General features: G+C 42.5%; 1 protein-coding gene across 5 annotated transcripts; it reads right to left on the bottom strand.

Annotated features, from left to right (window-relative positions):
• Window positions 1-18,667: 18,667 nt before the first annotated feature.
• On the bottom strand, window positions 18,668-56,325 carry LOC139558516 (CMP-N-acetylneuraminate-beta-galactosamide-alpha-2,3-sialyltransferase 1-like). Of its 5 annotated transcripts, XM_071373678.1 has the most exons (9): window positions 55,981-56,325; window positions 53,531-53,630; window positions 43,625-43,825; window positions 30,710-31,529; window positions 28,483-28,679; window positions 25,894-26,073; window positions 20,215-20,260; window positions 19,887-20,006; window positions 18,668-19,676 (listed from the first exon to the last, which is right to left on the bottom strand). In XM_071373678.1, the coding sequence occupies exons 4-9, from the start codon at window positions 30,998-31,000 to the stop codon at window positions 19,503-19,505; spliced, it is 1,008 nt and encodes a 335-aa protein (XP_071229779.1). In that variant the 5' UTR covers window positions 31,001-31,529; window positions 43,625-43,825; window positions 53,531-53,630; window positions 55,981-56,325; the 3' UTR covers window positions 18,668-19,502. The 5 variants fall into 5 exon arrangements, with proteins under 5 accessions (XP_071229779.1, XP_071229780.1, XP_071229781.1 ...); XM_071373679.1 differs by lacking the exon at window positions 53,531-53,630; XM_071373680.1 differs by lacking the exons at window positions 43,625-43,825; window positions 53,531-53,630.
• Between the last annotated feature and the right edge of the window lie 15,764 nt (window positions 56,326-72,089).

The raw sequence follows: 72,089 nt of genomic DNA, 5'->3' as shown, positions 1-72,089 counted from the left end.
GACATAACATATTCAAAATAAACTCAATGGGCTCTTTGGCATAGGTAGAATACACAGTGTTGACCACAGGTAGAATACACAGTGTTGACCACATATAGTGGAAAGGTTATCTTGTACTTGTTTGATGCTGTAGTAGATCTTTGATCCATTTTTGGTCAAAAACTGTTTAATAGATGTGGGGAAATGTGAAAATCCGGGGGGAAAGCCGTAGGAATCAAAAAAAGTTGCGATTTTTCTACCTCCTTCATCTTCTAATGTCACAGCTAGCTAATGTTCACCAGGCATGTGTTCAGGATGGGTATTGACAATAAACATGGCCGGTCGATCCTTCCATTTCTCAATAGGTAATTCATCACAAGCCCATACTCCACAAAATTGTTTTCCAATCAAGTGGCTCATGAGACCTTCTAGCTCTTGGGTATTCATGTTTTTGCTCAACGATCCTTAATATCTTAATAATAATCCACTAAGACTTGTCTTCGGGCATTCACTTCCAAGATTGAATCAGAGCATGCATAAACAATCATACTTAACTGTACAGGCTAAAGGTGTACGGAAACGCATATCCAGCCTGAGGTTGGAAATGATTTCCCGAGGTGTCATCATCCGGTGATAAATTGAAAGCATACAATGTGTAACCCTCTGCAAATTCATTTCTGTCAATAGGTAAAGAGAGATCTTTTAGATGCCTCCCTGTAGCCAGGAATAGATTGTAAAATTCTCGCACAGATATGTTGTTATTAAATTGTGGTTGGAAAGCCTTAGCAGGGACCTGACCTCCGTCCTGACAGAGGGCTACATACTCTACATTGAAATGCTGAAAATTCAAGGGGATTTTATGCAAGCTGCCTGTATTAGAGGCGTGATCAACCAAGCCTATAACGGTGTAGCGGGGTAACGGGCCTAGAAACAGGTTGTCTTGGAGAGGGTAATGGGCATTTCGTTTCATCAAAGCCTGTGAATGACTCAGACGAACGGCTGGAGATACAGACACTTTTTTAATAAAAAGCGTAGCCCCCAACCCTTTTAAACTAAAGTTACTGTCTTGGGCAGACATCAGACAAAACTCATCCTTGGCCCTTGTTAATTTTAGCCTTAAATCAACCGAATTTAAGAGTAAATGTTCTTGAAAGAAAATGTCAGAGTGTATAGGCCCTAGCAGATGAAACTCTCGAGATTCTGCACAGTAGCGAGCGCGTGCCTCCAGTCCTTTGTTTGCACCGGTTGTGGGGTCTATGTCTGCCATAGATGCTCCTGCAGTGTCCTTGCTAAACAGCCCAGTGCTGAATTGTGTCTTCGGAGTAGTTTAGTAAACATTCCAGGATGGCCCTATAAGGATATGTGGCACTGCTTTGACAGATTAGGTGTTCACCCAAAGTCACGTCCACTTAGGAGAAGATGGTCGCCAAGGGATAACTAATGAGACTCACTTTGGCATCATTTTTAATATTAGTTTCATCTCTTTTGGTCACTTTGAGACGTAAATGTAATAAGGTGTTTTTGAGGTCCAGGTAGTTGTCACCATGGCCTGGGATGAAAAACTCTATAGGTCCATAGTCTGTAATGGCAGAGAGTGGGGCTATCTCCACATAACAGGACCTATCTATTGAAAATTGGGTTAAGGGGGCCGCGAAAAGATCGAGCTCTGTCTTTATAGCTTCAGAGGACATGCGGTGTAAAAGAGTCATGTTGCTGGTTCTTTTAGAAAATACTTCTGAGTAATCTTTTTGCAGTTTTTGGTCCAGACCTCCTCACTTTACGTCGTCTTTGACTTACTGAGTTTCTTTTAACGGTTAACCTCCGCTTTTTAAGGGCCGGCCTACGCCTTATACCCGGAGGTCTCTTTTTTGGTCTTCGAGACAACAGCGTAAGACCCAAGCCTTCTTGATGCTCGGGATCTGATGACGCCTGTCTAGTCATAGCATTGGCCACCACCTCACTTACTATATTTTTGGCCGCTGATTTTTAATGTGGTTTGCCTATGCTAAGGCCTCTCTTCATAAATGGTAAAACCATCCTAAAGAGGTTACGAAATATACCTCCTATCCCCAAACCATACATGGTAGGGGTTCCATGATAACCGGGTAATCCATTACCCACTTGATCAACATAGTTCGATACATATCGGTTAGGGTCGAGATGGTGGTTGTGTACCATAACCATGTAAAAAAAAATGTATTTTGTTTATATATATTTTTTTATATATATAATACAATTTAATATATTATATATGTAGAGAGGCTTTGGCAGGTCTAATGTGGAGTTTTACAATCGTTTTACCATAAGTAAATTCTATATTTTTGTTCTGATCCATTTTAAGCTCAACCTGAATGTTTTCAATATATTTCTTGCTTACAGGTACATAGTGTGGCTTGTCATAGTTAACAGTGACTACATCACCATCCTTTCCCTCTATATGAACTGTTCTCAGGAGGGGTACATAACTGTCTCCTACCCTTTGATAGGATATGATGTCGGTATACACAAACATGTTGTAAAACCCTGCATGTATAGCCGCGGGGAATGGGAATAATTTATCTTTCACATACGTCCATTTATTGGAATTCATCCCCAACATGTAGGCTAAATTACCACCGGTCTTTATACCCCCCTCATCATCCCCTGAGATTTGTACACGTTTATGAATAGGGTTGTAGTTCAATAGTATTTTCATATTGTTCAGGGTTAGCAGGCCATTCAACTCAAAGATGATCCTCTCTACAGTTCTATAGAATCCTTTTTTAACCTTAATAAGCTTTGGGGGTTCAGATATCCTTTTGCAATAAAAATCACAGTCCTTATCCTTGATATTATACCAACTATGGGGGTATGTAATCTCGCTGAGACCTACTTCCCTGGCCTCTGATAACTCCATAGGCTCCATAGGCTTCGGCTACTTCCAGCGCCGAAAAGAGATGGCCGCCTCGCTTCGCGTTCCTTGGAAAATATGCAGTTTTTTGTTTTTTTATGTGTTATTTCTTACATCGGTACCCCAGGTAATCTTAGGTTTCATTACATACAGTCGGGAGGAACTACTGAATATACGATTAACGTCAACTCATCATCGTTCCTACCAGGAATATGACTTTCCCGAAACGGATCCAGTGTTTTGCCTTCCACCCAATACAATGGATCTGATCCCAGCCGGCGACCCTGTGCGACGCCGAAAAAGGGGCAAACGAGGCGGTCTCGTGGTCAGGCTTCGGAGACGGGCACATCGCGCTCCACTCCCTAGCATACTACTCGCCAATGTCCAGTCTCTTGACAATAAGGTTGATGAAATCCGAGCACGGGTAGCATTCCAGAGAGACATCAGGGATTGCAACGTGCTCTGCTTCACGGAAACATGGCTAACTCAAGGGACGCTAACGGAGTCGGTGCAGCCAGCTGGTTTCTTCATGCATCGCGCCGACAGAAACAAACATCTTTCCGGTAAGAAGAGGGGCGGGGGGGTATGCCTTATGATTAACGAGAAGTGGTGTGATCATCATAACAACACACAGGAACTCAAGTCATTCTGTTCACCTGATCTAGAACTCCTCACAATCAAATGTCGACCGCATTATCTACCAAGGGAATTCTCTTCAATCATAATCACAGCCGTATATATTCCCCCCCAAGCAGACACATCGATGGCCCTGAACGAACTTTATCTGACTCTTTGTAAACTGGAAACCACACACCCTGAGGCTGCATTCATCGTAGCTGGGGATTTTAACAAGGCTAATCTAAAAACAAAACTCCCTAAATTCTATCAGCATATCGATTGTGCTACCAGGGCTGGAAAAACCCTAGATCATTGTTATACTAATTTCCGCGACGCATATAAGGCCCTCCCCCGCCCCCCTTTCGGAAAAGCTGACCACGACTCCATTTTGTTGATTCCAGCCTACAAACAGAAACTCAAACAACAAGCTCCCGCGCTCAGGTCTGTTCAACGCTGGTCCGACCAATCTGAATCCACGCTTCAAGACTGCTTCGATCACGCGGATTGGAATATGTTCCGCATCGCGTCCAACAACAATATTGACGAATATGCTGATTCGGTGAGCGAGTTCATTAGGAAGTGCATTGACGATGTCGTACCCACAGCAACGATAAAAACATTCCCAAACCAGAAACCGTGGATTGACGGCAGCATTCGCGTGAAACTGAAAGCGCGAACCACTGCTTTTAACCAGGGCAAGGTGACCGGAAGCATGACCGAATACAAACAGTGTAGCTATTCTCTCCGCAAGGCAATCAAACAGGCTAAGTCCCAGTACAGAGACAAAATCGAGTCGCAATTCAACAGCTCAGACACAAGAGGTATGTGGCAGGGTCTACAGTCAATCACGGATTACAAAAAGAAAACCAGCCCCGTCGCGGACCAGGATGTCTTGCTCCCAGACAGGCTAAACAACTTTTTTGCCCGCTTTGAGGACAATACAGTGCCACTGACACGGCCCCCTACCAAAACCTGCGGGCTCTCCTTCACTGCAGCCGAGGTGAGTAAAACATTTAAACGTGTTAACCCTCGCAAGGCTGCAGGCCCAGACGGCATTCCCAGCCGCGTCCTCAGAGCATGCGCAGACCAGCTGGCTGGTGTGTTTACGGACATATTCAATCAATCCTTATCCCAGTCTGCTGTTCCCACATGCTTCAAGAGGGCCACCATTGTTCCTGTTCCCAAGAAAGCTAAGGTAACTGAGCTAAATGACTACCGCCCCGTAGCACTCACTTCCGTCATCATGAAGTGCTTTGAGAGACTAGTCAAGGACCATATCACCTCCACCCTACCGGACACCCTAGACCCACTCCAATTTGCTTACCGACCCAATAGGTCCACAGACGACGCAATCGCAACCACACTGCACACTGCCCTAACCCATCTGGACAAGAGGAATACCCATGTGAGAATGCTGTTCATCGATTACAGCTCAGCATTTAACACCATAGTACCCTCCAAACTCGTCATCAAGCTCGAGACCCTGGGTCTCGACCCCGCCCTGTGCAACTGGGTCCTGGACTTCCTGACGGGCCGCCCCCAGGTGGTGAGGGTAGGTAACAACATCTCCACCCCGCTGATCCTCAACACTGGGGCCCCACAAGGGTGCGTTCTGAGCCCTCTCCTGTACTCCCTGTTCACCCACGACTGCGTGGCCATGCACGCCTCCAACTCAATCATCAAGTTTGCGGATGACACTACAGTGGTAGGCTTGATTACCAACAACGACGAGACGGCCTACAGGGAGGAGGTGAGGGCCCTCGGAGTGTGGTGTCAGGAAAATAACCTCACACTCAACGTCAACAAAACAAAGGAGATGATTGTGGACTTCAGGAAACAGCAGAGGGAGCACCCCCCTATCCACATCGACGGGTCAGTAGTGGAGAAGGTGGAAAGTTTTAAGTTCCTCGGTGTACACATCACGGACAAACTGAATTGGTCCACCCACACAGACAGCGTTGTGAAGAAGGCGCAGCAGCGCCTCTTCAACCTCAGGAGGCTGAAGAAATTCGGCTTGTCACCAAAAGCACTCACAAACTTCTACAGATGCACAATCGAGAGCATCCTGTCGGGCTGTATCACCGCCTGGTACGGCAACTGCTCCGCCCACAACCGTAAGGCTCTCCAGAGGGTAGTGAGGTCTGCAGAACGCATCACCAGGGGCAAACTACCTGCCCTCCAGGACACCTACACCACCCGATGTCACAGGAAGGCCATAAAGATCATCAAGGACAACAACCACCCAAGCCACTGCCTGTTCACCCCGCTATCATCCAGAAGGCGAGGTCAGTACAGGTGCATCAAAGCAGGGACCGAGAGACTGAAAAACAGCTTCTATCTCAAGGCCATCAGACTGTTAAACAGCCACCACTAACATTTAGCGGCCGCTGCCAACATACTGACTCAACTCCAGCCACTTTAAAAATGGGAATTGATGGAAATTATGTAAAAATGTACCACTAGCCACTTTAAACAATGCCACTTAATATAATGTTTACATACCCTACATTACCCATCTCATATGTATATACTGTACTCTATATCATCTACTGCATCTTGCCATCTTTATGTAATACATGTACCACTAGCCACTTTAAACTATGCCACTTTATGTTTACATACCCTACAGTACTCATCTCATATGTATATACCGTACTCTATACCATCTACTGCATCTGCCATGCCGTTCTGTACCACCACTCATTCATATATCTTTATGTACATATTCTTTATCCCTTTACACTTGTGTGTGTGTGTAAGGTAGTAGTTGTGGAATTGTTAGGTTAGATTACTTGTTGGTTATTACTGCATTGTCGGAACTAGAAGCACAAGCATTTCGCTACACTCGCATTAACATCTGCTAACCATGTGTATGTGACTAATACAATTTGATTTGATTTGATTTGATTTGATTTGAAAATTGGTTGTATAATTCAAACTTTTGTTATTCCTATATATATATCTGCAGACGCATTACTGGGGAGAGTCAGGTAAAATCCACTGTGCTCGGTGATGCACTCCTGTGTACACTCGAATGATGGTGTTTTTATCATGCATGAGGGTTTAAGTTAACCCCCACTGCCACCACCTCGTCCTCTAATACCCAACTGTTGAACTTTTGTGGCCATTTTTTCCAACCGACCAACACCCATTTTTTACCATTTTCTCTCTTTTGATCCAGAATCTCCTCCACGTGAAAGACTTTGTCTTTACCCATCGTTACCTGCTGGAGTTCCTTCTCATAAAAGGAACCCTCTATAAGCTCCCCATCATAATATTTTAACTTGTAGACAGGGGGTATACGTGGTAGACATTCGGTAACTGTGAACAGCTCATCGCTGTAACCTTGCTCATATTTTTTGTTGAAAACACCCCTCAACTTGGATATACGTACCAAGTCCCCCGCTATGAATTTAAAAACAATTTTTTTCTTACGGCGAAGGGGGAACAAACTATACAGATGTTTAAAGACTTGAAAATAGTTTTCAGAAGAGACCTCGGAGGGTTTCATACGTATACTATTATGGTAGCTGTAGTTATAACACTTTACTAAATCTTGAACTATATCCACATATCTATGGGTGTTGTGAGCTGTAAAGTATTTCCACATCCTCTCCTTCAAAGTTCTGTTAAAGCGTTCAACAACTGAAGCTTTCAAATCAGAACCTGTAGCAAAATGTATGATATTGCGCTTCTTCATGAGTTTCTGAAAAGTATTATAAAAAAATTATTTTCGCCTTCCATCTGCACTTTCTTGGGTGCTTCTCCTTCCTTCAAGATAGACTCAAAGGCCCGGGTCACCTCTGCCCCACTCTTAATTTTTAAGACCCTTACAAATGCTATTTTAGAGAAAATATCTATAACCGTTGGCATGTATCGATTTCCATCATTTTTATCTGCAATCGCCTGCATGTCACATAGATCCACCTGAAACTGGGACGAGTAGATGAGTAGAAAAAACTATATTTTGTGGAAATTGTTTTCGCACAGGTTTATGCAGTGTGTAAGCATCCTGCTCTGCTAGCCATTTATTCACTTGAGCATCACCTAACCTGCTACCTGTTTCTTCGGCTATATCTCTCTGTAAACGCTCCTTACCCCCATAAGACCCTGGGTTAGAGGGGGTATAATATATATTTTTCCTCATCTGCTCCGCCATCCTTCTTGCCTCTCTGATGTACAATAACATTAATGAGACCCTTTCAAATAACGAGAACATTTAATTTTAATTTTGTATTTTATTTGTGCATACATTTTTTAAGTATTACGTATCCATACATTTCACGATACGTAGCCCACTACACAGCAATCACCTTGACAGCTTTGATGTAAACACAGGCTTTAACACAGGCTTTAACAGAAACAGATGCACTATCAGGTTACATAAACACTCACTCGATACCGTGAGAACTTCCGGACAGGATGTACATATATGGGCATAACCACGTGACCCATAAAATACCTCATCAATCACTTTTTGACCCGTGCCAAATACTGTATTATCTCTAATGTCTAATCCCTGAAAGTGATGTGAATACTATGAAAACAACACAGCTTACTTTTATGCCCCTCCCTGCTCTCTTGCTATAGCGTGTGTGTTTGTGTGCTGCTCTTGGAATGGGCATTTACTCTTATTTGTGGCAGATTTAAATGAGCTTCTGGCAGGTAGCCTAGTGGTTAGAGCATTGGGCCAATAACTGAAAGGTTGCTAGATCGAGTCCCCGAGCTGACAAGGTAAAATTCTGTTGTTCTGCTCCTGAACAAGGCAGTTAACCTGCTGTCATTGTAAAAAAGAATTTGTTCTAAACTGACTTACCAATTTAAATAAAAATGAATACCGAAAAATAAGTGTAGGACCTTTCACATCAGCTATGACTATGGAATATGCATTTAGTTTGCTTTTCTGAAACTCTACAACAGAAAAAATAGCGCACCTGGAGAAGTGGCGGCCTGGTTAGCTCTTTGCGTAGTGTCACAAATTCAAAAAAATGAAGCCTATAGTTCCAATGATTGAGGTTTAAGCTATGAAGCCTGTAAGAATATTTGATAAGCTGGTGGTGCTCTTACTGTTGAGCTGATCTGTGAGTGTTAGTAGGCATAAATGAGGCTGCATTTCGGATACACGTGTCCATGTGTAGGGCTACATTTCAGATACATTTTTGAACATTTGATAAGTTGTAGGACTAGGACCAGTTTCACTTGTGTTATTAGGGCTCTAAAACAATACTAGTTGTGTCACCCCTCCCTCCCTGGATCCAGGCCTGTGTAGGCCTACATTGTACAGAATCACCAGCCAAATATTATCTAGGCGAGGTGCACAATTGAATTAAAGGGCAACTTCACATCCTACAAAAAAATATTTGTTTCGATTTTTCACAGACCTCAGAAATGGTCTCCTGATGTGGTTTAAGCATTGTTGTGGACTTAGAGGATGCGATTTCTGTTGTGTTTCTATAAAACAGTGTCATTTTGAGAGTGAAAAACCTGACAAAACTATAGGAAAACTACTTTTTCAAACAGGGCACCTTTCTTTCGCTGGGCGTGTTGTTTGGGACATTTCTAGCAGAATTTGACTATACCCACTTCTCCAGGCACCACTACACCACTGGATAGTGTCTTACGTGTGGCTTTTTAAGCCAATTGTGGCTAACCAGGGGTGGGATAATGTCAATGTGGCTTTGATTGAATAGTAAGTATACTGGGAGCTTGCCGTGTCTGATAATAGTGAGATTTGTTTTTGACAGTTTGTGTTGGAACACGTGGAAAATGCATGTACATTCAGAATTGTTTGGCGAGCTACTCAAAGGTTAGTCTTGGAAATCCGACCCTTGGCAACATTGGAACATTGTGGGAAGTAACTTGGATGTCTAGAGAAACTCCTGATAGGAGATCTGTGTGCTAACCCTACTAGTATTTCACAATCAACTTGGAGACCCCTGCTCTAGCCTAATAGCCACATCACTGCATTTGAGGTTATCCTCCTGATTGCCAAATACCACTTGAAGTCAATTTGATCTTAGCAGTAGGTTATGAGTTCAATTTATAAAACCGTGAACACAGAATCCATGTTTGTAGATGTTCTGATTTTAACAACATACAGTGCCTTCAGAAAGTATTCATGCCCCTTGACTTATCCCACATTTTGTTGTGTGACAGCCTGATTTCAAAATGGATTTACACTTTTTTTTTTTTATCTCTACATACAATACCCCATAATGACAAAGTGAAAACCTGTTTTTAGAAATTGTTGCTAATTTATTGAAAATGAACTACAGAAACATATAATTTACATAGGTATTCACACCCCCTCAATAAATGTTAGAATCATCTTTGGCAGTGATTACAGCTGTGAGTCTTTCTGGGTAAGTCTCTAAGAGCTTTAAGTTCTTCAAGCTCTGTCAAGTTGGTTGTTGATCATTGCTAGAAAGCCATTTCAAGCTTTGCCATAGATTTTCAAGCCGATTGATGTCTAAACTGTAACTAGGCCACTCAGGAACATTCAATGTTGTCTTGGTAAGCAACTCCAGTTCATGTTTGGCCTTGTGTTTTAGGTTATTGTCCTGATGAAAGCTGAATTCATCTCCTAGTTGGAAAAAAGGTTTTCCTCTAGGATTTTTCCTGTACTTAGCACTATTCCATTTCATTTTATGCTAAAAAAGTCCCTAGTCCTTGCCAATGACAAGCATACCCATAACATGATGCAGCCACCACCATGCTTGAAAATATGAAAAGTGGTACTTAGTGATGTTTTGTTGGATTTGCCCCAAACATAACACTTTGTATTTAGGACATAAAGTCAATTTCTTTGCCATATTTTCAAAGTTTTACTTATATTTTGAGACAGGCTTGAATAAGCTAATAAGTAGCCAATAGGCAGAGGATACCATACATTTGTGTCTGATTCTTTGTAAAAAATAATAATGGTATGGGAATAATAATGCATTTTATTTTGTAAAGTGGTTTCTTGCATCAAACACAACAACATTTTCTGGCACTTCCTTGTCTGAAGGACAAGTGGATAAACAGATTAATGTTAATCCCTGCATGGTTTTAAAAAAAGTCTCATGGAATGTAATTCTACATTGAATACCAAACATTGGCTGCTACTGTAGGCTGAATGCTAGAACTGCTATTTCCATGTAAATAATATTGTTTTTAGACATATTGAGGCACATGTTCTGGGTTGTGTTCATTGGGGCACACAGTAGCAAAAAATTATCAAAATGTTGTGCAACGGAAAGCGAAACACATGTTTCTTATTGGACAAATTCTGATAGTACCTCCCAGTTTCACTCCCCTTCTGACCGTTTCCTTCTATTTTATGCCTAGTGAACATGACCCTAGTCAGTACCCGTGTACATCTGCATGCATGTCACCTGAGCGGTCCATTCAAGATAAGAGATACAAACTAGGAACAATAGCTGCAGTGTGCCCTCTCATTTTACATATTTCCTTCTACAATGTCCCCCCTCCTCCTTCCTGCTCTCTCTTTCATCCATCCTGACAGGGTGTGGCATCTATCAGTCAGATAGTCACACATGCAAACAGCACCACAGGGTTACAGATAACTACAGAGTTCTCCATATAAGCGTCAGCATGAGCCATAGAAATGTAGCTGATAGATAGGATGTGCAGCTCTAGTCCATGTTATTCAATTTTTTTGATGAAAAGTTACTTATAAAATAGTAGACATTTGACAGTTCACTCAACTTACGTACGTACATACCCCAACCAGAAGCCATGGATTACAGGCAGCATCCGCACTGAGCTAAAGCCTAGAGCTGCCGCTTTCAAGGAGCTGGACTCTAACCCTGAACCTTACAAGAAATCCCGCTATGCCCTCCGATGAACCGTCAATACAGGACTAAGATCAGGTCATACTACACCGGCTCTGACGTTCGTCAGATGTGGCATGGCTTGCAAACCATTACAGACTACAAAGGGAAGCACAGCCGAGAGCTGCCCAGTGAAACGAGCCTACCAGACGAACTAAACTACTTCTATGCTCGCTTCGAGGCAAATAACTCTGAAACATGCATGAGAGCACCAGCTGTTCCGGAAGACTGTGTGATCACGCTCTCCGCAGCCGATGTGAGTAAGACCTTTAAACAGGTCAACATTCACAAGGCCGCAGGGCCAGACGGATTACCAGGACGGGTACTACGAGCATGCACTGACCAACTGGCAAGAATCTTCCCTGACATTTTCAACCTCTCCTTGTCCGAGTCTGTAATACCAACATGCTTTAAGCAGACCACTATAGTCCCTGTCTAAATGACTACCGACCCGTAGCACTCACGTCTGGAGCCATGAAGGGCTTTGAAAGGCTGGTCATGGCTCACTACAACACCATCATCCCAGAAACCCTAGACCCACTCCAATTTGCATACCGCCCCAACGGATCCACAGATTATGCAATCACTATTGCACTCCACACTGCTCTTTCTCACCTGTACAAAAGGAACACCTATGTGAGAATGCTATTCATTGACTACTGCTCAGCGTTCAACACTATAGTGCCCTCAAAGCTCATCAATAAGCTAAGGACCCTGGGACTAAACACCTCCCTCTGCAACTGGATCCTGGACTTCCTGACGGGCCGCCCCCAGGTGGTAAGGGTAGTTAACAACACATCCGCCACACTGATCCTCATCACAGTGGCCCCTCAGGAATGCGTGCGCAGTCCCCTCCTGTACTCGCTGTTCACTCACGACTGCACGGCCAGGCACAACTCCAACACCATCATTAAATTTGCCGATGACACAACAGTGGTAGGCCTGATCACAGACAATGACGAGACAGCCTATAGGAAGGAGGTCAGAGACCTGGCCGTGTGGTGCCAGGACAACAACCTCTCAATGTGATCAAAACAAAGGAGATGATTGTGGACTACAGGAAAAGGAGGACCGAGCACGCCCCCATTCTCATCGACAGGGCTGTAGTGGAGCAGGTTGAGAGCTTCAAGTTCCTTGGTGTGCACATCACCAAAACCTAACATGGTCCAAGCACACCAAGACAGTCTTGAAGAGGGCACGACAAAACCTATTCCCCCTCTGGAGACTGAAAAGATTTGGCATGGGTCCTCAGATTCTCAAAAGGTTCTATAGCTGCACATTCGAGAACATCCTGGCTGGTTGCATCACTGCCTGGTATGGCAACGGATCGGCATCCGACCGCAAGGCACTTCAGAGGGTAGTGCGTACGGCCTATCCAGAACCTCTATACCAGGCGGTGTCAGAGGAAGGTCCTAAAAATTGTCAAAGACTCCAGCCACCCTAGTCATAGACTGTTCTCTCTGCTACCGCACGGCAAGAGGTACCGGAGTGCCAAGTCTAGGTCCAAGAGGCTTCTAAACAGCTTCTACCCTCGAGCCATAAGACTCCTGAACATCTAATCAAATGGCTACCCAGACTATTTACATTGCCCTCCACCCTCTCTTTTACAACACTGCTACTCTCTGTTACCATCTATGCTTAGTGTGGGTGAAAAATCCAGCTCTTCGGTAATTTTCCAGGACCCATGATGGAGAGTCTCTGGTAATTCTCCAGTGCCCATACTATTTCCGTTGGAAGTAGGAAGAAGAAGCAGTATAAGGTTAAACATAAGACATATGTAAACAGAATGAAGGTGGAAAGACTATGGAAGTGCAGGATTGGTCCAACACAGAGTTAAGCATTAGACATAAAGAAACAGAACTAAGTGGTATCTATGTGAATAAACTAAGTTGAGCCAACAAAGATCAGACTGGAGCCATATAGAATCTAGTCAAGGCAACCACAGGGTACATAGGTTAATCATTTCCAAGTGACATAGACCTAAACTGGTGTGGGACAGTGACTATGCATTTTTACCAACAATACAGGAGCCACAAATTATGTTATTACAGTTGGAGTCAGAAGTTTACATACACTTAGGTTGGAGTCATTAAAACTAATTTTTCAACCACTCCACAAATTTCTTGTTAACAAACTATAGTTTTGCCAAGTCGGTTAGGACATCTACTTTGTGCAGGGCACAAGTCATTTTCCCAACAATTGTTTACAGACAGATTATTTCACTTATAATTCACTGTATCACAATTCCAATAAGTCAGAAGTTTACATACACTAAGTTGACTGTGCATTTAAACAGCTTGGAAAAATCCAGAAAATGATGTCATGGCTTTAGAAGCTTCTGATAGGCTAATTGTCACGTTCCTGACCTGTTTTCCTTTGTTTTGTATTTGTTTTAGTTGGTCAGGGCGTGAGTTGGGTGGGTTGGTCTAGGTTTGATTTTCTATGTTGGGATTTTGTGTTCGGCCTGGTATGATTCTCAATCAGAGACAGCTGTCAATCGTTGTCCCTGATTGAGAATCATACTTAGGCAGCCTGGGTTTCACCTGTGTTTTGTGGGTGTTTGTTCCTGTGTCAGTGTTTGGGCCACACAGGACTGTTTCAGGTTAGTCACGTTTGTTGGTTGTTGTATTTTGTAGTGTTTGTTGTTTTCCCATTAAAATATGAATACTTACCAATCCGCATCTTGGTCCGATCCATGCTCCTCCTCGTCTGAGGAGGAGAACGACTACGACAGCCGTTACAGAAACACCCACCATAACAGGACCAAGCGGATTGGAGAAGGAAGGCAAGAACAACAAACACTACAAATATCGATTATCTTAGATTTATCAGTTTCCTTTCCTCAGTGCAGTGGGCAGCTGGGAGGAGGTGCTCTTATTCTCCATGGATTATACAGTGTCTCAAAACCTTTTGGAATTAGTGCTACAGGAAGCAAATTTCTGTTTGAAAAAGTTGCCTTAGCTTTCCTAACTGACTGAGTATATTGGTTCCTGACTTCCCTATAAAGTTGCATATCGCGGGGGCTATTCGATGCTAATGCAGAATGCCACAGGATGTTTTTGTGCTGGTCAAAGACAGTCAAGTCTGGGGTGAGCCAAGGGCTATATCTGTTCTTAGTTCTACATTTTTTTAATGGTGCATGCTTATTTAAGATGGAGAGGAAAGCACTTTTGAAGAGTAACCAGGCATCCTCTACTGATGGAATGAGGTCAATATCCTTCCAGGATACCCGGGCCAGGTCGATTAGAAAGGCCTGCTCGCTGAAGTGTTTTGTGAGCAAATGACAGTGATGAGGGGTGGTCGTTTGACCGCGGACCCAGTACGCACGTAGGCAATGAGGCAGTGATCACTGTGATCCTGGTTGAAGACAGCAGAGGTGTATTTAGAGGGCAGGTTGGTAAGGATGATATCTAAGAGGGTGCCCATGGTTACGGATTTAGGGTTGTACCTGGTAGGTTCCTTGATGATTTGTGTGAGATTGAGGGCATCTAGCTTAGATTGTAGGACGGCCGGGGTGTTAAGCATGTCCCAGTTTAGGTCACCTAACAGTACGAACTCTGAAGATAGATGGGGGACGATCAATTCACATATGGTGTCCAGGGCAGAACTGGGGGTCGAGGGGGGTCTATAACAAGCGGCAACGGTGAGCGACTTGTTTCTGGAAAGGTGGAGATAGCTGCTATTGCAGCATGTAGAGATAGCTGCTATTGCTTGGCTAAATAAATGTCACAAGTCCAAAAGATGAGTGTGGCAGGTCTGACAACGTGAAACATGCGTGTGGCCTGTGCGATCGTGGCGAGAGTGACTTTCTCCCGAAAACTTAATGGGAAAATGACATACAAATTCTTCAGAAAGTAGATCGTGAAGTTTTTAATTACACTTTGGATGGCGTATCAATACACCCAGTCACTACAAAGATACAGGCATCCTTCCTAACTCAGTTGAAGGAGAGGAAGGAAACCACTCAGGGATTTCACCATGAGACCAATGGTGACTTTAAAACAGTTACAGAGTTTAATGGCTGTGATAGGAGAAAACTGAGGATGGATCAACAACATTGTAGTTACTCCACAATACTAACCTGACAGAGTGAAATGAAGCTTGTACATAATAAAAATATTCCAAAACATGCATCCTGTTTGCAATAAGACAGTTTATCCATTAGGTCAGGGTTTCCCAAACTCGGAACTTGGTTCCCCCCTCCCTGGGTGCACGTTTTGGTTTTTGCCCTAGCACTAGACTGATTCACGCTTTGATGATTTGAATCAGCTGTGTAGTTCTAGGGCAAAAACAAAAATGTGCACCCAGGGGGGCCCCTGGACCGAGTTTGGGAAACCCTGCACTAGATGATAGTGCCCTCTAATGCAGGGTTTCCCAAAGTCAGTCGTGTGTGTGTGTTTTCTTTAAACGTGGAGCGTGTTATTATCACTGATATTGAATTCATTGACCATTAATAATAATACTCATACATGGTGTTACTGGTCTCCTTTTTTAAACAAATATTTATTAAAATGAAACATGTTACAGGGTCTCAAAACTTGTCATGTAAAACATGGGAATAGCTCAATCCCAAACGCCTTGTGTCCTCTCTCCTCGTCTCCTTCTAAAAACGCATTGGAGGAGAAGGTCAGAGGGGCGGGACCTCTGCTTTCTTATCCAATGGATTTTGAGAAGGAGATGAGGATGTGAGGAGTATGCAATAGAGATCTTCCCCATGGCTAAAAAATGTATGGGGGGAGGGATAAGACTTTGGAGCAATGAAAATACCCATTGACTGGCAGAGTTGCCTCAAGGCACATAACTAAAGTCCTAATGTCCCAAAGATAAATCAATCACAGAGGCATCCTTCAGCTTATCTTATGATACTTTAAATACAATAAGGCAGGAATATCAGTTATCTTACCATGTCATTTTTCCTGTGAGATTTTTTTTGTCATCTAAAATGTGAAAATATTGAAATATGCAAGCAAGAGTGTAAAATATATTTAAAATGCATGAATGAGTGCAATAACATAAGATTCAAGCACCCCATGTAAAAGTAAAGGGTGAGTGGTTCTGAATCTTACTGCCTTCAATGATATCACATTTCATCAACTTCAAACAAATATTCCCCTCAATGCTAGGCAGTGGTGGAAAAAGTACCCATATGTCATATTTGAGTAAAAGTTAAGATACCTTAATAGATAATGACAAAAGTGAAAGTCACTCAGTAAAATACTACTTGAGTAAAAGTCTAAAAGTATTTGGTTTTAAATATACTTAAATATCAAAAGTAAAAGTATAAGTATTTTCAAATTCCTTATATTAAGCAAACCAGACAGCACTATTTTCTTGTTTTTTAAATTTACAGATAGCCAGGGTCACACTCCAACACTCAGACATTATTTAGTGAGTCCGCCAGATCAGAGGCAGTAGGGATCTACTCTTGATAAATGCGGGAATTTAACCATTTTCCTGTCCTGCTAAGCATTCAAAATGTAACTATTAATTTTAGGTGTCATGGAAATTGCATGGAGTAAAAAGTACATTATTTTCTTTAGGAATGTAATGAAGTAAAATTAATGTTGTCAAAAATATAAATAGTAATGTACAGATACCCCCCAAAAAACTACTTAAGTAGTACTTTAAAGTATTTTTACTTGAGTATTTACACCACTGGTTCTAGGTCACTACAGTTTCCGATCATCGTTAAAGGTCTGATACATCTCTCTTTATCAGAGTCCAACTAGTAGAGATGTATTTGAGAAGCCCCTAACATCTGAAAAGCCTGTAATAAATAATAATACTGTATTTGGTCATGAGTAATTGCAGAGCTGTCATGAGCAGCAGCTCCAGAATTGTAATACTGTACATGTTGAATCATTTATCAAAGAATATTGCACTGATCCCTCACAAGAATAACAAAGGCACTTTGGACCTGCTTTAACTAGTAATATGAATATCATGGATAAGGCACTTAATTACAAAATAACATTGACATGCTTTCAACTGTCTAAAAGCACAACCAAATTCCAACGGAAAAACAACGTCTAGTTTTTGGTTGACTGGTCACCTACAGTACCTTCAGAAAGTATTCACACCCCTTGACTATTTCCACGTTTTGTTACAAAGTGGGATTAAAAATGATTTGTCATTTCTTTTGGTCAACGATCTACACAATAAATACATTTATGGGAAATAAAACAGGCATATATTTAGATAAGTATTCAATCCCCTGAGTCAATACATGTTAGAATCAACTTTGGCAACGATTACAGCAGAGTCTCCAAGATCTTTGCAAACCTGGATTGTACAATATTTGGCCTTGCATTTTAGGTTGATTTGTCTCCCAGTGTCTGTTGGAATGCAGACTGAACCAGGTTTTCCTCTAGGACTTTGCCTGTGCTTAGCTCTATTCCTTTTCTTTTTGTTCTAAAAAACTCCCTAGTCCTTGCCGATGACAAGCGTACCCATAACATGATGCAGCCACCACCACGCTTGAAAATATGAAGAGTTGTACTCGGTGATGTGTTGTGTTGGATTTGCCCAAACATAATGCTTTGTATTAAGGACATTTCTTTGCCATATTTTTCAAAATTGTACTTTATCGCCTTATTGCAAACAGGATGCATGTTTTGGAATTTTTGTATTCTCTACAGGCTTCCTTCTTTTCACTTTGTCATTTAGTTTAGAATTGTGGAGTAACTACAATGTTGCTGATCCATCCTCAGTTTTCTCCAATCACAGCCATTTAACGCTGCAACTGGTTTAAAAATCACCATTGGCCTCATGGTGAAATCCTTGAGCGGTTTCCTTCCTCTCTGTCAACTGAGTTAGGAAGGACAACTGTATCTTTGTAGCGACTGGGTGTATTGATACACCATCCCAAAGTGTAATTAATAAGTTCACTATGCTCAAAGGAATATTCAATATCTGCTTTTTTAAGCCATCTACCAATAGGTGCCCTTCTTCGCAAGGCATTGGAAAACCTCCCTGGTCTTTGTCGTTGAATCGGTGCTTGAAATTCACTGCTTGACTGAGGGACCTTACAGATAATTGTATGTGTGGGGTACAGAGAGGACTTAGTCATTCAGAAATTGATTAACACCATTATTGCACACAGAGCGAGTTCATGCAACTTACTGGACTTGCTAAGCACATATTTACTCCTGAACTTATTTAGGCATGCGATAAAGGAGTGAATCAGCTTTTCATTTTTATAAATTAGTTTACTTAAAAAAAAAAATAACAATTCCACTTTGACATGTGACATTGTGTGTAGATCAGTGGTACATCTAAATGTTATCCAATGTTATTTAAATTCAGGCTGTAGCAACAAAATGTGGAAAAAGTCAAGGGTGAAAAGTTTCTGAAGGCACTGTACATGTGTATCACCGCAGTTAAGACCATTTAAAAGCACAACAAAGTTCAAATGGGAATACAATGTCAAATATGTTATTTATACAATAACTTAATGTGTTATCACTGTGCTTCATCTAATAGCACAACCAAACGACAGATTGCAGTTGAGAATACATGACATTAAAATGACATGGTGCAGGTGATCAAATCTGTTTATTGTAGAAATTGTGAAGACCTGCGATCTTGAACGTGCACTCTTTCTTACAAATAAATATATACACACAAAAAATTAATATATACATTCTTATATATCCCAGGTTAATGACAGACACTTCAAAACCTTGTTTCTTATGATTTATTTTGTTACTTTTTGCCATTTATCAATGTGCTTTAGTAGTAAAGGCCAAAATCAATAATTTATCAAATGATCAAATGTTGTTATAACTAAAGGAGTTCTAAAATTCTAAATCAAATAGCTAAGGGATTCATAGTATGACCATCTAAAACAATTCCATATGTCAGCTTAGTGCAATATAACATTAAAGATCTGACAGTGTTACAAAAAGATACAAATGTAACATTTTATATAAGTTGTGTCTTAAAAATAGGTTACCATGACATAGTCCTGGTTGAAATTTCACCCTCAAAACAATCGTTTACATTGATTACTTTTTGAAAATCCAATACATTTTACACATGCATTCCACATCATGATACATAGACAAATTCCGTTGAAACAATGTTATTTCAACCAGTTTATCCCCAGTGGGTAATCCCTGAGTCGACAGGATTTAGGCTGATGAGAATTGATGGTCTCAGGCCAATGACATCTCCAGATATCAGAAGCCTTTGAAAATATTGATCTTGTGTTTGTCAGCCAGAAGCATGGTGACGTTGTGCTCATGGTCCGCATCATGCACCCCAGTTTTGCGGAATTCGCCTCCGTGGTAATTCTTTTGCCAGTAGTGGTGCCAGTTCCCATACCGGTCCGCTCCGAACCCGTACATATTCACCTAAATGATACAATACAACATTATGCAGAGATACTCATCCACCCTGGATTTGGACATCAGTGTGCCCCCCCCCCCCCCCCTTTTTACGGCTTTAAACGCTAAGATCTCAGCACAAACTCAACGCGAACCCAGCTCATGCTTTGCAGTCACGCTCATGGTGTATAGAACTTTGGCAGACAGACAAATGGAAGTGAAGGTGGGTGGACTCACCTTATCGCAGATATGCACGGCGAACAATAGGCTGAGGAAGCCAGTGGAGGGATACCGGCCATGACGCTCCAGCCATGTGTCATAGACATATTTAAAGAAGGTTGGGCTGTATATCAGCACCTGCAAAACAAAACAAAAAACTTTGACCATGTGAGAAGTTAAAATCATTACATTTGAATGTTCAACCAACCAATCACTCTTCAAAATCTGCATTATTTTGTCTCCAGGTAAGGTAAATTAAAGCAGATTGACCCATACATAGGGCTTTGGTCAAAAGTAATGCTCCACTATAGGGTGCCATTACAGACAGACCCAAAGGTTCACTCACCCTGTTCTTGTTTGCCTTAATCCTGGACCGGACAGGAAAGTATGTTCTGCGGGAAGCAAAATGCATAATATAAGTACTATCAAAGTATTATCACAGATACACTATATATACAAAAGTAGGTGGACACCCTTTCAAATGAGTGGATTTGGCTATTTCAGTCACACCAATTGCTGACAGGTGTATAAAATTAAAGACACAGCCATGCAATCTCCATACACAAACATCGGCAGTAGAATAGCCCTATTGAAGAGCTCAGTGGCTTTCAATGTGGCACGGTCATAGGATGCCACTAAGTCAGTTCAGCCACACAAGCTCAGAACGGTGCCACTGAGTGCTGAAGTGCGTAAAAATCGTCCGTCCTCGGTTGCAACACTCATTAGAGTTCCGAACTACCTCTGGAAGCAACATCAGCACAAGAACTGCTCGTTGGGAGCTTCATGAAATTAGTTTCTATGGCCGAGCAGCCACACAAGCACTATGCGCAATGCCAAACGTCGGCTGGAGTGGTGTAAAGCTCGCCGCCATTGGACTCTGGAGCAGTGGAAACGTTCTCTGGAGTGATGAATCATGCTTCACCATATGGCAGTTCGAACGGACGAATCCAAGTTTGGCGGTTGCCAGGAGAACACTACCTGCCCCAATGCAAAGTGCCAACTGTAAAGTTGTGGTGGTGGAGGAGGAATAATGGTCTGTAGCTGTTTTCATGGTTTGGGCCCCTTAGTTCCAGTGAAGGGAAATCGTAATATTACAGCATACAATAACATTCTAGACAATTCTGTGCTTCCAACTTTGTGGCAAAAGTTACGGAAGACCTTTCCTCTTTCGGTATGACAATGCCCCCGTGCACAAAGTGAGGTCCATACAGAAATGGTTTGTCGAGATCAGTTTGGAAGAACTTTACTGGCCTGCACAGAGCCCTGACCTCAACCCCATTGAACACCTTTTGGATTAATTGAAACATCGACTGCGAGCCAGGCCTAATCACCCAACATCAGTGCCCGACCTCACTAATGCTCTTGTGGCTGAATGGAAGCAAGTCCCCGTAGCAATGTTCCAACATCTAGTGGAAAGCCTTCCCAGAAGAGTGGAGGCTGTTATATCAGCAAGGGGGGGGGGGGGGTTGACCAACTCCATATTAAAGCCCATGATTTAGCAATGAGATGTTCGACTAGCAGGTATCCACATACTTTTGGTAATGCAGTGTAAAAGGGGAGACCAAAGTATCTTTGGTACTGTCAGTATAAACCACAATCTTTGATCAAGTTCACCTTATTTCTGACAGAAACACCAACTTTGTGGTGGCCCGGCTATCGGCATTGGCTAACAGACTACTGAATATGAGCTCCTCATGACAAACTAGTAGCCTATACCAGTAATATGTTCAGTAAAAAGGTTGTCATGTCTGGAAAAGAAACCCAATTTCAGGTTAGAAAATGTTACAGTTCATAGTGAATTTGTGACACTGATACTGTTTTGGTTACTGTTTTGATACTTGGTTTAACTGTTTGTGTTGGTACAGTAACAGTTTGTCACATTATTTATGTTTTTACAGATGATCACAGTGACAGTCCTAACGATGAAGATGACCAGATCCAGATGCAAACGGCAGAGGCTTGTTTCCCATCAAGGTCAAGGGTCATGCATAAGGTCATACGCTATTATGATTTAAAACCACACTCTTAAGATGTGCTGGGTGTGAGGTCAAATAACCAACGTTGATTTGGGAATGATTTGATTTGCACCGCAGGTAGGCTAGGCTGTATGAAAAGAAAAGCTGCACAGTGTAGACCCAATTAAATAAAATGTAATATACTGATCAAAAATATAAAAACGCAACAACTTCAAAGTCAATTGAATAAATTCATTAGGCCCTAATCTATCATGAAACATGGGACCAACACTTTACATGTTGAGTTTATATTTTTGTTCAGTGTCGATACCAAAGTTGACAGCTATGCTGCCTTCATCAAGATTCATGCTGCACTGTGTTATAACTTGAGCTCTAAGACTTCTTGACCATCAGACCCATAACATATTATACAGTCCCAGTCAAAAGTTTGGACACCTACTCATTCAAGGGTTTTTATTTGTACTATTTTCTACATTGTAAAATAATAGTGAAGACATCAAAGCTATGAAAGAACACAAGGAATCATGTAGTAACCAAGAAAGGGTTAAACAAATCCAAATGTATTTGAGAATCTTCAAATAGCCCCCCTTTGCCTTGACGACAGCGTTCGCTATTCTCTCAACCAGCTTCACCTGGAATGCTTTTCCAACAGTCTTGAAGGAGTTCCCACATATGCTGAGCACTTGTTTGCTGCTTTTCCTTCACTCTGCGGTCCAACTCATTCCAAACCATCTCAATTTGGTTGAGGGATTGTGGAGGTAAGGTCATCTGATGCAGCACTCCATCACTCTCCTTGGTCAAATAGCCCTTACACAGCCTGAAGGTGTTCTGGGTCATTGTCTTGTTGAAAAACAAATGATTGGGTTGGCGTATCGCTGCAGAATGCTCTGGTAGCCATGCAATTGCAATGTGCCTTGAATTCTAAATAAAATCAGACAGTGTCACCAGCAAAGCACCCCCACACAATCTTACCTCCTCCTCCTTGCTTCACAGTGGGAACCAGACATGCAGAGATCAGCCGTTCACCTACTTCAACTGTATGTATGTACAGTTGAAGTCGGAAGTTTACATACACCTTAGCCAAATACATTTAAACTCAGTTTCACAATTCCTGACATTTAATCCTAGTTAAAATTCCCTGTTTTAGGTCAGTTAGGATCACCACTTTATTTTAAGAATGTGAAATGTCAGAATAATAGTAGAGAATGATTTATTTCAGCTTTTATTTATTTCATCACATTCCCAGTGGGTCAGAAGTTTACATACACTCAATTAGTATTTGGTAGCATTGCCTTTAAATCGTTTACCTTGGGTCAAACGTTTTGGCTAGCCTTCCACAAGCTTCCCACAATAAGTTGGGTGAATTTTGGCCCATTCCTCCTGACAGAGCTGGTGTAACTGAGTCAGGTTTGTAGGCCTCCTTGCTCGCACACGCTTTTTCAGTTCTGACCACACATTTTCTATAGGATTGAGATCAAGGCTTTGTGATGGCTACGCTAATACCTTGACTTTGTTGTCCTTAACTTCTTATGGCTGGGGGCAGTATTGAGTAGCTTGGATGAATAAGGTGCCCAGAGTAAACTGCCTGCTACTCACGCCCAGAAGCTAAGGTATCCATATTATTAGTAGATTTGGATAGAAAACTGTTTGAATGATGTCTGTGAGTATAACAGAACTCATATGGCAGCCAAAAACCTGTATGTATGTACAGTATGTATACCCCAATTCCGTGATATCCAAATTGGTAGTTACAGTCTTGTCGCGTCGCTGCAACTCCCGTATGGACTTGAGAGAGGCGAAGGTCGAGAGCCATGCGTCCTCCGAAATACGACCCTGCCAAGCCATACTGTTTCTTGACATACTGCTCACTTAACCCGGTAGCCAGCCGCACCAATGTGTCAGAGGAAACACCATACAACTGGCAACCATGTCAGCGGGCATGCACCTGGCCCGCCATAGGAGCCGCTAGAGCGTGATGGGACAAGGACATCATGGCCGGCCAAACCATCCCCTAACCCGGACAACGCTGGGCCAATTGTGCGTCGCCTCATGGGTTTCCCGGTCTCGGCCGGCTGCGACACAGCCCGGGATTGAACCCGAATCTGTAGTGACACCTCAAGCACTGCCTTAGACCGCTGTGCCACTCGGGAGGCCTTACCCACAACATTATTAAGCTACCCAGATACTCAGGACTGGTCTGGGACCAGAAATTAGCCCTGGCATTTCTAACACACCGGCCCATTCTTTCCCCTTGAGGCCCCCACACTGGCCCAGTTCTTCCCTGAGGCCCCCATTATTAGCAAGATAGTGATAATGTTGCGCAGAAAATCCAAGTTAGACAGGCCAACTTGGCTAAAAATGGACCAACCCATCTGGCATTTGCCCGAAATGCCTGATACTCAAGGTGCCAGTAAAGATACAGGAGAGGAGTGGGGGGAGTTGGGCCGGTTTTATGACTTAAAAGCAGGACCTAAATAGTTTGCAGAAACTCTCCCTCTGGTTCTCTAGTATGGGAAGACACACCTCTTTGTTCCAGTCTCTTCGCCGCCAAAACTTTTACATCAATAAAAGGGGAACATTATTCCTAACATCTAAATGCTAAGAATAGTCGATGGGGATCTAAAGAATAATCATGTCATATTGTTTGTTATTTTGTGATGTCATTAAGGATGGTATAACAAAGTAACTAACTCTGAAAGTGTAGGTATTCTATGTATCAACTTTACATCTAAAGAGCGTCTGCTAAATGACTTAAATGTAAATGTAATTAAATATGAGAATACTTTTGTGAAGATAGCAATGTGATTTTAGCCTTCTAAACATTGGAAAATTGTTTTTCATATAAACTTGTGCCCAGTCAGTAACCATGCACAAGTGAGCACAGACATTGTGTCGGCGCGATGGAATGTCCCCTTTTTACCCGATCATAAAAGCCTTGGTAGCAAAATTTACATTAGACCAAGCAGACGGACGGTGTAAGCTGGACGTCACGAATGGTTAAAACTACAACACCAGAAAGAGTGGAGCGGTGGTTACACGGCTGAAAATGGTGAGACCAGTACATTGTCGGGTTACTACTGGCGTGTAGTGTACGGGAGCTGAACCCTGAATATTCAATCATTGAGACCACTACGAAACCAGAAGACGTGAGACCGTGGTCTACATGTTGAAATGGTTAGAAACTCTGAAGCTCTCAACCTCAACAAGAGTGAAGATGAAAAAGACCAAAACATTCACAGTCTGCGGCTGTGCATGCAAAAGTGGTCCTAGAACTTTGACTAAAAGACACGAGGTGGGAAGGAAGAATCCCTCTCAGACAACCGTTGGTACATCTGAAATATATATTCTAACAAACACTTCACTACCAGAGCAGTTCTACAACTAAGGACATTGTGTCCACGGGTGGACAACCAGAGCCTTACATCGAGCCACTCCATCGAGCCGTTCCAAACGTAACAATGATAAGTTGAATCTCTGTCTCTCCCTTTACCTTTCTTTCCATTGACCCCTCCCTTTTATAACCAAGCAGTGATGCTTTTGTTCGTCCACTAGGGACCTGTTTTCATTGTATTACGTCTAATCAATAATCTATACCGTGTGTATATATGTATTCTGTTTAATTATTTAATTAGTAAATAAATAATTAAGCCAATTTGTGTATTGCTGATTCATCAATAAAGTTAGGGTTGTTGCAGATAGCAAAGAGTATGTGACGTTCAGAATGAGACTGATATTAGGTAATGATTAATAATTGACTGTTATTGATGTAAGAGATATCTATATCTTTAGAGTTTAATTCGTTAAACAACTTTTCACGGTTAATTTAGTCGAGTAACAATTAAAAACAGTTGATAAAATAAATAACAGTCATCAGATTAATGATAGTCACATCACAACAGAAAGTCACAACAGAAAGATGAGAAAGTTGTTTATACTTTAATCTTTGCAGACAATTCCACAGGCGTCAACTACAGTTTCTATTGAAGATTTGCTAAGGTGCACTTACATATTTTATGTGAACGTGTAGCACATGGTTATTGATCACTCACTTGTTGATGGAGCCGGTGGTCAAGGCACTGGTGATCCACTGCAGGTCCAGAGTCTTGAAGGGGATGAGCAGAAGACTGGTGGTGTTGTCCAGATCTATGGCGCTCTCTGGGTACATGACGTGAAGCGTAGTCCGGCTCCCAACATCCTCCTCAAAGCCAGAGGTAGGAGCCATGTTCATTCTGCAGGAGCAGGGTTAGGGTTAAGGTAGTATCTTCTGCAATATAACATATAGGTGATACTACTTCCACATACTAATCAACATAGCTGTTTTGAGGGTGGGATGCCTGGAGGCTAAAAAAACTTGAATTTGTAGCTAAATTAAAAAGTATTTCATTTGGAATGTGAACATGGTGATGAATCATGTGGCAGTCTGTGGCATTCCTGCATCTCCACATGATCATACAGTATGTGTCCCAGTAACAGTGAGTGCATTGAGGGGATAGCTGTGATTCTGCCTGGTCAATTAATCTAGTTAGTTCTGCAGAGAGGATCTCTCCTTCTCTGTGTGTTTGTGTGTTAAGTGAGTGTGGGATGAGCAGTATAATCCATTTCAGCCAAGGACTTTCCTCCTCATTTACACATTGATGGTTGGTCTGGTTCCGCATTGAAAAACAGTGCAGAAATCAAATCTAAAGCTGGACTTACATGTTGACTGTATGAACTTTACAAAAACCATGTGATCAAAGGTCATGCAGTTAATAAATAAGTCGCTTTCAAGTCGCTTCTCACCAACTGCACCATGCAGCCATTACCTGAATTGTGGGATGCACCATTTGTCAACCAATTATTAGGGTGTTTTTGGTTAACCCACACGAACGTGACCAAAAGTGACTGAAACAGGAACCAACTTTGCCGCGATTCTACATGGGATACAAATGAAAGTGATGAGACCAATTAATTGTAGCCTATACATGTTATGTTTTGTTTGAGTGTTTGATATGGGGGTAGAGGAACATTTGACTTTTAGAAAGTACAACTTTTATAAACGATAGCAGCTATGTTGACACTGCCAAGTTGAACTGAGCCTTGCTGTTAACCACCCCAGTGTCTAACTTTCGGCTGTCGCAGATGCACCTCCCCCGACTTTAACCCGTCAACTTTCGTCTAGTCGGCTTCGTTAACCTTACTGCTCGAACAAACCCAATTGTATTCGAGTGTATTGGCCAGTCCCCCCAGGATACCGTGTAATCAAAATGTTTAGCAAAATCAACAATTCCCTGCTAATTTTACCATTCACTGCACTATTTCAGCAAAAAACAGTCATTGCATAAAACTGACCCATCACTGTAATACAAAGAGGGCTCGTAATTGACCAATCATTGCACATTTATCACATAATGTGGTTCCATCAAGCCACACGTAAACAAACCTTTTCCCCTCATCAGCGCATTTCCGCAACAAGTTTGCCAAAATCGTTGCATATTGCTATGCAAAATTGCAGAATTGCCGCTGCAAAACCAATAATTTTTTCCTGCAAATATCACAAAAAATCCCAGCGAAATCTTGGAGGGAATGGTTGGAAGTTGGTAAATAAACTGAAAAGGTTCATACCCCCACATATGTGCTGGAGTGTGTCTAGTCTCACCACGTATAAAACCAAGGGCTATTCACTGCCACCTGCAGGTAGACTTTCCTGTAGTCAATGACCAAAAGCGCACTCTTTGGCCTCATGTGTAGAATGTTAATTAATAAAGATTTCAGAAAATCCGGTGTTTCTATGTCAAACAGTTTTGTTATATTTCAGTCTTCTGTGATGTATATAAAGTGTCATATTTGTACATTTCAAATTTAAACTATATCTGAAATGGTACAGGTGTCTTTTATAAGCTCATAACGATGTGTGTGAGGTATATACTTTTGTTTAAAAATAGATTTGTTAAAGACTACCAAAAGTCACTGTGGTCCTAATTTAGCCCACTGCAATAAAAGGTTTTAAAGGAACGTTTTCTCAGGAGTACATTTCATTAGCTGACCCCTTCTGCTGACCTGGATGGAATTCTGCCATCCAACCCATATCAAGTCCCAGTTGACTACTACAAAATAGCAAAAGCCCTCAATGGTGCTGCACATCATGCTAAAACAGCTTTTGGGCTTTGACTAACAAATTCTATGAGTCAAACTGACATGGGAACAACAGGTAGGGCAGCTGACAGGTGTGACACGATGTGAGGAACTGTCTATGCTAGGGTGATATTGATGACATCAAACCAAATGGGGCGTCGACAACTACATGTACCTCATACCACGATCAGATCACAATATAATTCAACAAGGGAGATGATATTCATAGCCTATACAAACACCTCAATGGAACAAACTTGTACTTTCATGTGGTATTGTCATGATCATTGTAGTCTATAAAACGCTTTGTATAGCGTTTGTATACTGGCTCAGGTGTAATCTTATCAAAGGTGGGGGTGGGAATCAAGAAACTGGACTACAATGGTTGCACTTGCAAATAACATCAAAACCTAGATCTTGGTCAGACATGAATGCTATACAGAACAAAATCTTATCTGGCTTTGCAGCTCCATTCCTAATATAATACTCTGAGGTGTGACAAACAAAAAACAAGCTTGCTCAGTCACCTGATGATGACATCACTGGAGTCGATGAGGGGTCCGTAGTGGGAGCCCTTGAGGTTCCCAGAATTCCCCACCACAGCACAGGTCCTACAGCGCTCAGGCCCAGCGTCCTTGTAGAGGTCGTCATCATCAGGGATGACCTGGAACAACTTCTCCACCACCTCTCTGAAGTTGGCCGGGTCCTTCTGTCCCTGCAACCGCTGGACAGAGACGGAAACTGTCAATCCTTTAGCTGTGTCTTCAACCACTCTGGACAGAGCAGAGCCAGAAGAGGTAGACACACAGCATAGACAGCCCAGCTACCACAATGTTCGGAGAACCATATGTTTCTTAGCGCTTGGTGAGAGCATGGTTGTCCTATGGTTATTTTGCATACAACCTTCCCGTAATGTTTCCTCATGGTTTTATTTAAACCCATGTTCTCAGAATGATCTGAAAACGTTAAGAAACAGCCTTTTTCTGTGGGAATTCCAGTATTTCAGCATAATGTTTTCTGCAGGTTTCCTCGTCATTCTATTTAATGTCATGTTCAAGAAAACTCCATAAAAACCACAATACATTATTTCAAAGAATGTTCTAAGAATGTTATTTCAAAACATGTACATTCTGTTCTCAGCATCAAAAAACAATCCTATTAAATGGATACTTTGGGATTTTGGTAATGAGGCCCTGTATCTACTTGCCCAGTCAGATGAACTCATGGATACCATTTTTACATCTGCATGCATTTTGAAGGAAGTTGCTAACTAGCACAATTGCTAACTAGCGTTAGCGCAATGACTGGTAATCTGCTAGCAGATACCCATAGACTTCCAGTCATTGAGCCAACACTAGTTAGTACTTGCTCTCAAAACTACCTCTATATATTGCTCTTATCCAGAGCAACTTACAAGAGCAATTAGGGTTAAGTGCCTTGCTCAATAGCACATCAGATTTTTCACCTAGTTGGCTCTGGGATTTGGCCCAACACTCTTAACCGCTTGGCTACATGTTGCCCTACTGGACGCAGACACATACAAACGGTATCCACTGCTTCATCTGACTCTGGGGAAGTAGGTAAAGGGCTTCATCTGACTCTGGGGAAGTAGGTAAAGGGCTTCATCTGACTCTGGGGAAGTAGGTAAAGGGCTTCATCTGACTCTGGGGAAGTAGGTAAAGGACTTCATCTGACTCTGGGGAAGTAGGTAAAGGGCTTCATCTGACTCTGGGGAAGTAGGTAAAGGGCTTCATCTGACTCTGGGGAAGTAGGTAAAGGGCTTCATCTGACTCTGGGGAAGTAGGTAAAGGGCTTCATCTGACTCTGGGGAAGTAGGTAAAGGGCTTCATTGCCAAAATCCCGAGGTATCCCTTAAAGTATGTTCAGTTATGTTGGTCATGCCCACTAATTGGATCTTAATGTGTGCTTGTTTCCTTTGAAATAGAGTCTGTTTGAATAGACTAAAATGACCAGCTTTGGTGGAGCAGTGGATTCATTCAATGGATAGACAGCAGAAGATCATAGGTTTGAATCTGGGGCAATGCCACAATAAAAAAAATATTTACATATTTAATGCCTAAGCAAATTAATTTCAACTAACCTATAACTGTCAATATGGTGACAGATTAGGTTCAAAAATAGAATGTCTCTGAAAGACTGAGCAACAGGGAGTGGAAGTTTTTTTCCCTCTGTTTATTGAATCTAAACTTTTCTAGCAGTGTTGAATGGTATTCATTCAGTTCTTTCTGGTGCAATCTTAGCCACCTCATAGTAAAGCATAGCTGACTAGGAGATGGCATTGTTAAGAAAACAAAGTTAATTGCGTTGGTACGTACATATCATTAATAACGTAGTCATGGACACATTGTTTTCTTCCTTGTCCTGATTATCATTAGGATGGGTTGCCTGATGTGACTGAACCAAACTCACCTCTGATTATTCACCTGTAAGTCTCAGAACATTTCATCTGCCATCACCTGTACATGTCAGTCAGCAGACTGTCCCTCCAGGTCATCAGAGGGTGGACTATCCCAAACTCTAACCCCTGCTTTATGTCCATATCCCGGTTCAACTAACCCTTGCCTCAACCCTAAACCTAACCCTTGATTCATGTCCACATCCCAGTACAACCCTAACCCTAGCTTCAAGTCCACAACCCAGTTCAAACCTAACCCTAGCTTCAAGTCCACAACCCAGTTCAACCCTAACCCTAGCACAAGCTCAATCCTAACCCTTGTAGTAGTAACATCTCACCTGCCACCAGTGGTATGTGTCAATAGTCAGCAGGCTGTTCCTCCTAGACATCAGAGGGGGGACTGACAGGTTGAACCGCTCAGTGAACCAGGGGTCGTCCTCCAGCTCTGTCATACACTCTCGACAGCCACACTGGCCATTAGAGAAGAAGCTGTCCGACTTGCGTATGGCATATTTGAAGAAGTACAGAGAGGGATCTCTCAAAGTGAAACTGAAGAGGAACATGGTGAAAGTTGCAATAAAGGCTAACACAGTAAATGTCCTGAAGTTCTTCTGCATCGATAGATACATGGTGTAGTGGTAGACAAAAATGAAATTTTCAGGGAAGCGAAAAACAGAGAAGCCCCTTATTGAAAATTCAGATTTCCAAGGGATGTCTGATAAGAATTCCTCCCCTGGAGATTTCTTGGCTATAACAGGATGAACACTGGGTTCCTCTGATGAACAGAAACAGGGTGTGTCTTCATCACAATTACAGGCTCCACTTCAAGCCGTTGGAAAACAATAACATCTCAGTAAAAATGTGACCAGAATATTAGCTCCTTATATTTTGTAGGGAAAGCCTTGGCCTTCTATAGAAAATGTTTTGGTCAGACAAAAATCACTCCGTTGAAATCCATAGATGAGGAATCCTTGTGCATGTCCATTACTCGTCTGCTGACCAGTAGTATGGTAATTCCACTGTGGTACACAATCCAGGATGGTCCTGTCAACTTAACGATGGCCAGATAACTACATCCATCTGCTCTTCTGCTGTTGACAGTGTGAGGTCAGTGACTGGTGCGTCTAGCATTCACTTCCTGTACAGTCAATCATCCACCTAGAAGGCAAACAAGACATTTAAAACACATTTGTTTGCCCTGCAGGGAGACAGAGGAGCAGTGGTTGTGAAGGGCGTCTATGAGAGATGAAGAGGAAGATAATGGAATGGAGGAATGTCTGAGGCTGTGTGGGAGGGATCGTGACCTTTCTGTGGAAAGGTTGATCTGAGAAAAACATCACCCTCTCATAATCACATCTGAACTGCCGGCCTTGGCACATATCCACATCACCTGTAAGGTGTAAACAGTAGGCATATCGTGCTAATGCTACTCAGAGTCATAAGTCTTTGTAAGACATATGGGTATAATCCAACATCTAAAATGTGTGATGTTCTCATTTGAACTTCCATTAGATGTTTATTTGGAACATGTCATTTTGGGAAGGCAATTTGACAGGTGTGTGTGTGTGTGTTTGAGTGAGAGAGAAAGAGTGTGTGGTCTGTGTATGTGAAAGTGTGTGTTAGGTGTGTGTGTGTGTGTGTGGTGGGGTTAATGCACACTAATGTAAGAGGTGGTGTATTAAACTCAGGGAGCCCTTGGAGACATAAGGCCAAGTACTGTAGATGACAGACCGAACAGGCTGTATGGTACAACAGGGGAAGGGAAAAGAAAGTGAAAAAAAGAAAGAAATAAGGGAGAGCGAGTGAGCAGGAGAGAGAGGGAGGAAAAGTGTGAAGGCTGAGGAGTTATAGGTTCTTTTCTAATCTTAGGTTAATACAAGTCATCAACTTTACAGGATGGCGCAACATAAGTGCTCTGAGTTGTGTTCCGAGTGATTGTTTTTTCTTTCCTGGTTCCTGTGAGCAAGTTCAGCTCTCAAACTTCTGCAGAGATGAGTTCTTCAATCCCTTTTTTTAAATACAGCACCTCTGTACTGTACAGGACATTCTAGCTAGAAAAATAACCCCATCAAAATATAAAGCTATTACACACTATGTAGTGAGTTTCCTCACCTCAAGGAAATTACAATCAGATTTATGAGATTCTATTACAGTCATTTACAAGACTGATCAGGTCATTTTTACATTGAGTCAAAATTCCAGTGCTTTCTGCTTGATAGCAAATTCTAATTGTGTCAGTTTGAGGAATAGTAAGCATTTCCCAAAGTTAAAGCTTTTAGACCTAAAAATATGGCAGACTTCCAACAAGCTATCTAGGCATTTTTCCCCAGTGGTGGAAAAAGTACCCAAAGGGCATACTTGAGTAAAAGTAAAGATACCTTAATAGAAAATGACTCAAGTAAAAGTGAACATCCCCCAGTAAAATAGTACTTGAGTTAAAGTATTTGGTTTTACATTTACTTAAGTATCAAAAGTAAATGTTAAAATATACCTAAGTATCAAAAGTATAAATAATTTTAAATTCATTATATTATGCAAACCAGACTTCACCATTTTGTTGTTTTTCAGCCAGGGGCACATTCCAACATAATTTACAAATAAAGCATGTGTGCTTAGTGAGTCCGCCAGATCAGAGGCAGTAGGGAAGACCAGGGATGTGAGAATGACAATTTTCCTGTCCTGCAAAGCATTCAAAATGTAAGGAGTACTTTTGGTTGTCAGAGAAAATGTATGGAGTAAAAATTACATTATTTTCTTCAGGAATGTAGTGAAGTAAAAGTTGTAAAAATATAAATAGTAAAGTACAGATATCCAAAAAAACTACTTAAGTAGTGGACTATAATGGAGACGCACTCAGCTTTGGACACAGGATAACATGGATGTTTCCGATTTCTTTTTGGGAGCGGACTAGAGAACACTTCTCATTTTAGAGAGCGGTAGTCTACAGTTCTCCCACTGGTTAAAAATATACGTCATTTTCATCAGACTGGCGTTAACCGTCAATGTACACCGTTTATTTTTCACTTTAACCAGAATTAAACCACAGGTCAACATAATGTCACGGGTTAGTGCAATTCATGTTGAATTTACATTTGTTCGCAACTCAAAATGAGACGTTCATTTGACGTGTCATGAGGTTTTTGCCCAGAAAGGGGGAGTATGCTCGGTGTTGGCAGAACTTGGCTGGTGGAAGGTAAAACAACCATGTGCCACATGAGAGCGCTGCTTTCGTAAATTCTGTGAACTGCGCTTGACTTTTTACCCCCCAAGCTCTGACATACGATACATATATATATTATGACTGAGATAAGTGGTTGTCCCACCTAGCTATTGTAATGAACCTGTAAGGCCACCGAAACTCGCACGTAGTTGACTAGCGTAAACAGTCTAGGACACTGATTTCCCATGAAATAATCAAGTTGTATTGTTTGGATGAACACACATAACGCACTCCAGGAGTGACCCGCCGCACAAAACACCTTCCCAAAAACTCTCCCTCGGCATGCCCCAGCATCCGCACATACAGCAGCTAAATTGCAAAACATTGTGTGATAGGGTGAGAGACTTTCCAATGTGTAACATATTACGCTAAGTGTAAGTCGCTCTCGTCTGCTAAATGACTAAAATGTAAACGTTGTAAACTCCTCAGTGGTATTGTGCTCCATATCAAACCTGTCAAAAACGATTTTAAGAAAAAAAAGTGTTTCTAACTCACTCACTCTCTGGTCACACCAGGGCTAATACAGCTCTGACAGATATACAAATTACTGACCTGGTTCAAGTGGTTTTTAAAACGCCCGTTTAAATGCAGCTTGTTTGAGTCCAACAGCACAGCATGTGTTTAGAGGAACTGCATAATGAGCGAGTCATCGATGTGAGAGAGCAGAATTTGAGTTTAAGAATGACATCAACTCGGGCCCACGCCTATGACGTGTTTATACTGACATTCATGTGACGACTGACTCTATCTCCATAACCTATTGCATAACCTATTGTGCAAAATTTGAACACATGTAAAAAAAACAAACATGGGAACACATTACAATGGCCGGTATTTGGGAATTATCCAAGAGCATTGCGCAATACAGTGTTTCTTGGTACTCAAATACACCCAACAGTATACTTTTTTATTGTAACCCTGGACATGCACAACTGGTTCAACTTGTCAACTAATCATCAAGCCCCCAATGAGTTGAATGATGTGTGTTTGTCAATGGCTACCACGTAACTGTGTACTGTTCGGGGTACTTGAGGGCCGGGGTTGGAAAAACTGGTGTAACGCTTTCATAATGATTGGTATCATAATTACAGCCACATAGCTGTCAATACAAACATCATGTCGAATAATGGTTTTGATATGATTTTGTTAAGATTCCCATTGGCGACAGTTAGTCTTACTGGGGTCCGATACATAACGAAAAAGACACTACAGACAAAATACAAAATACATACAATTTACATACGTTTAAAAAAAAAGTAACATGTAGTGTGTGTGCTTTTATCAGTTACACATGCACGTCAGTACATATACACAAAAAAGTATATCACATGGGGGAGTGGCGTGAGGTTTTGCTTGATTTGTTTTTAAAATCAGGTTGGCTGTTCACAATGGATAGGCTACCATACAACAAAGAAGGAACAAGTGCAGCAACATTGCTTAATAACAGGTATTTAGGTAACACCTTGTGCAAGATAGGATTCTGAACAGAGTGAGAGACAGAACATCCTAATGGAATTGTACCCGAGGGTTGAAAAACCAAAGGTATGTACTGTAATGTTTGTGGGCGTTTGGCACGCTAGTATTCCATTCATATAGTTTGTCCTGATATGAACTAAAAGGATGTGTCTTAATCAGGACGTGAAACCATGAGACTGTACACGATGAGTAACTGATAATAACAATGTTCCCTAAATAGCCCCCTATTCCCCATAGGGCTCTGGTCAAAAGTAGTGCACTATATAGGAAATTCTACCAAATGTGGCAGCCTTTCTTCAATTATGAAGAGGCACTGCAATTTCCCTCTACTCCGCAGTAAATTGCCTGTATTCGTTGTGTTTTTTATTTATTTACCTTTTAGTGTTTTGTTTTAGCCTGACACAGTGTCCTTATTTATTTTGAAGACCATTTGTGTTTTTATTTTTTTGTTGGTTTTTTTGAGTGTATGTTATGCTGTTGCTAACATTATGTATACTTTACATTTCAAATGGATCTATACCTTCCTACCTCCCTAAAACATTTTCCCCCCGTATTATATTGGATGTATAACATATCTACCAACTCAGTGGCCTTATTGCTAGAGTATCTGCTCTGGGATTGGGAGTTCGATCCTTGGCCGAGTCATACCAAAGACTGTTGTTACAGCATTTGTTGTCCATCTAATTGGTTTGTAATGTTGCAAAATACATCTTGTGAATGTTCTAAGGCAAGTCATGAAAACAGCAACCTCCCCTCTATGACAAAGCAATACAGTAACAAGTTGTGCTTAGCAGCATTTTCTTCTCCTAGTAGGGAACCCACTGCTCTCCTAGGTTGCTTCCTTTACTAACTTTATTTTCTATATAGTGCACTACTTTTTAGGGCTCTAATTAAACTGGTGCACTATATAGGGAATAGGGTGCCATTTAGGACAGAACCCTCCTAATGGGTAGGGTGTTTTTTTACCTGTGTGTTCTGTGTGTTCTGTGTATGTGGTCTGAGATGGAGAAAACACATGGTAGTACAGCCCAGGGGCCCAACACCACTGTAGCCTAACTCCACAGGGGCAATCTACAACAACACTAAGGACCGCCACAATAGCAATGGACTAATCCGTTCAGGAGGTTTCCCTATTGCACCCATGGGGATTCCACCTTCAGCTTCCTTACTCGGACTTCTGAAATCCTTCATCCCCCAATAGTCATTAGATATTTAGAAAAGGGGGCTCTGCCAAATACATATTATCAATAATAATCTGGTTCTAGTGTAAAACTAAACAGTTAAACTAAACTACTTGACTATTTCTACTTTTTCAAACCTAAAGCTTCAGTTAGTGTCGTGGAGAATCGTCTCAGAAATATAACACTCTTACAAGAACTTGTGAATTCAATATTGGCTTTTAATACAATTATATCAGAAGCCTAGATGGTCCGCGGAACACACACTTTCCCAGAGCACTGGCTCTGTATTTATACACACACAGCATATGAGTCCATTCCACATGTTAATTAAGTTACTTCCCTCAGGTCATCTGCCACCATTATCTTTCAGTTCAGGCTTCCTGCTTGTTCATGCCCAATAACGCCTGTATCCGCTCTTGATTAGATTACAATGGTGGCAGGACCCTTTCATGTCCTAAGAATGATATATGTATTATGCCTATAGTCCATCTGTTGGTCATTTGGCTGGCACCCTCCTTTGTGTGTCTCTCTGACCTCGGTATGTCCAGCTGTCCTATGCACTCATGGCCTTGCTTTAGTTTCCTGTCCTAGACAATAGACAATGCACTTTAAGTGTCGCCTCTTCACCCTAAGCCTTTATGTATTTTATGGCTTTGGCCATTATGTCTGTTATTTCTAGGTTTCCTGTTTTTACCAGAATGGCAAATGCACTCACGAGTTGCCTTCTCCTCTTGTAGTCTAATGTACACCTGTCTTTGCTCAATAGTGTCATATCTGTCTCTATATGTAACAGTAACTACTACATTAGTCAGGTATGATTTATACAGTAAGAGGAACGAACAAAGGCCAGAGGCAAAATAGATGAGAAATCATTAGGTTTCTGTCCTAAATGGTACACTATTCCTTTAGTGCACTACTTGACCAAGACCTTTAGGGGCCTATGGATTCAGACCCAGACACAAAGCTCCCTATTGAGTTTTTTGTTATGCTGGTGAATGAGGACCCAAAAGCGACGTAATAGTAACAGAGTCTTTATTCCAGTATTAAACAAATAATGATTCTCCTGGATATTATCAATGGTAAATCCAAAACAGGAAACTGAAATCCTCTCGTCAATAGAGAGGAACGACTGGAGACGCGACCACAGACTGCAGGTCGCTTCAGGAAGGCACTGGCCGTAGCTGACATAGACACCTGCTCACACGCAGCATCTGAAGAAGGCAAAGAACACGACAGGGCGGAACAAGGACACAGGACAGCAAACATCAAACAAGAATCCGACAAGGACAGAAGCGGAAAACAGAGGGAGAAATAGGGACTCTAATCAGAGGGCAAAATAGGGGACAGGTGTGAAAGAGTAAATGAGGTCGTTAGGAGAATGAGAAACAGCTGGGAGCAGGAACGGAACGATAGAGAGAGAGAGCGGGAGAGGGAGAGAGGGAGGAGGAGAGAGAGAGAGAGAAAGAGGGAAAGAACCTAATAAGACCAGCAGAGGGAAGCACAGGGACAAGACATGATGATCACAGACAAAACATGACAGTACCCCCCCACTCACCGAGCGCCTCCTGGCGCACTCGAGGAGGAACCCTGGCGGCAACGAAGGAAATCATCAATCAACGAACGGTCCAGCACGTCCCGAGATGGAACCCAACTCCTCTCCTCAGGACCGTAACCCTCCCAATCCACTAAGTACTGGTGACCACGTCCCCGAGAACGCATGTCCATGATCTTCCGTACCTTGTAAATAGGAGCGCCCTCGACAAGGACGGGGGGGGGGGGGGGGAAGACGAACGGGGGCGCGAAGAAAAGGCTTGACACAAGAGACATGGAAGACAGGGTGGACGCGACGAAGATGTTGCGGAAGAAGCAGTCGCACAGCGACAGGATTGACGACCTGAGAGACACGGAACGGACCAATGAACCGCGGAGTCAACTTGCGAGAAGCTGTCGTAAGGGGAAGGTTACGAGTGGAAAGCCACACTCTCTGACCGCGACAATACCTAGGACTCTTAATCCTACGTTTATTGGCGGCTCTCACAGTCTGCGCCCTGTAACGGCAAAGTGCAGACCTGACCCTCCTCCAGGTGCGCTCACAACGTTGGACAAAAGCCTGAGCGGAGGGAACGCTGGACTCGGCGAGCTGCGACGAGAACAGAGGAGGCTGGTACCCTAGACTACTCTGAAACGGAGATAGACCGGTAGCAGACGAAGGAAGCGAGTTGTGAGCGTACTCAGCCCAGGGGAGCTGTTCTGCCCAAGACGCAGGGTTTCGAAACGAAAGGCTGCGTAATATGCGACCAATCGACTGATTGGCCCTTTCTGTTTGACCGTTAGACTGGGGATGAAACCCGGAAGAGAGACTGACAGAAGCACCAATCAAACGACAGAACTCCCTCCAAAACTGTGACGTGAATTGCGGACCTCTGTCTGAAACGGCGTCTAACGGGAGGCCATGAATTCTGAACACATTCTCAATGATGATTTGTGCCGTCTCCTTAGCGGAAGGAAGCTTAGCGAGGGGAATGAAATGTGCCGCCTTAGAGAACCTATCGATAACCGTAAGAATCACAGTCTTCCCCGCAGACGAAGGCAGACCGGTAATAAAGTCTAAGGCGATGTGAGACCATGGTCGAGAAGGAATGGGAAGCGGTCTGAGACGACCGGCAGGAGGAGAGTTACCTGACTTAGTCTGCGCGCAGTCCGAACAAGCAGCCACGAAACGACGCGTGTCCCGCTCCTGAGTAGGCCACCAAAACCGCTGGCGAATAGAAGCAAGCGTACCCCGAACGCCGGGGTGGCCAGCTAACTTGGCAGAGTGAGCCCACTGAAGAACAGCCAGACGAGTAGAGACAGGAACGAACAGAAGGTTACTAGGACAAGCGCGCGGCGACGCAGTGTGAGTGAGTGCTTGCTTCACCTGTCTCTCAATTCCCCAGACAGTCAACCCGACAACACGCCCTTCAGGGAGAATCCCCTCGGGGTCGGTAGAAGCCACAGAAGAACTAAAGAGACGGGATAAGGCATCAGGCTTGGTGTTCTTATTTCCCGGGCGATAGGAAATCACGAACTCGAAACGAGCGAAAAACAACGCCCAACGAGCTTGACGTGCATTAAGTCGTTTGGCAGAACCGATGTACTCAAGGTTCTTATTGTCAGTCCAAACGACAAAAGGGACGGTCGCCCCCTCCAACCACTGTCGCCATTCGCCTATGGCTAAGCGGATGGCGAGCAGTTCGCGGTTACCCACATCATAATTGCGCTCCGATGGCGACAGGCGATGAGAAAAGTAAGCGCAAGGATGGACCTTATCGTCAGAATGGAAGCGCTGAGACAGAATGGCTCCCACGCCCACCTCTGAAGCGTCAACCTCGACAATGAATTGTTTAGTGACGTCAGGAGTAACAAGGATAGGGGCGGATGTAAAACGCTTCTTGAGGAGATCAAAAGCTCCCTGGGCGGAACCGGACCACTTAAAGCAAGTCTTGACAGAAGTCAGAGCTGTGAGAGGGGCAGCCACTTGACCGAAATTACGAATGAAACGCCGATAGAAATTAGCGAAACCGAGAAAGCGCTGCAACTCGACACGTGACTTAGGGACGGGCCAATCGCTGACAGCCTGGACCTTAGCGGGATCCATCTGAATGCCTTCAGCGGAAATAACAGAACCGAGAAATGTGACAGAGGAGACATGAAAGGCGCACTTCTCAGCCTTCACGTAGAGACAATTCTCTAAAAGGCGCTGGAGTACACGTCGAACGTGCTGAACATGAATCTCGAGTGACGGTGAAAAAATCAGGATATCGTCAAGGTAAACGAAAACAAAAATGTTCAGCATGTCTCTCAGTACATCATTAACTAATGCCTGAAAGACAGCTGGAGCATTAGCGAGACCGAACGGCAGAACCCGGTATTCAAAATGCCCTAACGGAGTGTTAAACGCCGTTTTCCACTCGTCCCCCTCTCTGATGCGTACGAGATGGTAAGCGTTACGAAGGTCCAACTTAGTAAAGCACCTGGCTCCCTGCAAAATCTCGAAGGCTGACGACATAAGGGGAAGCGGATAACGATTCTTAACCGTTATGTCATTCAGCCCTCGATAATCCACGCAGGGGCGCAGAGTACCGTCCTTCTTCTTAACAAAGAAAAATCCCGCTCCGGCGGGAGAGGAAGAAGGCACCACGGTACCGGCGTCGAGAGAAACAGACAGATAATCCTCGAGAGCCTTACGTTCGGGAGCCGACAGAGAGTATAGTCTACCCCGAGGGGGAGTGGTCCCCGGAAGGAGATCAATACAACAATCATACGACCGGTGAGGAGGAAGGGAGCTGGCTCTGGACCGACTGAAGACCGTGCGCAGATCATGATATTCCTCCGGCACTCCTGTCAAATCACCAGGTTCCTCCTGAGTAGAGGGGACAGAAGACACAGGAGGGATAGCAGACATTAAACACTTCACATGACAAGAAACGTTCCAGGATAGGATAGAATTACTAGACCAATTAATAGAAGGATTATGACATACTAGCCAGGGATGACCCAAAACAACAGGTGTAAAAGGTGAACGAAAAATCAAAAAGGAAATGGTCTCACTGTGGTTACCAGATACTGTGAGGGTTAAAGGTAGTGTCTCACATCTGATACTGGGGAGAAGACTACCATCTAAGGCGAACATGGGCGTGGGCTTCCCTAACTGTCTGAGAGGAATGTCATGTTTCCGAGCCCATGCTTCGTCCATAAAACAACCCTCAGCCCCAGAGTCTATCAAGGCACTGCAGGAAGCAGCCGAACCGGTCCAGCGTAGATGGACCGACAAGGTAGTACAGGATCTTGATGGAGAGACCTGAGTAGTAGCGCTCACCAGTAGCCCTCCGCTTACTGATGAGCTCTGGCTTTTACTGGACATGACATGACAAAATGTCCAGCAGAACCGCAATAGAGGCAAAGGCGGTTGGTGATTCTCCGTTCCCTCTCCTTAGTCGAGATGCGAATACCTCCCAGCTGCATGGGCTCAGTCTCTGAGCCGGTGGGAGGAGATGGTTGAGATGCGGAGAGGGGAAACACCGTTAACGCGAGCTCTCTTCCACGAGCTCGGTGACGAAGATCTACCCGTCGTTCTATGCGGATGGCGAGTGCAATCAAAGAGTCCACGCTGGAAGGAACCTCCCGGGAGAGAATCTCATCCTTAACCTCAGCGTGGAGTCCCTCCAGAAAACGAGCGAGCAACGCCGGCTCGTTCCAGTCACTGGATGCAGCAAGAGTGCGAAACTCTATAGAGTAATCCGTTATGGATCGATCACCTTGACATAGGGAAGCCAGGGCCCTGGATGCCTCCTTCCCAAAAACTGAACGATCAAAAACCCGTATCATCTCCTCTTTAAAGTTCTGATAATCGTTAGAACACTCAGCCCTTGCCTCCCAGATAGCTGTGCCCCACTCCCGAGCCCGACCAGTAAGGAGTGATATGACGTAAGCGATCCGAGCTCTCTCACTTGAGTACGTGTTGGGCTGGAGAGAGAACACAATATCACACTGGGTGAGAAAAGAGCGACACTCAGTGGGCTGCCCAGAGTAACATGGTGGGTTATTAACCCTAGGTTCCGGAGACTCGGAAGACCAGGAAGTAGCTGGTGGCACGAGACGAAGACTCTGAAACTGTCCAGAGAGATCGGAGACCTGAGCGGCCAGGGTCTCAACGGCATGACGAGCAGCAAACAATTCCTGCTCGTGTCTGCCGAGCATTGCTCCCTGGAACTCGACGGCAGTGTTGAGAGAATCCATAGTCGCTGGGTCCATCTTGGTCGGATTCTTCTGTTATGCTGGTGAATGAGGACCCAAAAGCGACGTAATAGTAACAGAGTCTTTATTCCAGTATTAAACAAATAATGATTCTCCTGGATATTATCAATGGTAAATCCAAAACAGGAAACTGAAATCCTCTCGTCAATAGAGAGGAACGACTGGAGACGCGACCACAGACTGCAGGTCGCTTCAGGAAGGCACTGGCCGTAGCTGACATAGACACCTGCTCACACGCAGCATCTGAAGAAGGCAAAGAACACGACAGGGCGGAACAAGGACACAGGACAGCAAACATCAAACAAGAATCCGACAAGGACAGAAGCGGAAAACAGAGGGAGAAATAGGGACTCTAATCAGAGGGCAAAATAGGGGACAGGTGTGAAAGAGTAAATGAGGTCGTTAGGAGAATGAGAAACAGCTGGGAGCAGGAACGGAACGATAGAGAGAGAGAGCGGGAGAGGGAGAGAGGGAGGAGGAGAGAGAGAGAGAGAAAGAGGGAAAGAACCTAATAAGACCAGCAGAGGGAAGCACAGGGACAAGACATGATGATCACAGACAAAACATGACATTTTTGGGGTGAAAAGACAAAACGTTCATTTTCATAGAGAACAAAGACGACGACTCCACAATGTCATTGTACCATATCCTTCAACATTCGCTGTGTTTTGTTCAAGACAAAGCCAAACAATGGCAGATTTTCCAAACACAAACAGACAGGTTATGCTTGTAACCTGCTGCATATAACACACCCAATATTCAGATCAGTTGGGTGCCATTCTTGTTGCCTAGAGACTCTAATGTAACACAGCCATTCTTCTGATGGGTGTCACCAACACATAACACGTAACAGCCATGTGACTTGAACTAGTCTCACAAAACAAAATGAATGTTGTGACCATTATGAAGAGCTGAGATCTGAGAGAGAACTCCTAATTAACAGCACACCTCTGAGGCATGACAACGAGCCTCTTTCTAACAAACCTACCAACAGAAAGCAGGACAGAGCGGTGGAAGACGGACATATTTGGGAGCACCAGGACATAGTTTCAAGTTTCAAAGTTTATTCGCCAGGTGCACAGGATACAACAGGTGTAAAACAATACAGATAAATTATTACCTTGAGAGCTCTTTCCCAACAAGGCAGTGATAATAATAATAATAATAATATAGATAATAAAAATAAAATGACACACAAGATGAGAGTTAAAGAAACACGAGAATGCACATACATACAGGTTAGTACCAGTACCTTAATGTGGAGGGTTACTGGAGTGGTTGAAGTGGTTTTATACATACAAAATGACTGGTAGTAGGATATACACGGAGTGTACAAAACATTAGGAACACCTGCTCTTTCCATGACATAGACTGACCAGATTAATCCAGGTGAAAGCTATGATCCCTTATTGTTGTCACTTGTTAAATCCACTTCAATCAGTGTAGATGAAGGGGAGTACACAGGTTAAAGAAAGATTTTTAAGCCTTTAGACATGGATTGTGTATCTGTGCCATTCAGAGGGTGAATGGGAGAGACAGAAGATTTAAGTGCCTTTGAACTGGGTAGGTGCCAGGCGTACCTGTTTGAGTGTGTCAAGAACTGCAACGCTGCTGAATTTCTCACTCAGTTTCCCGTGTGTATCAAGAATGGTCCACCACCCAAACGACATCCAGCCAACTTGATACAACTGTGTGAAGCATGGGAGTCAACATGGGCCAGCATCCCTGTGGAACAGTTTCGACACCTTGTAGAGTCCATGTCCAGAGGAACTGAGGCTTTTCTGAGGGCAAAAGGGGTGGAACTCAATATTAGGAAGGTGTTGCTGATGTTGGTACACTCAGTGTACAAGTAAACAGGAGAAAGTGACCAGTAGCAGGATAAATAGATAAAACATTAATGGTAATGGTAATCAATTATCAATGGACAGCAGTGTAATGGAATAATACATCTAATCAATAATAATTTTAGCAGAAGTGTAGGTTGTGTCTGAGTAGGTGGAGACCTGTGGATGGGCCTAGAGTCAGTGTGGATAGGCTGTGGGAGAGGGAGAACAGTAGTTGGTTTGCCATTTAACATGTGCGCTATTAAACGGAGTCAGTCTACAATAGGAAGTATAAATGTATTTAATTTTATCTAACAGACAGGGTCCGGGTCTGCGTGACCTTGTCAACATGACCTTATATAAGAATAAAAGGTTTAGGAAGAAGCTTTATGTAAGCTATGGCCTATTCACATGACCGACGACACACATGGGAGTAATGACTAAAGAATGATTCCGCCCTACTGCGTCCCAAATGGCACCCCAGTCTACTACTTTTGACCAGAGCACATAGGGCTCTGGTCAAAAGTAGTACACCATAAAGCGAATAGGGTGCCATTTGGGACGCATAAACAGCGCGATACAAGTCAAGGACAGAACATCTGTCCACCAAAACGAGTGGAAATAAACATCAATTACATCTCATTTCTCGCAATTATCTATAAAATGTGATGTACAAAAGGATAAAACATCTGGTGGTATCTACAGTTCTACATAATGCATCAATCCCTCCTGAAACAGAGCAGCTGTAGAAAGCCTTTTAAACACATTCTCTCCTTAGACAGCTGGCTGTTGCCTGTCTGCACAGTGTTAATTTATTTGGAGACAGAAGTTATGTAATATTAAGTCTTAATTGAGAGACGTGGTTCACTTTGATTAAATTGGTAAACCTAGTGCCAAGGAAAGCAGACATTTCGCAATTCTCTCAACATAACAGCAATTTATAACCGCTTATTAAAAAAATTCCAAAAGGAGACAATATACAATTGCTGTGTCATACCATGACGTCTGTGAAAGATGACAATGACACGTTAATAAGTTGTTGTTTTCATGACCTCAGCCAGCAGTAGAAAGAGGTGGACTGGTATGTTGTCACGGCCATTTAAAGGAGTGGACCAAGGCGCAGCGTTTTGAGCGTACATACTTATTTATTTATTTATTTATTTTGCAATAAAATGCAAATTAATTACTTAAAAATCATACAATGTGATTTTCTGGATTTTTGTTTTAGATTCCGTCTCTCACAGTTGAAGTGTACCTATGATAAAATGTACAGACCTCTACATGCTTTGTAAGTAGGAAAACCTGCAAAATCGGCAGTGTTTCAAATACTTGTTCTCCCCACTGTATAGCCCTTGGTTCACTCCAGAAATGACTGCCCTTGACCAGCACAAAAACATCCTGTGGCGAACTGCATTAGCATCGAATAGCCCCCGCGATATACAACTTTTTAGGGAAGTTAGGAACCAAAAAAAACAGGCAGTTAGGAAAGCAAAGGCTAGCTTTTTCAAACCAAAATTTGCATCGTGTATCACAAACTCCAAAAAGTTCTGGGACACTGTAAAGTCCATGGAGAATAAGAACACCTCCTCCCAGCTGCCCACTGCACTGAGAGTAGGAAACATTGTCACCACCGATAAATCCACAATAATTGAGAATTTCAATAAGCCTTTTTCTATGGCTGGCCATGCTTTCCACCTGGCTACCCCTACCCCGGTCAACAGCCCTGCACCCCCCATAGCAACTTGCCCAAGCCTCCCCCATTTCTCCTTCACCCAAATCCAGATAGCTGATGTTCTGAAAGAGCTGCAAAATCTGGACCCCTACAAATCAGCTGGGCTAGACAATCTGGACCCTCTCTTTCTAAAATGATCCGCCGCAATTGTTGCAACCCCTATTACTAGCCTGTTCAACCTCTCTTTCGTATCGTCTGAGATCCCCAAAGATTGGAAAGCTGCCGCGGTCATCCCCCTCTTCAAATTTAACAAACAGATCACCGACCATTTCGAATCCCACCGTACCTTCTCCGGTATGCAATCTGGTTTCAGAGCTGGTCATGGGTGCACCTCAGCCATGCTCAAGGTCCTAAACGATATCATAATCGCCATCGATAAAAGACAATACTGTGCAGCCGTATTCATCGACCTGGCCAAGGCTTTCGACTCTGTTAATCACCACATTCTTATCGGCAGACTCAACTGCCTTGGTTTCTCAAATGACTGCCTCACCTGGTTCACCAACTACTTCTCAGACAGAGTTCAGTGTGTCAAATCAGAGGGCGTGTTGTCCGGACCTCTGGCAGTCTTTATGAGGGTGCCTCAGGGTTCAATTCTTGGGCCAACTCTTTTCTCTGTATACATCAATGATGTCGCTCTTGCTGCTGGTGATTCTCTGATCCACCTCTACGCAGATGACATCATTCCGTATACTTCTGGCCCTTCTTTGGACACTGTGTTAACTAACCTCCAGACGAGTTTCAATGCCATACAACTCTCCTTCCGTGGCCTCCAACTGCTCTTAAATACAAGTAATACTAAATGCATGCTCTTCAACCGATCGCTGCCTGCACCTGCACGCCCGTCCAGCGTCACTACTCTGGACGGTTCTGACTTAGAATATGTGGACAACTACAAATACCTAGGTGCCTGGTTAGACTGTAAACTCTCCTTCCAGACTCACATTAAGCATCTCCAATCCAAAATTAAATCTAGAATCCGCTTCCTATTTCGCAACAAAGCATCCTTCACTCATGCTGCCAAACATACCCTCGTAAAACTGACTATCCTACCGATCCTTGACTTCGGCGATGTAATTTATAAAATTACCTCCAACACTCTACTCAGCAAATTGGATGCAGTCTATCACAGTGCCATCCGTTTTGTCACCAAAGCCCCATATACTACCCACCACTGCGATCTGTATGCTCTCGTTGGCTGGCCCTCGCTTCATATTCGTTGCCAATCCCACTGGCTCCAGGTCACCTATAAGTCTTTGCTAGGTAAAGCCCCGCCTTATCTCAGCTCACTGGTCACCATAGCAGCACACACCCGTAGTACGCGCTCCAGCAGGTATATTTCACTGGTCACCCCCAAAGCCAATTCCTCCTTTGGCCGCCTTTCCTTACAGTTCTCTGCTGCCAATGACTGGAACTAATTGCAAAAATCACTGAAGCTGGAGACTCATATCTCCCTCACTAACTTTAAGCACCAGCTGTCAGAGCAGCTCACAGATCATTGCACCTGTACATAGCCCATCTGTAAATAGCCCATCCAACTACCTCATCCTCATATTGTTATTTATTTTTTTGCTCCTTTGCACCCCAGTATCTCTACTTGCAGATTCATCTTCTGTACATCTATCACTCCAGTGTTTATTTGCTAAATTGTAATTACTTCGCCACTACGGCCTATTTATTGCCTTACCTCCCTAATCTTACCTCATTTGCACACACTGTATATAGATTTTTCTATTGTGTTATTGATTGTACGTTTGTTTATTCCATGTGTAACTCTGTGTTGTTGTTTGTGTCGCACTGCTTTGCTTTATCTTGGCCAGGTCGTAGTTGTAAATGAGAACTTGTTCTCAACTGGCCTACCTGGTTAAATAAAGGTGAAATAAAAAATATATTTTTTAAATATTATAATAATAATACAATTTATTCAACTTCTATAGTGCTTTTCATTACAGAAATAATCTCAAAGCGCTTGAAAAAGCAAAACAAACAAGAATCCAATAAAACAGATGACACAGTTAAGTCTGGGCTACGATTTAGATTCAAGCCCACAAAAGATGGAGCGACAGTCAAGTGGGAACCACATGGCTTGAGCAAAGGGAGGAAGTGGTCAACAGGGGGACATGAGCAGGTCCTCCAGAGGCAGGCAGCACAGTTCACTCTCTATTCCTGGCATCTCACCGGCACCTCACACTGTCCCTGCTGCCTGACTGCAACTTCTCTGTAGCCTTGACTTTCTCTGGTCTTGAAGAAAGAGATTACATTTGTTTTTGAGCTCTCCACTCACTCAGGATGTTGATGATCGCCACTGTCAGCTCGCCATGCATTGTAGTCCTCCTCATTGTGCCAGGAGACCATAGAAACAACAAAAATAGGCTGGTGTATTCAAATCAAAATACACTAGCTAGCTAGCATCGTTAGCTAGCTACAGTATCTTGAGAGAGCTGATTTGCAATTAATTCACAGGCAGGAAACAAATAGATGTAATTCATACACATTTAGCTTTTCAAAACAAAAAATTTGGTAAAAGATACAATTTTCTTTTTAAAATATTTACAAAATATAAAGGAGCTCTCTGCCTAGGCGACTTCATGGAATATATACTGAACAAAAATATAAACGCAACATGTTAAATGTTGGTCGAATGTTTCATGAGCTGAAATAAAACATCCCTGAAATGTTCCATACGCTCAAAAAGCTTATTTCTCGCAAATGTTGTGCACAGATTTACTTACATCCCTGTTACTGAACATTTCTCCTTTGCCAATATAATCCATATACCTGACAGGTGTGACATATCAAGAAGCTGATTAAACAGCATGAGGAGTATTTCTGTCTGTAATTAAGCACTTTTGTGGGGGAAAACTCATTCTGATTGTCTGGGCCTGGCTCCCCCATGGGTGGTCCTATGCCCTCCCAGGCCCACCCATTGCTGCACCCCTGCCCAGTCATGTGAAATCCATAGATTAGGGCCTAATGAATTTATTTAAATTGACTGATTTCCTTATATGAACTGTATCTCAGTAAAATTGTTGAAATTGTTGCATGTTGTGTTTATTTTTGTTCAGTATATATTCCTATATAGGAAATAGGGTGCCATTTGGGACGTAGACTCTGGTTACTAGTGAAATATACCACCTCACAAGCTGTCTGTAACCACTTCAGATAACAGCAGCCGGGCACCACAGCTTTGAGGTCTGACTCTTCACAGGATGGTGCTCTCTCTTTTTCCATCTCCTGTGCAGCAGGGTTGGTGCCCAGACCAGACTGTGCAATTACAGTATAAAAGAATGATGTGCAGAAAAGGCTATGACAGGCTCTGTGCTTAAAGAATGGCATCTCCACAGTGTAGGATGCTGAGCTGCATGGACCACATGAGTTGGCTCTTATGACTACAGTACTGACTAGATTACAGTTTGATTTATGACTATAGTACTTTTCTTACCATGACTTCCCGGGTGGCGCAGTGGTCTAGGGCACTGCATCGCAGTGCTAGCTGCGCCACCAGAGTCTCTGGCTTCGCGCCCAGGCTGGGCTGAGTTCGCGCCCAGGCTCTGTCGCAGCCGGCTGCAACCGGGAGATCCGTGGGGCGACGCACAATTGGCATAGCGTAGTCCGGGTTAGGGAGGGTTTGGCCGGTAGGGAGGGTTTGGCCGGTAGGGATATCCTTGTCTCAGTATGTTAAAATGTATGCACTCTACTGTAAGTCGCTCTGGATAAGAGCGTCTGCTCTTGGCCGGTAGGGATATCCTTGTCTCAGTATGTAAAAAAAAAAAAAAGAAAAAAATTGTAATAAAATGTATGCACTCTACTGTAAGTCGCTCTGGATAAGAGCGTCTGCTAAATGACTAAAATGTAAAAATGTACTGTACTGCGTCTGGTTTATCCTACAGTAGACTCCTGAGTAGTCATTCTTTCTAAGCAGCCTCGGAACATAGTTGTTTTATCAAGGGAATAAATGATAGAATCTTGTAAAATTATTTTAGACCAGTACTTAAATGTGTAATTATAGCTTTGTGTCTAACTGTATGGCAACTACTGTAGATCTATCACAGTGGTTCTTAACCTTGTTGGAGGTACTGAACCCCACCAGTCTCATATGCGCATTCACCGAACCCTTCTTAATTGGAAAAATAAAATAGGATTTTTTCAAATTCAAAACATAGGTATATATTTTACTGGTGCACAAAATGAACCGTGCATCAACATCAACACCGTGTGTTCAAAGAACAAAATCATCAAAACATGATTTTCACACAAAAACAAAAACATAATAATGAATATTTACTGCAAATCAGTGTGACTTCTGCTGTTGCCTTTCAGAGACCAGTTCAGAAATGCGCGGCTTCACCTTGGCAAGTGCCACTCTCATGTCATTTTCGCAACAAAGTCTGTTCCTTTTCTTCGTTTTTATGTCCAGCATCCTCGAAAAGGATTGCTCGCAAAGATATGTTGTAACAAACGGTATGAAAATCTCCAGAGCTTTCTTAGCAATAACAGGGTACGTTACCATTTGTTGACACCAAAACGTTGAAAGCGTTGTTGTTCTGAAGAGTTGCTGTTGAACCTGGCTCTGCTGAATTTCAATGATTTCATCGAGGTATTCATCATTGACATCTGTTGTCTCAACACTAAACGTGACCGGCTGTCTCACCCATGCTGGATATGACTCTCTTGTAGGGAAGTATCCGTCGAGAGACTTTGCAAGCTCATCTAAGTGCGTGGCAATTGCTTGCTTCAGTTCCGCGGGTACAGAAATGTCTCCGATTCCAGATACATCTTCGATCTTACTTACACAGTCGTCCAGCAGGGGAAAGTTTGCGAAGTTATCGTTCTCTGTTCGTCGTTTCCATAACGATAGCTTTTTTTTAAAAGCCTTCAGGTTTTCCTCCGCTTCGATGATGTTGACTCCACCGCCCTGCATCTTTTGATTGAGATGATTGAGAGCTGCGAAGATATCAGCCATGTACGCTAAAATGAGAATGAACTCAGAATTTTTTAAGCAATCTGCATGACAATGTTGGTGCTCTTGCAAAAACAGGGCTAATTCCACACGCACGGCAAAAACACGATTCAGCACCTGTCCCCGGGATAACCACCGAACGTTAGAATGGTACAGAAGTACCTCGAATTCAGAGCCCATTTCTTTACACAGCTCACTGAAGATGCGGTGCCTCAGAGCACTAGTTCGCACATAGTTCACGCATTCCACTACAATTTTTAATTCTTCTGCCAGTTTTGGAGGCAAGGTTTATGTTGCCAACGCATGCCTGTGCAGAATACAATGCGTAACAATGATGTGTGGTGCATCGGCTTTCACTAGCGCACCAAAACCAGACTTTCTTCCCAGCATGACTGGAGCGCCGTCTGAACAAACTGCAGAAACCATATCCCACGAAAGATTGTTGTCTTTGAAGAAGTCATCCACAAGTTTCTTCACATCGGCTGCCTTAGTTGTTGTTGTAAGAGGCTTACAAAATAAAAAATCTTCCTTTATCACGTCGTCTTTCACATAGCGCACGAATACAGCAAGCTGGCTTAGATTGGAAACGTCTGTGGTCTCGTCGAGTTGAAGGCTGAATTTTGCCGGGCTTGAAATCAGATCTGCAACTACTTGAGCCAAGATGTCTTTGCTCATGTCCTCTATTCTGTCGCTGATGGTGTCATTTGAAAGAGGAATTTGGGTTAACTTAACTTCAGCCTCTTTTCCCAGCATGATATTCGCCATCTTCAACACAGCTGGTTTTATGAGTGTTTCACCAATGGTGTGTGGTTTGCCCTGCTTTGCGATCAGGTAAGCAACTTCGTACGATGCTGTGAGGATCGGTTTGTTGATGGGTACAAAGCCGAGAACAGGCAGAGTAGCCTTTTCATCGAATCTGGCTCTCTTCACCTTGAATTCAGCGAGCGTTGTGTTCTTGTATTTTCCATCTCCATGCAGCTTAAGGAAGTGTTCTCTTAGTTTTGCCGGTGCTAGACTAGAATTGCTCAACTTGGCATTGCAAATCATGCAGTTAGGACGCTGACTCCCATCACGTTCCGTTATACATGTGAATCCATATTGTACATATACGTAAGTATGAAGGAATTAAAATATTAAGAAAGAAATCACAAAACGTACCATCACGACAGTCACAAGTCGACTACTGAGCGCACCAAATTCCCTGCAGCACAGATAGGCCAAGCGATGTAGCGTGATCACCTGCAGCCAATGATGGCCAAGCGGGGCGTGTCATCACGAATCATATGAGTCGGATGTGTGTCTTGACCTCCGCCGAACCCCTGAGACTGACTCACCGAACCCCTGGGGTTCGATCGAACCCAGGTTAAGAACCACTGATCTATCATCAGACAATTGGCTCTACTGAGATGGCCTGTTTTTCTCTGGTTACATTTTACATTTAAGTCATTTAGCAGACACTCTTATCCAGTGCATAAATGTTTCATACTCGTCTGCAATGGGAAACAAACCCACAACCCTGGTGTTGCAAGCACCAAGCTCTACCACCTGAGCCACATGAGTGGTTGACAGTTACTGAGGGTTATTGTATTGTACTAAGTTTCTCCAACATCAGCAAAATTCGAAATTATTTTTACCACCAGTTATATAGGGCCTACTGTAATTAGTGTACAGCCTAGCTGTACTATTCCTCAACATGAAATGACACGTGGCACACTTCCATCTGTGAGCACACACTGATCCCCCAAGGTCACGCCGCAGCCAATCATCACAGACGGAGAGCAATATACAGTATATGGTGAGCTGGCAACGACGTTCTACTTGCTTATTAATTCTAATGCTGGTTGAGGGGATTGAATTAAAAGATAACCCTTCTAACTGAAACACTATCATTAGTGTACATAAAGGACCTCAGTTATTACTCCGTAGGGAAAGGGAAACACAATAACTCACATGCAATTTAAAGCTAATTTATAGAACATATAATAACCACCCTGGGTTTTAATTACGGTAAGACATAGAGGTTTATAATGGCAGCATATAGGGTGAATCCGAAATGGCACCATATATACATTCCTTATATACATATATACAGAACCAGTCAATTGTTTGGACACACCTACTCATTCAAGGGTTTTCTTTATTTGTACTATTTTCTACATTGTAGAATAATAGTGAAGACATCAAAACTATGAAATAACACATCCATCATCTAGTAACCAAAAAAGGGCTAAACAAATCCAAACATATTTTATATTTGAGATTTTTCAAAGTAGCCACCCTTTGCCTTGATGACAGCTTTGCACACTCTTGGCATTCTCTCAGCCAGCTTCATTTATTTTTTACATTTTATTTAACCTTTATTTAACCAGGTAGGCTAGTTGAGAACAAGTTCTCATTTGCAACTGCGACCTGACCAAGATAAACAAAGCAGTTCGACACATACAACAACACATAGTTACACATGGAATAAACAAACATACAATCAATAATACAGTAGAAAAAGTCTATATACAGCATGTGCAAATGAGGTGGGATAAGGGAGGTAAGGCAATAAATAGGCCATGGTGGTGAAGTAATTACAATATAGCAATTAAACACTGGAATGGTAGAATGTGCAGAAGATGAATGTGCAAGTAGAGATACTGGGGTGCAAAGGAGCAAGATAAATAAATAAATACAGTATGGGGATCAGGTAGTTGGATGGGCTATTTACAGATGGGCTATGTGCAGGTGCAGTGATCTGTGAGCTGCTCTGACAGCTAATGCTTAAAGCTAGTGAGGGAGATAAGAGTCTCCAGCTTTAGTGATTTTTGCAGTTCGTTCCAGTCATTGGCAACAGAGAACTGGAAGGAGAGGCGGCCAAAGGAAGAATTGGCTTTGGGGGTGACCAGTGAGATATACCTGCTGGAGCGCGTGCTACGGGTGTGTGCTGCTATGGTGACCAGTGAGCTGAGATAAGGCGGGGCTTTACCTAGAAGAGACTTGTAGATGACCTGGAGCCAGTGGGTTTGGCGATGAGTATGAAGCGAGGGCCAGCCAACGAGAGGGGGGTTTCATCCTGAGGTAGTCACCTGGAATTCATTTAAATTAACAAGTGTGCCTTGTTAAAAGTACATTTGTGGAATTTATTTTGTTCTTAATGCCAATCAGTTGTGTTGTGACAAGGTAGGGGGGAATACAGAAGATAGTCCTATTCGGTAAAAGACCAAGTCCATATTATGGCAAGAACAGCTCAAATAAGCAAAGAGAAACGACAGTCCATCATTACTTTAAGACATGAAGGTCAGTCAATGTGTAAAATTTCAAGAACTTTTAAAGTTTATTCAAGTGTAGTCGCAAAAACCCTCAAGCGCTATGATGAAACTGGCTATCACGAGGACCGCCACAGGAAAGGAAGACCCAGAGTTAACTCTTCTGCAGAGGATAAGTTCATTAGAGTTACCAGCCTCAGAAATGGGCAAATAACTGCACCTAAATAAATGCTTCGCAGAGTTCAACAGACACGTCTCAACATCAACTGTTCAGAGGAGACTGTGTAAATCAGACCTCCATGGTCGAATTGCTGCAAAGAAACCCCTACTAAAGGACACCAATAATAAGAAGACACTTGCTTGGGCCAATAGACAGGTGGAAATCTGACCTTTGGTCTGATGAGTCCAAATTTGAGATTTTTGGTTCCAACAGCTGTGTGTTTGTGAGACGCAGAGTAGGTGAATGGATGATCTCCGCATGTGTGGTTCCCACCGTGAAGCATGGAGGAGGAGGTGTGATGGTGTGGGGGTGCTTTGCTGGTGACACTGTCAGTGATTTATTTAGAATTAAAGGCACACTTAACCAGCATGGCTATCACAGCATTCTGCATCGATATGCCATCCCATCTGATTTGCGCTTAGTGGGACTATCATTTGTTTTTCAACAGGACAATGTCCCAAAACTCACCTCCAGGCTGTGTAAGGGCTATTTGACGAAGAAGGAGAGTGATGGAGTGCTGCATCAGATGACCTGGCCTCCACAATCAACTGACTTCAACCCAATTGAGATGGTTTGGGATGAGTTGGACCGCAGAGTGAAGGAAAAGCAGCCAACAAGTGCTCAACATATGTGGGAACTCCTTCAAGACTGTTGGAAAAGCATTCCAGGTGAAGCTGGTTAAGAGAATTTCAAGAGTGTGCAAAGCTGTGATCAAGGTAAAGGTTGGCTACTTTGAACACATTGACTGACCTTCACGTCTTAAAGTAATGATGGACTGTCGTTTCTCTTTGCTTATTTGAGCTGTTCTTGTCATATTATGGACTTGGTATTTTACCAAATAGGGCTATCTTCTGTATACCACCCCTCCCTTGTCACAACACAACTGATTGGCTCAAACGCATTAAGAAGGAAAGGAATTCCACAAATGAACTTTTAACAAGACACAAATGTTAATTGAAATGCATTCCAGGTGTCTAGCTGGTTGAGAGAATGCCAAGGGTGTGCAAAGCTGTCATCAAGGCAAAAGGTGGCTACTTTGAAGAATCTCAAATATAACATATTTTGATTTGTTTAACACTTCTTTGATTCCATATGTGTTATTTCATCGTTTTGATGTCTGTACTATTATAAGTAAAAATAAATAAAAACCTTTAAATATATATATATGGTATAGTGTGCCATTTTGGATGTCCACATAATGTACTATTGTGTGAACAGCATGCAGAGAGAACAGCATTATAACCTGCTACATTAGAGATAATACAGTCAACAGATGTTGGTCTGTGCTTACTATAATTTCTGTGCCATTGAGCAGTTAAGAGTTAATGGGGATCTTATTGTCAGAGATTTTACAGAGATATTAAGCCATCCAGCGTTACAGCTGACCTTTATACTAGTAAATATTTATGTCTGAAAAACATTTTTGTATTATTCTAATTTGTATTTCTATTTACATGTTTTGCCTATAGCCAAAGAACACAAGGTTCTTAGATAGCAATGAGGCAGTAGAAAGGTTCATACATTTTGCACTGCTGATACCACTAACTAGATAGTTATACTCCTCACATATAGACTACATTGTGTTTAGGAAATCAATACATTGTTGCAACATTTTCACCTAATCAGTACTCTTCAATTTATGGCTGTATGGTTAGGCTATATCTAACCTGGGTACAGTTTATAAGGTGACAGTATTTGATCGTTTTTTTCAATAGACCTATTCTATCAGATGTTTAAAAAAGTTTCAAAATTGAAGTTAACACATTGGTTGTAAATATCTTACAATGAATGGGAGAGTTGCCCTCTACCCTTAATGTACATTGAGTAGCCTAAGTTATATATAAAAACATACATTATTTGTACGGATAATGTGACTAATTAGTTAAAATAAAATAACAACAAAAAATGCATATTTGATCATGCAAAACGCTTCAGTGGGTGGATACTTACTTTCAAATACAAGAAAGCTCTGTTAGGAATGGGAGACCCATTTTCCAGAGAATCAGAACAGCACAGCGTTAACGTTATCCAAGCAGGGAGCTGCTAAGGGAAACCATCCTGTTATAAATCAAATACAGTAGGCTATTTTACAAGACCGAGCCGTTAACGTCGAAACGTTCACTCCCTTATGCTACTAAAACGTCGTTTTGCTGCAAGTGGAGGGCTGGAAGCGGCGAGTCCGTTATTATTCAGTGATATGTTCCCAACGCATAGAGCGGTTAGTGGTCCCCTTCTCGTCTACTGGCGGCGATCAGGAGCTCTAGGATTAAAAGGGGTTTGCGTTGCCAATCCACATGGCTTTACCGGTTACCGATGTTGACATTCTGTGAGCTGATCCATGTGACAGTTTAGAGCTGCTTGCGCTTGCTGCAATATTCCATTCAAACTAGGCTGGCATATTTCACGTGCTTTGCAATTGTGTAGGAAGGCTACTTTGTTCATGATTTCTATATTATACTACATAATTGATAACTCCACAACACTACTTTTCTAGGCATCAGTGGGATAAGAAGTGAGAATAGGCTACGCAATGCCCACTGAAAAAAAAGTGTGTATACCTTGTAGGCCTACCCTTACTTTGATGACTTTGCAAATCAAATCAGTTTTCCACGTTGATTCAACGTTGATTCAACGTCATCTTTAAAAAAAAATGAAATGACCTTGAAAGATTTTGCCCAGTGGGATAACTAGTATTACAGATTTGTTTTCAATTATCTAAGTGGTAGACTAGGCCTACTCATTTCATTTGCTTATGTCAATGTTTCCAACCCATCCTATGAAGGCAACCTCCATTATACATACCTCTGTCCAAACCGCTATACCAATGATATCGACCAATAAATGTTTATTAAGGCAACAATGGGTATGCAAACCAGGTATTGAACACGTTTGGTCCGAAGTCTTGTTTGAATCTTGCGATGCGCAATTCATTTATAATGCACTGAAAATCCCCCAAAATCCTTCCCAGTTAAATGTTGACTGCAAATTAGGCCTACCTGGCAGAATGATATCATGATGATTTGTATCAGGGATGGGCAACTGGTGGCCCGCAGGCCTCCCCCTTTTGTAGATTGGTAAATTAGTCTAGTGGTATGGATGTGGGTACACAGACCCAAGAGCCACTGCAGTCCCTCATGATGATTTCCGTTATTTTTTGGCTCCAGCCCAATCAAAGTTGCCCACCCCTGATTTGTGTCAATCGTGGGGGGCATTTGTTTTGCAAACTCTGCCATCACATGTAGACTGTAGGCCCAGAGCCTCATGTGCACTGTAGGGCCAGGCTCTACAGGGTGGCAAAGCCGGGCATGGACCCCCCAGATAAAATGTGTGCCCCCCCCCAACAGTTTTGTTTTCCATAAACATAACAAATAGTATATGAATTACCCTGCTCGATTTTGTTAATGTAGCGCTGCCGGTCTGCCAGTGGAGCAGACCGAGACAGAGGCTATATGCCAGGTGTTAACTCTTGATCTGAGAAGTGTGAGGGAAGTGGGGGTGTCATGAGGGGGCGGCAGGTAGTCTAGCAGTTAAGAGCGTTGGACCAGACAAGGTTCGATTCCCTGAGCTGACTAGGTGAAAAATGTGTCTACGTGCCCTTGAGCAAGGCATTTAACCATAATTCCTCCAGGACTGACTTTAATAATGTCAGAGAGAATACGGTATTCGGCCGGGGTAAGAAGTGATTGATGAGGTATTTTATGGGTCACCTGGTTATGCCCATATATGTACATCCTGTCTGGAAGTTCTCACGGTATCGAGTGAATGTTTATGTAACCTGATAGTGCATCTGTTTCTGTTAAAGCCTGTGTTTACGGAAAGGCTGTCAAGGTGATTGATGTGTAGTGACCTTGTTGAACTGTAGAATGTGTTTGAACATTTGATGCATCTGTTTAGGGTAAAGCATGTGTTTGCATTAAAGCTGTCATGATGATTGATGTGTAGTGACCTTGTTGAACTGTGGAATGGGTTTGAACATTTGAAAGAGTATGGCCACTGTGGTAGTGAACTTATGGCCTGGCGGTTGTATATGAAACAGTAATGTCCGGGGTAGGTCAGACGGAGTATAAGGAAGAGCTGTGAATACTACGAGCATTTTATTGCATGACATAAGTATTTGATCACCTACCAACCAGTAAGAATTCCGGCTCTCACAGACCTGTTAGTTTTTCTTTAAGAAGAGAGAGCTGTGTACGGACATCAAGGATAAAATTGTAGACCTGCACAAGGCTGGGATGGGCTACAGGACAATAGGCAAGCAGCTTGGTGAGAAGGCAACAACTGTTGGCGCAATTATTAGAAAATGGAAGAAGTTCAAGATGAAGGTCAATGACCCTCGGTCTGGGGCTCCATGCAAGATCTCACCTCGTGGGGCATCAATGATCATGAGGAAGGTGAGGGATCAGCCCAAAACTACACGGCAGGACCTGGTCAATGACCTGAAGAGAGCTGGGACCACAGTCTCAAAGAAAACCATTAGTAACACACTACGCCGTCATGGATTAAAATCCTGCATTTGAAGATCAAATGCATGTTGAAGATAATGTAATGCATGACATGTTGACATATGTTCCAGCACGTAACAGGAAAAATGTTAGATACATTATGAACAAGATAAAAGACTCAAAGGGGGCCGCTACTTGGAATGACAAAGGAGAGTTTATCTTTCAGGGGGATGTTGTCAGGGGTTCTCATATGATGGACTTAAAAAGTACCACAGCAGCCCACAAGGTTGCTGATGACAGAAGACCTCCTGGGTGGCGTCAGTTTCTTAAAGCCCTGGCAATCCTCAACATTCCCCTCTCGGGTGTACCAAACTATAAGCTTCGTCAACAGATTCAAACTTTAAAACAAAACCCTTCAAAGAGCTACAGCACCCCTAAAGATGTTCTAACAACCCCTCCCCCCTTTGAAAGAGCTAATGATAACTAATTTATGGATGAGTCCTCACCCTCTGGACCTTTTCCTAATCCTGATCTCTCAGGGTGGTTAGACTTTTGAATGACTTTTGAATGACTTTTGATTAAATTCAATACATTTTATTTAAAAAAATGATACAATTGAACATTTGTGACATTCTTTAAACATTTGATGTGAGCATACACCTTGATTATAGGGTCTTAAAGGACACATACTTAAACACTTTTGATATTTTCTAACAAAACAATCTACGGTACTTCAACTTCTCTAGGATAGGGGGCAGTTTTCACTTAGGGAAAAATAGCGTGCCCAATTTCAACTTCGTTCTACTCATCCCCAGAATATAAGATATGCATATTATTAGTAGATTTGGATAGAAAACACTCTGAAGTTTCTAAAACTGTTTGAATCATATCTGTAAGTATAACAGAACTTATGTAGCAGGCAAAACCCTGAGGACTAACCATTTGTTTTTAAAGTCACTATCTGTTCAATGAGTTTTTATGGCCAGATTTATAATCACTCTATTCTCAGTTCCTACTGCTTCCACTGGATGTCACCAGTCTTGGGAAATAGGTTGAGGTTATTCATTTGTGCAATGAAGAAGAAGGCCACCAGGAAGTAGAGTAATGTCTTGTGTACTGTTTGAGAGTTGCGCAATACTAGAAAAGTAGCGTTAGTTTGTTGATCTCCTGTATTGAAAACAGATTGACCCGTCTTCAATTTGATCGATTATTAACGTTTACAAATACCTTAAGTTGTATTACAAAAGTACTTTGAAATGTTTTGGCAAAGTTTAGAGGTAATTTCTTTGATATTTTGTCGTGACTTTGCGCAAATTGGAAGCTGTTTTTTTCTGGTACAACGGCGCCAAATAAATGGACAATTTGGATATATATGGATGGAATTAATCGAACAAAAGGACCATTTGTGATGTTTATGGGACATATTGGAGTGCCAACAAAAGAATCTCGTCAAAGGTAATGCATGTTTTATATTTTATATCTGCGTTTTGAGTAGCGCCGGCATGGTTGAAATAGGCTACACTCTCTTTGTTGACATTGTGCTATCATCAGATAATAGCATCTTATTCTTTCGCCGAAAAGCCTTTTTGAAATCTGACATGTTGGCTGGATTCACAACGAGTGTAGCTTTAATTTGGTATCTTATATGTGTGATTTAATGAAAGTTTGATTTTATATAATTTTTTTGAATCTGGCGCTCTACATTTTCCCTGGCTATTGGCCAGGTGGGACGCAAGCGTCCAGCTATCCCAGAGAGGTTTTAAATCATCATTATAAAGAGACATAACATCTTCAAAATAAACTCCACGGGCTCTTTGGCATAGGTAGAATACACAGTGTTGACCACAGGTAGTAGAAAGGTTATCTTGTACTTGTTTGATGCTGTAGTAGATCTTTGATCCATTTTTGGTCAAAAACTGTTTAATAGATGGGGGGAAATGTGAAAATCCGGGGGGAAAGCCGTAGGAATCAAAAAAAGTTGTGATTTTTCTACCTCCTTCATCTTCTAATGTCACAGCTAGCTAATGTTCACCAGGCATGTTTTTAGGATGGGTATTGACAATTAACATGGCCGGTCGATCCTTCCATTTCTCAATAGGTAATTCATCACAAGCCCATACTCCACAAAATTGTTTTTCAATCAAGTGGCTCATGAGACCTTCTAGCTCTTGGGTATTCATGTTTTTGCTCAACGATCCTTAATATCTTAATAATAATCCCCTAAGACTTGTCTTCGGGCATTCACTTCCAAGATTGAATCAGAGCATGCATAAACAATCATACTAACTGTACAGGCTAAAGGTGTATGGAAACGCATTTCCAGCCTGAGGTTGGAAATTATTTCCTGAGGTGTCATCATCCGGTGATAAATTGAAAGCATACAATGTGTAACCCTCTGCAAATTCATTTCTGTCAATAGGTAAAGAGAGATCTTTTAGATGCCTCCCTGTAGCCTGGAATATATTGTAAAATTCTCGCACAGATATGTTGTTATTAAATTGTGGTTGGAAAGCCTTAGCGGGGACCTGACCTCCGTCCTGACAGAGGGCTACATACTCTACATTGAAATGCTGAAAATTCAAGGGGATTTTATGCAAGCTGCCTGTATTAGAGGCGTGATCAACCAAGCCTATAACGGTGTAGCGGGGTAACGGGCCTAGAAACAGGTTGTCTTGGAGAGGGTAATGGGCATTTCGTTTCATCAAAGCCTGTGAATGACTCAGACGAACGGCTGGAGATACAGACACTTTTTAAATAAAAAGCGTAGCCCCCAACCCTTTTAAACTAAAGTTACCGTCTTGGGCAGACATCAGACAAAACTCATCCTTGGCCCTTGTTAATTTTAGCCTTAAATCAACCGAATTTAAGAGTAAACGTTCTTGAAAGAAAATGTCAGAGTGTATAGGCCCTAGCAGATGAAACTCTCGAGATTCTGCACAGTAGCGAGCGCGTGCCTCCAGTCCTTTGTTTGCACCGGTTGTGGGGTCTATGTCTGCCATAGATGCTCCTGCAGTGTCCTTGCTAAACAGCCCGGCGCTGAATTGTGTCTTCAGAGTGTCTTCGGAGTAGTTTAGTAAACATTCCAGGATAGCCCTATAAGGATAGGTGGCACTGCTTTGACTGATAAGGCGTTCACCCAAAGTCACATCCACTTGGGAGAAGATGGTCGCCAAGGGGTAACTAATGAGACTCACTTTGGCATCATTTTTAATATTAGTTTCATCTCTTTTGGTCACTTTGAGACGTAAATGTAATAAGGTGTTTTTGAGGTCCAGGTAGTTGTCACCATGGCCTGGGATGAAAAACTCTATAGGTCCATAGTCTGTAATGGCAGAGAGTGGGGCTATCGCCACATAACAGGATCTATCTATTGAAAATTGGGTTAAGGGGGCCGTGAAAAGATCGAGCTCTGTCTTTATAGCTTCAGAGGACATGCGCTGTAAAAGAGACATGTTGCTTGTTCTTTTAGAAGATACTTCTGAGTAATCTTTTTGCAGTTTTTGGTCCAGACCTCCTCACTTTACGTCGTCTTTGACTTACTGAGTTTCTTTTAACGGTTAACCTCCGCTTTTTAAGGGCCGGCCTACGCCTTATAACCGGAGGTCTCTTTTTTGGTCTTCGAGACAACAGCGTAAGACCCGAGCATTCTTGATGCTCGGGATCTGATGACGCCCGTCTAGTCATAGCATTGGCCACCACCTCACTTACTATATTTTTGGCCGCTGATATTTAATGTGGTTTGCCTATGCTAAGGCCTCTCTTCATAAATGGTAAAACCATCCTAAAGAGGTTACGAAAAATACCTCCTATCCCCGAACCATACACTGTAGGGGTTCCATGATAACCGGGTAATCCATTACCCACTTGATCAACATAGTATGATACATATCGGTTAGGGTCGAGATGGTGGTTTTGTACCATAACCATTTAAGTTTATTTGTATTTTGTTTATATATATATTTTTTAAAATATATAATACAATTTAATATATTAGATATGTAGAGAGGCTTTGGCAGGTCTAAAGTGGAGTTTTACAATCGTTTTACCATAAGTAAATTCTATATTTTTGTTCTGATCCATTTTAAGCTCAACCTGAATGTTTTCAATATATTTCTTGCTTACAGGTACATAGTGTGGCTTGTCATAGTTAACAGTGACTACATCACCATCCTTTCCGTCTATATGAACTGTTCTCAGGAGGGGTACATAACTGTCTCCTACCCTTTGATAAGATATGATGTCGGTATACACAAACATGTTGTAAAACCCTGCATGTATAGCCGCGGGGAATGGGAATAATTTATCTTTCACATACGTCCATTTATTGGAATTCATCCCCAACATGTAGGCTAAATTACCACCGGTCTTTATACCCCCCTCATCATCCCCTGAGATTTGTACACGTTTATGAATAGGGTTGTAGTTCAATAGTATTTTCATATTGTTCAGGGTTAGCAGGCCATTCAACTCAAAGATGATCCTCTCTACAGTTCTATAGAATCCTTTTTTAACCTTAATAAGCTTTGGGGGTTCAGATATCCTTTTGCAATAAAAATCACAGTCCTTATCCTTGATATTATACCAACTATGGGGGTATGTAATCTCGCTGAGACCTACTTCTCTGGCCTCTGATAACTCCATAGGCTTTGGAAAATTGGTTGTATAATTCAAACTTTTGTTATTCCTATATATATATATCTGCAGACGCATTACTGGGGAGAGTCAGGTAAAATCCACTGTGCTCGGTGATGCACTCCTGAGTACACTCGAATGATGGTGTTTTTATCATGCATGAGGGTTTAAGTTAACCCCCACTGCCACCACGTCCTCTAATACCCAACCATGTTTTCCAACGGACCAACACCCATTTTTTACAATTTTCTCTCTTTTGATCCAGAATCTCCTCCACGTGAAAGACTTTGTCTTTACCCATCGTTACCTGCTGGAGTTCCTTCTCATAAAAGGAACCCTCTATAAGCTCCCCATCATAATCTTTTAACTTGTAGACAGGGGGTATACGTGGTAGACATTCGGTAACTGTGAACAGTTCATCGCTGTAACCTTGCTCATATTTTTTGTCGAAAACACCCCTCAACTTGGATATACGTACCAAGTCCCCCACTATGAATTTAAAAACAATTGTTTTCTTACGGCGAAGGGGGAACAAACTATACAGATTTTTAAAGACTTCGTTCAACAACTGAAGCTTTCAAATCAGAACCTGTAGCAAAATGTATGATATTGCGCTTCTTCATGAGTTTCTGAAAAGTATTATAAAAAAAATCTTTACCGCCTTCCATCTGCACTTTCTTGGGTGCTCCTCCTTCCTTCAAGATAGACTCAAAGGCCCGTGTCACCTCTACCCCACTCTTAATTTTTAAGACCCTTACAAATGCTATTTTAGAGAAAATATCTATAACCGTTGGCATGTATCGATTTCCATCATTTTTATCTGCAATCGCCTGCATGTCACATAGATCCACCTGAAACTGGGACAAGGGATGAGTAGAAAAAACTATATTTTGTGGAAATTGTTTTCGCACAGGTTTATGCAGTGTGTAAGCATTCTGCTCTGCTAGCCATTTATTCACTTGAGCATCACCTAACCTGCTACCTGTTTCTTCTGCTATAGCTCTCTGGAACCTCTCCTTCCCCCATAAGACCCTGGATTAGAGGGGGTATAATAAATATCTGCTCTGCCATCCTTCTTGCCTCTCTGATGTACAATAACATTAATGAGACCCTTTCAAATAACGAGAACATTTCATTTTAATTTTGTATTTTATTTGTGCATACATTTTTTAAGTATTACGTATCCATACAATTCAGGATACGTAGCCCACTACACAGCAATCACCTTTACAGCTTTGATGTAAACACAGGCTTTAATAGAAACAGATGCACTATCAGATTACATAAACACTCACTCGATACCGCGAGAACTTCCGGACAGGATGTACATATATGGGCATAACCACGTGACCCATAAAATACCTCATCAATCACTTTTTGACCTGTGCCAAATACTGTATTATCTCTAATGTCTAATCCTTGAAAGTGATGTGAATACTATGAAAACAACACAGGTTACTTTTATGCCCCTCCCTGCTCTCTTGCTATAGCGTGTGTGTTTGTGTGCTGCTCTTGGAATGGGCATTTACTCTTATTTGTGGCAGCTTTAAATGAGCTTCTGGCAGGTAGCCTAGTGGTTAGAGCATTGGGCCAGTACCTGACAGGTTGCTAGATCGAATCCCCGAGCTGACAAGGTAAAATTCTGTTGTTCTGCTCCTGAACAAGGCAGTTAACCTGCTGTCGCTAGGCTGTCATTGTAAAAAAGAATTTGTTCTAAACTGACTTACCAATTTAAATAAAAATGAATACCGAAAAATAAGTGTAGGACCTTTCACATCAGCTATGACTATGGAATATGCATTTAGTTTGCTTTTCTGAAACTCTACAACAGAAAAAATAGCGCACCTGGAGAAGTGGCGGCCTGGTTAGCCTACGCTCTTTGCGTAGTGTCACAAATTCAAAAAAATGTAGCCTATAGTTCCAATGATTGAGGTTTAAGCTATGAAGCCTGTAAGAATATTTGATAAGCTGGTGGTGCTCTTACTGTTGAGCTGATCTGTGAGTGTTAGTAGGCATAAATGAGGCTGCATTTCGGATACACGTGTCCATGTGTAGGGCTACATTTCAGATACATTTTTGAACATTTGATAAGTTGTAGGACTAGGACCAGTTTCACTTGTGTTATTAGGGCTCTAAAACAATACTAGTTGTGTCACCCCTCCCTCCCTGGATCCAGGCCTGTGTAGGCCTACATTGTACAGAATCACGAGCCAAATATTATCTAGGCGAGGTGCACAATTGAATTAAAGGGCAACTTCACATCCTACAAAAAAATATTTGTTTCGATTTTTCACAGACCTCAGAAATGGTCTCCTGTTTAAGCATTGTTGTGGACTTAGAGCATGCGGTTTCTGTTGTGTTTCTATAAAACAGTGTCATTTTGAGAGTGAAAAACCTGACAAAACTATAGGAAAACTACTTTTTCAAACAGGGCACCTTTCTTTCGCTGGCATTTCTAGCAGAATTTGACTATACCCACTTCTCCAGGCACCACTACACCACTGGATAGTGTCTTACGTGTGGCTTTTTAAGCCAATTGTGGCTAACCAGGGGTGGGATAATGTCAATGTGGCTTTGATTGAATAGTAAGTACACTGGGAGCTTGCCGTGTCTGATAATGGTGAGATTTGTTTTTGACAGTTTGTGTTGGACAACGTGGAAAATGCATGTACATTCAGAATTGTTTGGCGAGCTACTCAAAGGTTAGTCTTGGAAATCCGACCCTTGGCAACATTGGAACATTGTGGGAAGTAACTTGGATGTCTAGAGAAACTCCTGATAGGAGATCTGTGTGCTAACCCTACTAGTATTTCACAATCAACTTGGAGACCCCTGCTCTAGCCTAATAGCCACATCACTGCCTTTGAGGTTATCCTCCTGATTGCCAAATACCACTTGAAGTCAATTTGATCTTAGCAGTAGGTTATGAGTTCAATTTATAAAACCGTGAACACAGAATCCATGTTTGTAGATGTTCTGATTTTAACAACATACAGTGCCTTCAGAAAGTATTCATGCGGCTTGAATTATCCCACATTTTGTTGTGTGACAGCCTGATTTCAAAATGGATTTACACTTTTTTTTTATCTCTACATACAATACCCTATAATGACAAAGTGAAAACCTGTTTTTAGAAATTGTTGCTAATTTATTGAAAATGAACTACAGAAACATATCATTTACATAAGTATTCACACCCCCTCAATAAATGTTAGAATCATCTTTGGCAGTGATTACAGCTGTGAGTCTTTCTGGGTAAGTCTCTAAGAGCTTTAAGTTCTTCAAGCTCTGTCAAGTTGGTTGTTGATCATTGCTAGAAGCCATTTCAAGCCTTGCCATAGATTTTCAAGCCGATTGATGTCTAAACTGTAACTAGGCCACTCAGGAACATTCAATGTTGTCTTGGTAAGCAACTCCAGTTCATATTTGGCCTTGTGTTTTAGGTTATTGTCCTGATGAAAGCTGAATTCATCTCCTAGTTGGAAAAAAGGTTTTCCTCTAGGATTTTTCCTGTACTTAGCACTATTCCATTTCATTTTATCCTAAAAAAGTCCCTAGTCCTTGCCAATGACAAGCATACCTATAACATGATGCAGCCACCACCATGCTTGAAAATATGAAAAGTGGTACTTAGTGATGTTTTGTTGGATTTGCCCCAAACATAACGCTTTGTATTTAGGACATAAAGTCAATTTCTTTGCCATATTTTTCAACGTTTTACGTTCGTGCCTTATTGCAAACAGGATGCATGTTTTGGAATATTTTTATTATGTACAAGCTTCATTTCACTCTGTCAGGTTAGTATTGTGGAGTAACTACAGTGTTGTTGATCCATCCTCAGTTTTCTCCTATCACAGCCATTAAACTCTGTAACTGTTTTAAAGTCACCATTGGTCTCATGGTGAAATCCCTGAGTGGTTTCCTTTCTCTCCTTCAACTGAGTTAGGAAGGATGCCTGTATCTTTGTAGTGACTGGGTGTATTGATACGCCATCCAAAGTGTAATTAAAAACTTCACGATCTACTTTCTGAAGAATTTGTATGTCATTTTCCCATTCCCATTAAGTTTTCGGGAGAAAGTCACTCTCGCCACGATCGCACAGGCCACACGCATGTTTCACGTTGTCAGACCTGCCACACTCATCTTTTGGACTTGTGACATTTATTTAGCCAAGCAATAGCAGCTATCTCTACATGCTGCAATAGCAGCTATCTCCACCTTTCCAGAAACAAGTCGCTCACCGTTGCCGCTTGTTATAGACCCCCCTCGACCCCCAGTTCTGCCCTGGACACCATATGTGAATTGATCGCCCCCCATCTATCTTCAGAGTTCGTACTGTTAGGTGACCTAAACTGGGACATGCTTAACACCCCGGCCGTCCTACAATCTAAGCTAGATGCCCTCAATCTCACACAAATCATCAAGGAACCTACCAGGTACAACCCTAAATCCGTAACCATGGGCACCCTCTTAGATATCATCCTTACCAACCTGCCCTCTAAATACACCTCTGCTGTCTTCAACCAGGATCACAGTGATCACTGCCTCATTGCCTACGTGCGTACTGGGTCCGCGGTCAAATGACCACCCCTCATCACTGTCATTTGCTCACAAAACACTTCAGCGAGCAGGCCTTTCTAATCGACCTGGCCCGGGTATCCTGGAAGGATATTGACCTCATTCCATCAGTAGAGGATGCCTGGTTACTCTTCAAAAGTGCTTTCCTCTCCATCTTAAATAAGCATGTCCCATTAAAAAAATGTAGAACTAAGAACAGATATAGCCCTTGGCTCACCCCAGACTTGACTGTCTTTGACCAGCACAAAAACATCCTGTGGCATTCTGCATTAGCATCGAATAGCCCCCGCGATATGCAACTTTTTAGGGAAGTCAGGAACCAATATACTCAGTCAGTTAGGAAAGCTAAGGCAACTTTTTCAAACAGAAATTTGCTTCCTGTAGCACTAATTCCAAAAGGTTTTGAGACACTGTATAATCCATGGAGAATAAGAGCACCTCCTCCCAGCTGCCCACTGCACTGAGGATAGGAAACACTGTCACAACCGATAAATCTAAGATAATCGAAAATTTCAATAAGCACTTTTCCACGGCTGGCCACGCTTTCCACCTGGCTACCCCTACCCTGGACAACATCTCAGCAACCCCTGCAGCGACCCCCCCCCTGCTTCTCCTACACCCAAATCCAGACAGCTGATGTTCTGAAAGAGCTGTAAAATCTGGATCCCTACAAATCAGCTGGGCTAGACAATCTGGACCCGCCTATTGTCACGTTCCTGACCTGTTTTCTCTTGTTATATGTGTTTAGTTGGTCAGGGCGTGAGTTGGGGTGGGCATTCTATGTTATGTTGGTTATTGGGTTGCCTGATATGGTTCTCAATTAGAGGCAGGTGTTTTACGTTTCCTCTGATTGAGAACCATATTAAGGTAGGTTGTTTCACATTGTTTGTTGTGGGTGGTTGTCTCCTGTGTCCGTATATGTCTACCACACGGGACTGTTTCGTTTTGTCGTTCGTGTATGTAGTCTGTTCCTGTTCGTGCGTTCTTCGTTATATGTAAGTTCTCAAGTCCAGGTCTGTCTACGTCGTTTATTGTTTTGTAATTCTCTAGTGTTCTTCGTGTTTTCGGTTTCGTTTAATAAATCATTATGTCAAACTATCACGCTGCGCTTTGGTCCAATCCCTACTCCTCCTCTTCAGACGAAGAGGAGGAGAACGACCGTTACACCTATTCAACTTCTCTTTTGTATCGTCTGAGATCCCCAGAGATTGGAAAGATGCCGCGGTCATCCCCCTCTTCAAAGGGGGAGACACTCTAGACCCAAACTGTTACAGACCTATATCCATCCTGCCCTGCCTTTGTAAAATCTTTGAAGCCAAATTAATAAACAGATCACCGACCATTTCGAATTCCACCGTACCTTCTTCACTACGCAATCTGGTTTTCAAGCTGGTCATGGGTGCACCTCAGCCACGCTCAAGGTCCTAAACGATATCATATCCGCCATCGATAAAAGACAATACTGTGCAGCCGTATTCATCGACCTGGCCAAGGCATTCGACTCTGTCAATCACCGCATTCTTATCGGCAGACTCAATAGCCTTGGTTTCTCAAATGACTGCCTCGCCTGGTTCACCAACTACTTCTTAGATAGAGTTCAGTGTGTCAAATCAGAGGGCCTGTTGTCCGGACCTCTGGCAGTCTCTATGGGGGTACCACAGGGTTAAATTCTCGGGCCGACTCTCTTCTCTATATACATCAATGATGTCGCTCCTGCTGCTGGTGATTCTCTGATCCACCTCTACGCAGATGACACCATTCCTTATACATCTGGCCCTTCTTTGGACACTGTGCTAACAAACCTCCAAACAAGCTTCAACGCCATACAACACTCCTTCTGTGGCCTCCAACTGGTCTTAAATGCAAGTAAAACTAAGTGCATGCTCTTTAACCGATTGCTGCCCGCACCCGCCCGCCCGACTAGCATCACTACTCTGGACAGTTGTGACCTAAAATATGTGGAGAACTACAAATACCTACAGTTGATGTCAGAAGTTTACATACACCTTAGCCAAATACATTTAAACTCAGTTTTTCACAATTCCTGACATTTAATCCTAGTAAAAATTCCCTGTCTTACGTCAGTTAGGATCACCGCTTTATTTTAAGAATGTGAAATGTCAGAATAATAGTAGAGAGAAGGATTTATTTCAGCTTTTATTTATTTCATCACATTCCCAGTGGGTCAGAAGTTTACACTCAATTAGTATTTGGTAGCATTGCCTTTAAATTGTTTAACTTGGGTCAAACATTTTGGGTAGCCTTCCACAAGCTTCCCACAATAAGTTGGGTGAATTTTGGCCCATTCCTCCTGACAGAGCTGGTGTAACTGAGACAGGTTTGTAGGCCTCCTTGCTGGCACATGCTTTTTCAGTTCTGCCCACAAATTGTCTTTAGGATTGAGGTCAGGGCTTTTTGATGGCCACTCCAATACCTTGACTTTGTTGTCCTTAAGCCATTTTGCCACAACTTTGGAAGTATGCCTTGGGTCATTGTCCATTTGGAAGACCCATTTGCGACCAAGCTTTAAGTTCCTGACTGATGTCTTCAGATGTTGCTTCACTATATCCACATAATTTTCTCTCTTCATGATGCCATCTATTTTGTGAAGTGCACCAGTCCCTCCTGCAGCAAAGCACCCTCACAACATGATGCTGCCACCCCCTTGCTTCACGGTTGGGATGGTGTTCTTCGGCTTGCAAGCCACCCCCTTTTTCCTTCAAACATAACGGTGGTCATTATGGCCGAACAGTTTTATTTTTGTTTCATCAGACCAGAGGATATTTCTGCAAAATGTATGATCTTTGTCCCCATGTGCAGTTGCAAACCGTAGTCTGGCTTTTTTTATGGCAGTTTTGGAGCAGTGGCTTCTTTCTTGCTCAGCGGCCTTTCAGGTTATGTCGATATAGGACTCGTTTTACTGTGGATATAGATACTTTTGTACCGGTTTCCCCCAGCATCTTCACAAGGTCCTTTGCTGTTGTTCTGGGATTGATTTGCACTTTTCGCACCAAAGTACGTTCATCTCTAGGAGACAGAAAGCATCTCCTTCCTGAGCGGTATGACAGCTGCGTGGTCTCATGGTGTTTATACTTGTGTACTATTGTTTGTACAGATGAACGTGGTACCTTCAGGCATTTGGAAATTGCTCCCAAGGATGAACCAGACTTGAGGTCTACAATTTTTTTTCTGAGGACTTGGCTGATTTCTTTTGATTTTCCCATGAATATCAAGGAAAGAGGCACTGAGTTTGAAGGTAGGCCTTGAAATACATCCACAGGTACACCTCCAATTGACTCAAATGATGTCAATTAGCCTATCAGAAGCTTCTAAAGCCATGACATCATTTTCTGGAATTTTCCAAGCTGTTTAAATGCACAGTCAACTTAGTGTATGTAAACTTCTGACTTACTGGAATTGTGATTCAGTGAAATAATCTGTCTGTAAACAATTGTTGGAAAAATGACTTGTGCCCTGCACAAAGTAGATGTCCTAACCGACTTGGCAAAATTATAGTTTGTTAACAAGAAATTTGTGGAGTGGTTGAAAAATGAGTTTTAATGACTCCAACCTAAGTGTATGTAAACTTCTGACTCCAACTGTAATAACATAATTTGTGGCTCCTGTATTGTTGGTAAAAATGCATAGTCACTGTCCCACACCAGTTTAGGTCTATGTCACTTGGAAATGATTAACCCATGTACCCTGTGGTTGCCTTGACTAGATTCTATATGGCTCCAAACAGTCTGGTCTTTGTTGGCTCAACTTAGTTTATTCACATAGATACCACTTAGTTCTGTTTCTTTATGTCTAATGCTTAACTCTGTGTTGGACCAATCCTGCACTTCCATAGTCTGTCCACCTTCATTCTGTTTACATATGTCTTATGTTTAACCTTATACTGCTTCTTCTTCCTACTTCCAACGGAAATAGTATGGGCACTGGAAAATTACCAGAGACTCTCCATCATGGGTGCTAGAAAATTACCGAAGAGCTGGATTTTTCACCCACACTAAGCATAGATGGTAACAGAGAGTAGCAGTGTTGTAAAAGAGAGGGGGGGGTGCAATGTAAATAGTCTGGGTAGCCATTTGATTAGATGTTCAGGAGTCTTATGGCTCGAGGGTAGAAGCTGTTTAGAAGCCTCTTGGACCTAGACTTGGCACTCCGGTACCTCTTGCCGTGCGGTAGCAGAGAGAACAGTCTATGACTAGGGTGGCTGGAGTCTTTGACAATTTTTAGGACCTTCCTCTGACACCGCCTGGTATAGAGGTTCTGGATGGGCCGTACGCACTACCCTCTGAAGTGCCTTGCGGTCGGATGCCGATCCGTTGCCATACCAGGCAGTGATGCAACCAGCCAGGATGCTCTCGAATGTGCAGCTATAGAACCTTTTGAGAATCTGAG

This window comes from Salvelinus alpinus, chromosome 29 (assembly GCF_045679555.1).
Source record: "Salvelinus alpinus chromosome 29, SLU_Salpinus.1, whole genome shotgun sequence".
Classification (NCBI taxonomy): Eukaryota; Metazoa; Chordata; class Actinopteri; order Salmoniformes; family Salmonidae; genus Salvelinus; species Salvelinus alpinus.
Note: the sequence above shows the minus strand (reverse complement) of the source record. Positions and strands in the feature narration are given on the sequence as shown.

Excerpts from the sequence above, each read along its gene's own strand:
- LOC139558516 (XM_071373678.1), bottom strand. The coding sequence starts at position 31,000 with ATGTATCTATCGATGCAGAAGAACTTCAGGACATTTACTGTGTTAGCC. Across the intron at positions 28,680-30,709 it reads ACACATACCACTGGTGGCAG|CGGTTGCAGGGACAGAAGGA; the intron begins GTGAGATGTTAC and ends GTCTCTGTCCAG. Across the intron at positions 20,261-25,893 it reads ACCACCGGCTCCATCAACAA|AACATACTTTCCTGTCCGGT; the intron begins GTGAGTGATCAA and ends TGCTTCCCGCAG.